The sequence below is a fragment of the Equus asinus genome, chromosome 2, assembly GCF_041296235.1.
Source record: "Equus asinus isolate D_3611 breed Donkey chromosome 2, EquAss-T2T_v2, whole genome shotgun sequence".
Taxonomy (NCBI): Eukaryota; Metazoa; Chordata; class Mammalia; order Perissodactyla; family Equidae; genus Equus; species Equus asinus.
Genome location: NC_091791.1, coordinates 26,438,584 through 26,492,611, shown reverse-complemented (window position 1 = coordinate 26,492,611; position 54,028 = coordinate 26,438,584). Strand labels below are relative to the sequence as shown.

At 36.0% G+C, this 54,028-nt stretch overlaps 1 protein-coding gene across 3 annotated transcripts; it reads left to right on the top strand.

Annotated features, from left to right (window-relative positions):
* The first annotated feature begins 830 nt into the window (after nucleotides 1-830).
* On the top strand, nucleotides 831-53,613 carry SLK (STE20 like kinase). Of its 3 annotated transcripts, XM_014829107.3 has the most exons (19): nucleotides 831-1,138; nucleotides 21,019-21,183; nucleotides 22,923-22,971; nucleotides 23,299-23,448; nucleotides 29,488-29,560; nucleotides 29,722-29,916; nucleotides 30,481-30,562; nucleotides 31,737-31,865; nucleotides 32,206-33,582; nucleotides 35,580-35,710; nucleotides 35,919-36,042; nucleotides 37,522-37,701; nucleotides 40,150-40,242; nucleotides 46,241-46,370; nucleotides 46,998-47,122; nucleotides 47,645-47,833; nucleotides 48,324-48,449; nucleotides 49,376-49,489; nucleotides 52,692-53,613. In XM_014829107.3, exons 1-19 carry the CDS (start codon nucleotides 989-991, stop codon nucleotides 52,836-52,838), a joined length of 3,729 nt encoding a protein of 1,242 aa, XP_014684593.1. In that variant the 5' UTR covers nucleotides 831-988; the 3' UTR covers nucleotides 52,839-53,613. The 3 variants fall into 3 exon arrangements, with proteins under 3 accessions (XP_014684593.1, XP_014684594.1, XP_070339881.1); XM_014829108.3 differs by lacking the exon at nucleotides 40,150-40,242; XM_070483780.1 differs by lacking the exon at nucleotides 22,923-22,971 and having other exon boundaries at nucleotides 838-1,138.
* Nucleotides 53,614-54,028: the final 415 nt, after the last annotated feature.

The following is a 54,028-nucleotide window of genomic DNA, read 5'->3' as shown; positions in this document are numbered from 1 at the left end:
CCATTTTCGGGTCCCAATCAGGACAGTTTAGCTTCCACTCTTTACAAATTTTCCCAGATCCAGAATGGAGACAACATCCGCTGGCACAACCAAGAGGGTCTTCCCTGCAGGGGAAACCCCACCAAAGCCGTGCGCCGACAAGGATTTGGGGCGTGCCAGGCAAGCCGGGAGCAAGCTTCAAGGGGCGACCAGCGCAAGCGTTCACATCGCATCCCGCTCGAGGCGCCTGGGGGCGCCTGAGAGCCCCTGCGGGCCGCCCGCTCGCTGGACTCAACGCGCGTGCGCGGGGCCAGAGGGGACGCCCCCGCGCGAGTGCGCGGAGAGCGAGGCGCGCGGCCGGGGGAGGCGGGGTGGGGGGGATGGGGCGCGGGCGCGCTGCGGCGTCGGCGTCGGCGTCGGCGCGCGCTCCAGGCGGAGCTGTGTGGGCTGGTGAGGGAGCGAGGCGGCGGCGGCGCCCCAGAGCCGAGGGGACGCGCGGGCCTGGCGCCGTGGGAGCCGACGGCTGCAGAGGGGACCCCAGGCTCGCGGCCCGAGTCGGTGGAGCTCGGCCTGCCGACTGCCCGCCTCGGAGGCCGCCGGCCGCGCTCCTCGCCCGGAGTGGCCGCCGCCCCTGGAGACTCGCTGTGACACGGGCCTAAGCCGCGGCGGCCGCCGGCGTCCGGACCGCTCGGACCCGTCGGGCCGGGCCGGGTGGGGAAGAGCGTCCGGCCAGGTGCCGCCCCCCGAGGGCCGGCTGGGGGCCGGGCGCCCACCCGCGCGGCCCGCGGGCCCGGCTCGGCGGGAGGGGCCGCCCGCGCAGCGTCCCCACCCCGTGGGCCGGAGCCCGAGTCGCGCCCCGCCTTCCCCGGGGACGGCCCGGCCGGAGCGGCGGGAGCCCGGAGAGCCCGCGCCCGCCGCCTGCCGCCCGCCGGGTCGCGCGGGAGGAGAAACTTTGCCTTTTATTGTTGTTTTCAGTCCTTAAGTGCGAGGAACTCTGTGGGGAGGAAAAATGTCCTTCTTCAATTTCCGTAAGATCTTCAAGTTGGGGAGCGAGAAGAAGAAGAAGCAGTACGAGCATGTGAAGAGGGACCTGAACCCCGAGGAGTTTTGGGAAATTATAGGGGAACTGGGCGACGGCGCCTTCGGGAAAGTGTACAAGGTAAGAGGGAGAGAACGGGAAGTTGCGCCGGGGAGATGAAAGCCCCGGGCCGGGGGTGGCGCGAGCGCTCCTCGCTCCCTTGGCCCTTTCCTGCCTCCCGCCCCTTCTTCGGACTCCGACAGCGGGGCGTTGGAACCTTCTTTAGGTCGCCATCCAAGGAGCCGCTGGGACAGCAGGGTTTCAGGTTGGACACGATGGGGCCTGGATGTAGTTTGGAGAGTGACTGCTAAAGGGAGGCGAGGTTGTCCAGTCCACTCCGTCACACTTTCAAGGAAACGAGGGTGTCCTTTAATTTACAGGTTGGGTCTGATGGTGGCCTTCCAGTTTTTAAAATCAGAAACTCCTTATAAGTGGATTTGTATTTGTCTGCTACCTCTGCGTTCGTGTTTATGCTTATACCAAAACAGTTCCTTTTTGAGGGTCCGGGGCGTGTGTTTGGTTGGTTTCTGTGGTTAATACATAACCTGTCACTTGGGAGGAGGGCAGAGTGATTGCTCATTGCAGACTAGTCTTGAGTCGGTTGCTTGACCGCATACTGTAAAATGGAATAGAATTTCTGATAGAAAATTTCCAGAAGAAAACCTGCACCTGATACTAGTTTATAAATATAATTAAAGCAAGCATTGACTAGAAATCAATATCAGCGCTTAGGAAATTAAAAAAAAATACACGCACAATAAAAAAATACGTGTGTACACGCACGTCTATACACGTATATTTTCATAGGTACTGTGTTTATTTCAGTAGAAGGAGCTTTGATGTTTGACCGTGAAGGCGTTGATAGTAAGTGTTGGCTTTCTCTAAGGAGTATAGGTATGATGTCATCGGAATATTTTCGTCCTGTGTGAGGTTTTGATGAGACACAGTTTAGGGGGAAGGGCCCACGGGGTTGCCTAGAAGTAAAAACATAAATAACTTAGGTTTATGCCGGACTTTGCAGTTTTTAAAGCACTTTCACTTAATTGGGCCCCCGCGAAAGTGCTGGGAGGGGGGGCAGGTCAGGGGTATCTGCATGTCAAGGATGAGGGTGCTGAGTCTCAGAAACTGTTGAGAGTCACACAGGGTGTGAACTCAGGTCGTCTGACCCTCTGTTTACTCTTGTTTTTAGTAAACTCTTGTTTACTCTTGAACGTGCGTTGGTAGAACTGGTATATTTTTGCTCCCTTCTGAGCAGCATCTCACTGCTGCCTTTGCCCTGCCTCCGGTGGATCGCAGCCCTAGCCCTCCTCATTCTTTACTTGGGCTGAAACGTCCACTCCTCTGTGCGCTTTCACAACACGTTGTTCACATGGCTGCTGTGGCGCTGGTCATATTATAGTTAATGTGTTTGTGTTTTTATGATAAGACCAGGGGCCACGATTACGCATTTGGGTTCATCTCTTGCTTTAGCAAGTAGTGTGTCTCTTTATATATTTGTTGAAATGAAAGAATGTGCGTTCCCTGCCCGTGAGCTCTGTATGAAGCTATTGCGTGCAGTGAAAGTTGGCAGAGGGAGCTTCACTGCTTGTGTGGAGGGTACACTGTGGATTTCAGCAAGAGCCTGCAGTATGGATAGATGGGAGGGAGGGCTTTTAGTGCAGCGGGAGGATCCCTCCTGGGAGTCAAGAATTGTGTGTTAGTGCTGGCTGTCACAGACCAGCTCTGTGGTCTTAGACAGAATACTTAACTTCCTTGCACCTCTGTTTTCTTAGCTGGAAAAGCATAGATTTCCCTAAAGGTTTGTTTAGATTCCTTCACCTGTGAACGTTCTGTGAGTATGCAGTTATATAGGAGGCAGAAATAAATCCTCCAGGCATCTGGAATCTCGTAGTTGAAGGAGGTAGGTGATTATGGGCAGTTTTCATGGTATAAATGTTTTATCGACCAGAAACACTATAGTATTAAGACGCTGGCTCTGGGGTTGGACTGTATCTTGGCTCCCTCACTGGCAGCCTGTGACCTTGGACGAGTTACTTAATCGTTCCATGTCTCACTTTCCTCATCAGTAAGACCTACTCCTCAGTGTGTGAGAATTAAAGGAGATGATAAAGAAAAGGCATATAAAAAGGGCGCAGTAAATGGTAGGAATTACTTGTGACATTTAGCGCTCAGAAGCAAAATATGGGATGGGACAGGAAAAGGGACCACCAAGATGATAAACCAATTTTCATGGTTTCCAATGGCACAGGCAGATTGTGTGGATAATACTACATGATTAATTCTTTAATGAGTCTTTTTGCAAAGGTAACATATCATCCTGTGGTGAGACATCAATTGAAATTTTCTGAAAAACAAGAGACTTTCTCCATGTAGTCGAACACTATAAAATTATGTCAAGGATAATTTTTGTGGGCTTGATGACGGTTTTAAGTGATGTTTGAAGAGCATGAGTTCTTTCATCTTTATGCTTCCAACGAATAGGCTCTGAGAATTTTTTTTTGAGAAAATTTAAACTTCTCTGACCTTTTTGCCTCTTTTTCCTAAAAGTTTTTGTTTTCCAAGATTCTCTAGAAATTTTAAATTTGCAAACTTCCTTTTGTGTGGCGGAAAAAGCTATCAAACTTTAATATTGTAGTATACAGTAGAAAGCTTTCTAAAATTGATTCTCTCATTTGCTTATGGAAGTTAATAACCATTATAAAGATTAAAGTGTAAATAGGCAGTCATTTGTGTAATTTATTTACTTGAAACATTTTCCATCATATAGTTGTATTCTTTCCACTCAATCCAGCACTATACAACTCTGTAACAGATATTTTCTTTCCTGAAAAATCTTTCCTATTTTAGGGGCTGGCCCAGTGGTGTAGTGGTTAAGTTCGTGTGCTCCGCTTCGGCGGCCCAGGGTTCGCATGTTTGGATGCCGGCACGGACCTAGCACCGCTAGTCAACACGCTGTTGCAGCATCCCACATAAAGTAGAGGAAGATTGGCATAGATGTTAGCTTAGTGACAGTCCTCCTCGAGCAAAAAGAGGAAGATTGGCAACAGATGTTAGCTTAGGGCCAGTTTTCCTCACACACACAAAAAACCCCCCCCCCAAAATTCTTCCCTATTTTAAATTTATTTTTTCTTTTTAATGATTATTTGACATATAAATGAAGATATGTAGTGTCCCTCACAACTTTTTACGTTGGATTTCTTTTGCTTTCAACATAAAAAGGAATGACGTAAAATTATGAATTGAATTGAAACAGAACTCACCACTGTGCTGGATGAAAAACATATATGTACATTTAGCAAATAATAATAAAGTGAACCTGTGTGAACAACCATCAGAGTCAAGGAGTAGAATTGCTGGGTTATGGGCTAGTGTATCTTTAATTTTACTAGATGATGCCAAACTATACCAGTTTACACTCCCACCAGCTGTGAATGAGAATTTTCTTGCTGTGCATCTTGCCTGCATTAGGTATTGTCAGAATTTTTAATTTAATTTTATTTTTTTGGTGAGGAAGATTGACCTTGAGCTAACATCTGGGCCAGTCTTCCTCTACGTTGTGTGTGGGACACTGCCATAGCACGGCTTGATGTGTGGTGCTAGGTTCGTGCCCAGGATCGGAACCCGTGAACCCTGGGCTGCCAAAGCAGAGCACGTGAACTCAATCACTAGGCCACCAGCTGGCTCCATATTGTCGGAATTCTTAACTTTTGACAACCTAATGTTATATTTTTCACTGTGGCTTTAATTCATCTTTCTCTGACTACTAGTAAGTAGTTCTTTTCAAAGGTTTATTAGTAATTTGGATTTCTTTTGTGTTCAAGTCTCTCGTTCATGTTCCTATTAGATGTCTTTTTCTTATTTATTTGTAGTGTATTCTGGATGTTAACCATTTGCTGGTTATGGTTATTTCAAATATATTCCCATTCTGTGGCTTGTCTTTTCATTTTCTTTATGGTATCTTTTTATAAACAGGAAGTTCTTGATTTTAATGTAGTCTAGTTTGTCAACTTTTTCCTTTCTGGTTAATGCTTGTTGTATTATGTTTAAGAAATTCTTTCCTAACTTGAGATCATGAAGATAATCCCCTAAATTATCTTGTAAAAGTTTTATGATTTTGCTTTTAACATTTAGGTCTACAATCCACCTAGAATAGATTTTTGCAAATGGTATCAGGTAGGGGGTCCAATTTCATTTTTTTCTCTGTGTGGATTCCTCATTGTCCCAGAGCTCATCATTGGGGGTAACTATTTTCCCACTGCTGTACCGTGTCCTGTCTGTTATTTAACGTGTGTCTCTTTCTGCAATCTCTATTTTCTTCATTGATTTATTTGTGTATTCCTGTACCAATATCCCACCGTCTTAATTAGGAAAGCGTCAAAATAAATCTCTGCTAGAGTAAGACTTCTTCTTGTTCTTCAACATTGTCTAGTATATTCTCGGCCCTTAGTGTTTCTATGTACATTTTAGAATTAGCTTAATTGAGTTCCACAAAAATCTGTGTTTTTTTGGAGAGATTTCATTGAATTTATGTCAGTTTTGGAAAAATTAACATCTGTATGTTATTGAGTCTTCCTATGTATGCATATGTTTTATCTCTAACTCTTTTTTAGTTATTTTTCAATAATGGGTTATAATTTTCCGCCCTAGAAATCTAGGGAGTTCAAACTACTTCGAGTGTCTTAAATGCTTTGTTTTTTCTATTGGAATTTCCTCCTTGTTTTGATCATGTATAAACTTCACTAGTCTTTTGGGAAAGGATCCATGGAAGGTACATTTTTTTTTAATACCTGGCCTGTCTGAATATGTCCTTATCGTAATGTCATATTTGATGTATAGTTCGGTTACAGAATTCTAGTTCAAGAATAAATTTTTCCTAGGATTTTAAAGACTTTTTTCCATTTATTGTCTTTTGGCTTCAAGTGTTGCTGTTGAAGGTCTGATGCCATTTTGTTTCCTGATCCTTTGTGATCTTTTTCTCTTGGTAGCTTTTAGGATTTTCTTATTATCTCCTGTTCATAGTGATGTACTTTGATATTGTTTTTTTTCTTCCTTTCAGTTTGCTGGGCTCTTGGTTAGTCCTTTCAATCCAAAGACTCCTGTCCTTCAGTTCTGTGACGTTTTCTTGTATTATTTATTTAACCCCCCCTCCCCTCCCCAATTAATGGCTCTTCCTATGGTCTAAGGATTCTTCACGTCTCTAAATTCGATGGACACTTACTAGTTTACTTGACTTCTCAGGAACATTTGAGACTCTTGACCATCCTTTCTTTTGAAAAGCTTATCTTTTGGCTTTTAGGTCACCACTCTTTATTTTCTTCTCACCTCTGTGTTTACTCATCAGGTTCTTTTGCTGGCTCTCCTTTCTCTTTCTGACTTTAAGTGTTGGGATTCGAGAGGGCTTGGTTATAGGCTCTCTTCTCTTCTTTTCTTACGAGAGCCCATCTTCTCCCATGGCTTCAGTTACCATTTAAATGCAACTTATGTCTCTAGCCCAAGACCCATAGAGATTTCCACGTGGATGTTTCACACATTCCTTAAACAAGTCCAGAACATGAACTAACTGAACTCCTGATGTCAGCTCCAAATTTGCTTCTCCTTTGTTCCTCACTCAGTAATTGATATCTCCATCTACCAGTTGCATAGACCAGAGACCTGGAGATCATTCTCAACACCTCCTGCCCCCTTACTCATCAAACCCAGTCAATCACCAAGGCCTGTTAATTCTACCTATTCAATATTTCTTGAATCTGTCTCCTTTTTTCTTTCTTCACTGGCACAGTACTGGTCATAACTGCCAATATCTCTTACCCAGACTACAGCTACTTATTGGTGTGTTTTTGGGCTTCATATAAATGTAATCATGCATGTGTTCTTTTATGTCTGGCTTCTTTCGCTCAACATTATGTGGGTGAGATTCATCCTTCTTATATGTAGTAGTCCTTTGATCTTTTTCCTTGTTCTATAATATTGTATTTTATGAAATTCTACAATTTATCATCTCTTCTATTCTTGGTGGACATTTGGATTGTTTCCACTTTTTGTATATTAAAAATAACACTCATGAGGGGCTGGCCTGGTGGTGCAGGGGTTAAGTTTGCACATTCTGCTTCGGTGGCCCGGGGTTTGCCAGTTCAGATCCCGGGTGCGGACATGGCACCGCTTGGCAAGCCATGCTGTGGCAAGCGTCCCACATATAAAGTAGAGGAAGATGGGCACGTATGTTAGCTCAGGGCTGGTTTTCCTCAGCAAAAAAGAGGAGGATTGGCAGCAGTTAGCTCAGGGCTAATCTTCCTCAAAAAATAAATAAATAAATAAAGATACTCATGAATATTCTTACACATTTTGGTGTACATATACATTCATTCTGTTAGATATATACCTGGGAACAAATTTTCTAGGTCATTGGGTATATGTATTTTAAGCTTCAGAAGATGCTGCCAGTCTTCCAAAGTGCTGGTGCCAATTTACACCCCCATCAGTAGAGTATGGGAGTTTTCCCAGTTCTGTGTCATCACCAACACTTGCTATAGTTATTAATACTATTATTAATATTTTATGTTAGCCATTCTGGTGGTGTGAAGTGGTTTTATTTATGTTTTTCCGATGACGAGTGAAATTAAGTACCTCTTTACGTGCTCATTGGGTATTTGGGTATCATTTTTTGGTGAAATTCCTATTTATTTACCCACTAAAAAAATAGTTTTACTGAGGTATAATTTATATACCACAAAATTCATCCATTTTAAGTGTGTAATTTGATGAGTTTTAATAAATTTGTGCAGTTGTGCAACCGTCACTAAAGTCCAGCTTTAGAATCCTCTTATCACCAGCAAAAGTTCTCTTGTGCCCCTTTGCAGTCAATTTCTTTTCCCACCAGGATTTTCCTTCCCTGATTACTAATGAGGTTCAGTTCCTTTTCATATGTTTGTTGATCATTTGGATTTCTTCTCCCAAGTGCTTGTTAACGTCTTTGGACTCTTTTTCTTTTTCTCATTGGTTTATGGGAGTCTTTATATATTCTAGATACTAATCCTCAAGTTATATTTGATGCACATATTTTCTCTTGCCTTGTGGTTTGTCTTTTCATTCTCTTTATGGTGTCCTTCTTTTTGTATAGACATTTTAAATTTTAATGTAGTCCAATTTGTTAACTATTTTCTACATGGTTAGTGCTTTTTGTCTCAAGAAATTTTCCTTACCTAAGGTGATGAAGATGTCCTCCTACATTATCTTCTTAAAGTTTTATGATGTTGCCCTCTACATTAGGCCTATAATTAAACTAATGTTGATTTTTGTTTAAAGTGAGAGGTAGGGGTCCAGTTTCATTTTTTCTGTCTAGATACCGTTATTCCAGCGCTATTTACTGAAAAGCCCATCCTTTCCATAGCACTTTGCAATGCCTCCGTCATATGTCAAATGTCATATACACATGTATATATCTATAAATATATATACATGTATACACATGGTATATATCATTTATTATTTCTTTAGGATAAATTCCTAGAAGTAGAATTGTTAGGGCAAAATAAATGATCGTTTATTAATGCTTACTGTGAAACTACCCTACAGAGATTGTGTAAATTTATTTTTAAATCAATTTTTAATTATATAAAAAATTAAAGAATTTCTATTTACTGGAAAAATTAACTTATTAGAGATAAAGTTAGTCTCCTTTGACCATTACTCTTAATTGCTCTTCCTTCTCTCCCTAGATGTAACCATTATCAGTTTCATGTATATATTTCTAGATATTTTTCTGTGCTTCCATGTACGTACATGGGTTATACTTATTTTAACAACCCACCGATGGTCTGTTTCCATGCCTTTATTCCTTAATCTTTTCAATGTTTTTATCCTTTAAAAAAAATTATTTGCAGGGCCGGCCCCGTGGCTGAGTGGTTAAGTTTGTGTGCTCCACTTTGGTGGCCCAGGGTTTCACTGGTTCGAATCCTGGGCAAGGACCTGGCACCGCTCCTCAGGCCATGCTGAGGCGTTGTCCCACATAGCACAACTAGAAGGACCTAGAACTAGAATATACAACTACGTACTAGGGGGGCTTTGGGGAGAAGAAAAAGGGGGAAAGAAAAAGATTGGCATCAGTTGTTAGCTCAGGTGCCAATTTAAAAAAAAAAAAACTTATTTGCTTTTTTGATAGGCAGTAAGAGTATCTATTTCATTTTCCGTTTCTTTGATGTCTAAAGAGATTGCAGATTTTAAAAATAATTGAATTATCCATATTCTAGTAGAGTTGTTTTCTTGATTTGAAAGTATTTTTTATGTACTATGGAAATGAACACTTTATCATAGATCCTGCAGTTATAGTTACGTTAGTTTATGCTGGTTTTTTGATAGAAAGACATACAATGTTCTTTATTCTACAAAATGTCAGTGTGTTACTTTGCTTTTTTCCCTTTGCTTTCATGCTTATAAAAGCCTTCCCTCCCCAGAAATTAGATAAATACTTATCTCTATTTTCTTTTAGACGTTTTAATAGTTCAGTTATAAAGAATTTTACTTTTAATTCATCTAGAATTTAATTTTCTCTGGGGGTTGATATGAGGCTCTATTCCCTTCCAAAAAACCAAAAGTATCTTTTATCTATTTCTAGAAATTTAAATACTGTTATTTTGAAAATATAGCAAAGGATAGAGAAGAATATAGAAAAATAATTCTATGGTTAGAAATTTGAACAGTACAAAAAATGGTAGAATTGAAAAAATAAAAGCCTTCTCCACCAGTCCTTTTTCCCAAAGTCAACCACTGTAACAATTTCTTGTCTATCCTTTCAGGTAAAATTTTATGCGTATATGGGCATATATATGAATGCCTATTTGTAAAACTGAAAATAGATTTACGTACCTGTGAGTGAACTTAAATGTATATCAAATTGGTAATATAATCACATAGAAAAAGAGCTTCACATAACTTGAATAGAGTGCCCTGACTAGTGGGATATATTTAAAGGATAAAAAGAACTGCAAAGAATTCTTGAACTTTATTGAATAGGTTTGTTACTAGTAGTGATGTTAATGTCATAATTCTGAAAATACTTTATATGTATTATAGGATAGAGCAAATGAGTTACTGTATTGATGCTTTAGGGACTAGGATTGTAACTCTGGGAGAAGGGAGTTATAAACTTGGAATGTGGGGAAAGTAAGGAAGAACCCTGTGATGTTGACTTTTGAATTGGAGGTTTCAGTTTGAACTCATGATAACACGGACACATGCACATGTGTGCATGCACGCACACACATTCCTGTTCTCCTCTGAAAAGGCCTAGAAATAATGATGCCTAATGCTCTTAGCTCTTGGTTTCTAAATACCATTCCCCACTGCAAGGAGTCAGGGCTCGTTGAAAAGGCTGATCTAGGTCAGGGGTAGGAAGTCCAAAAATAAGAAAATTGAAAAGTAAAAGCCTCCCCTCTACTTGTTTTTTCCCAGGAGGGGAGAATATCTTGTACCAGAAAGCAAGGACATGCTCAAATACTAGTGGGGACATGCCAAAGGATACAGGATAGTTTGAACAACAAAAATATCAGCAACAAAGTAGTAACCTTATAGAGGAATGCTAGTTAGTTAATATATAATGATTGATAAAATTAGAAAGAGCACTGTTTTGCAACCATACTATATTAATTCAGGCAGAGATTATTGATGGCTGCTAAAATCATTGTGTGAAAGGTTGTAGAGGAACAGGAGATATATACACATGGTTTCAGAGTATCATCCCAGGAGATATTTTACAGTAGAGAGGTCTGGTGGATACCGCCTTAATCAACTGATCAAACCTAGGGTTAATCATCAGTAATAGGATAAACTGTTTTCTCATGTAATTTGATGGGAAATATATAATCACCTAATGTAAATATTTTGACAAGAATACTAACCTGACTCTAATAATGAGGAAACAATCAGACAAATCCAGATAGTGGAATATTCTACAAATCAGTAGTTTGGACTTTTAAAATATATAAACAATAAAGAATGTTTTTAGGCTTTTGAGGACATTTGAGTATGGAGTATATATTAGATATTATATCAATGTTAAATTCTTTGGGCATGTTAGTTATATTGTAGTTATGCAGGAGAATGTCTTTGTGCTCAGGAGATACATGCTGAAGTTTTGGGACTGAAGTGCAGCTTACTTGCAGATGGTGTGGTAAAAAGGAAATGCATGCGTATCTGTTTGTAAAATATGTGTGAATGCATGCTTCGTGTGTGTGTGTGTGTGTGTGTGTGTGTGTGAGAGAGAGAGAGAGAGAGAGAGAGAGAGTCAGAAAAGCAGTGTGACAAAATGTTAACAGTTAGTGCTCTGGGTGAGGGCTATATGGATGTTCACAGTTCTGTTCACTCAATTTCTCTGTAGGTTTGAATTTTTCAAAATAAAAAAGTAAGGGGTCATAGTTTTAAATACTCTTGCACATTGCTTTATTTCACTTAACAGTTCTCCTTTTCACTTTTTTCCTCCTTCCATGTATTCATTCATTTTTTTTTCTTTTTCTCTTTTTCTATGAAAGGAGAAAGTCTCCTTTCTGGTCAGGCAGCTATTTCTATACTGTGCTGCTAAAGTTAGTTGGCATTTATTAAATACTACAGTATACTTTGTACTCAATACCACACGAAGTCCAAATTCCTAGCACATATACATTTATGTTTTTAAAAGGTGACTGAAGCTCCAGACTGTAACAATAACTTTAGCTTGCTGCCTTTTCTTTTTGTTTCCTTGAAATATCTTAGTATTCGTGGTGAGTTCCTTACTTTGACAGCCACATGTTTTGCCCTTTACTTTCATAATTTGACATTGAGAATATTTGTGTGGAAATGATCTTCCTTACTATTTAAAAGCCTTTATTTTTCTTGAATTAATTTCCAGAAGTAGCACATTTTTGTCGTATTTTTAAATATTTTTTTGGAATTGTCTTTTTGTGTTCTCACTTTTCTATCTTTTCAACTATGCCGTCTATGGAAATTTCCTCAGCCTATCTATCACGCAGTTATCAATAATGTTTCAGTTTATTCATGCTGCTCAGAGTCGACAAGTCTTTGGAATAAGTAAGAAAACTATGTGATCTGAGAATTGGTAAAACATTTTGGAAACTACAGATTTAGCCAACATTAACTTACTACTGACATTTTGTTATTGGTATCTTGACTGACCAATGACTAAGTTTTGAATAAATAATCAGAACAATATAAATAAAATAGTCTTTGAGAATATAAAGTATATTCCTTTCTCTTTTTCAGAATTCAAGAAATGACATGAAAATACTTTTTAAAAAAAGGATTTCTATAATATTTTATAGACATTATGGGAGGAATATGTGCAGTCGATCCTCATTATTTGTGGATTCTGTATCTGTGAATTTGTCTGCTTGCTAAAATGTATTTGTAGCCCCCAAATCTGTACACACAGTACTTTCATGGTCATTTACATACAGGGCAGTGCTGCGAAAAATGGGAGTCCCAGACACATTCCCTAACCCTTCTTTCAGCTCATACAGAAATGACCAGAGGATGGAGACGGTAGAGGGCAGTGTAGTACAGTGCAAAGCTCCAGCTTTGGGATCAGTTGGATGGAGTTTGAATCCCAGCTCTGGCACCAGTTATTGAGGGTGGCGTCAAGCAAGTCATTTAACACTTCTGGACCTCTTTTTCTCTTTTGTAAAAGAAAGAAAACAGAATCTACCAGAATGAATTGTTAGAATCTATGTGAGATGTGTGTACATATTTCTCCTAGGAGCAGTGGTTCAGTATTCACTAAGTCGGTGTTTACAGTGACTTTATAGAACATAACTACCACAAATAATGAAAATTAACTCTTATCTTTGTTAAGTGATGTTGAGTAATTTTACTCTTATTTAATATTCACACTTGTTCCTACCAAGATCTTATCAGGACTCTGAAAAGATCACCAGAACTAGCATATAATGTGAAACAGGTAACAACAGTATCAACAGTCTAAAACTATATGTTTTCTCCAGTGCTGTCCCCTTTCTTCTCACTTAACAGCTCTTTAGAACTTTGGATATTTATTACCCAAATACTTAATCCTACTCTGGGCGTTAGTTTTCCCATCTGTATACCTCATTGGTTTTAGAAGGACTGTGCCAGTTATTGTCTTTTGGCTCCAAACACACCCTTCTATCCTCTGCTTTGTGATGCTATTCTAAGATTTTGCACATCACATGTCTGCCTTGCCAGCTGTTCACTTTTAGGCTTCACAAGGAGCATTAGAGGGAGGCTGCAAGGAGGAGGAGGAAGAAAGGACTTTCACCTTTCTCTTTGTTTTCGGTGGGCTCCCTGTCTGCTTTCCTTTTACCTGTGACCATCATCCTAGTGGAAATTCTTTGCCCCAGCAACAGCAGTTGAATTCAATTTGTAGTTTTTCTGGCACTCATAGAGCTAGGCTCATCATAACCCTTCGTAACATCAGCTCCAGTTAGCTGTTCCCCTCCTCCTCAAAAGCTACCCTGGTTCCACAAGACCCCTCTTCCAAGTTCAGAGATGCTAGCAGCAGCTGAGCAGCACCCTGTCCTCAGGGATCTGAGTTCAGCTCTACAGAACCTTTCCTCCAAGCTTCTGAGTATTACTATGTTCAATCTCTTCCCTTGGCAACTCTGGTCCTAGGAGTGGTAGCTTTTTCCTACAGTTGTTACCTCCCTGATCCTTCATGTTCTCTCTGTCTTTTTAGTTATCTACTTAACAACGTAATAATTATTTATATTAAATTTTCTCTATTAAAATAATCAATACAATTTTTTTCTCTTGGTTGGACCTGACTGGTACAAAGATTAAGTTAGTTATATAAATGGAGAATGCAGAGAACAGTGCTTGGCACAAGGTAATTGCTCAAAGAATAATATCTAATAGCATAACGGATACTATAATATATAATAGCATACTTGAAATAATTTGAGATTTTTATACTCTATTTCTTGACAAAATACTAACATTTCCAATTTAACTACAAAGCTAAAAAGGCGTAAAGACAATCATTGAACTTTACTGATCTTGATATGCTCAAATAACGCCACCTCAGTAAGCCTAAACTTAACTACCCTATTTAAATTGTAACCTCTTCCTTGTGTACCCCCAAATTGTCCATCTCCTCATCTTTCTTATTACCTTACTTAATTTTTTTCCACAGTACTAGTAACTAATATGCTCTTTATTTGTCTATTGACTGTCCTCTCCCCACAATTATAAGTGCCATGAGAACAGATTTTGTACATTTTTTACACTGTCAGCATCTGGAACAGTGCCTGACGTATAGAAGATACTCAATAAGTATTTGTTGAAAGAACAAACTGATTTTAGCAGATCATCTCTTGAGCATGCTCACTAGATTTTTGTATTGCGTTTCTTTTGGAGAACAGATTTCTCTGGGGTGTTGTGCTGCGTGTGTTTTCTACAGCTCCAACTAGTGCCTTGCATGTAGTAGGTGTTCATGAACTGTTATTTGGTTTGTTTAGTTTTCGTGTTTTCTAATGGTTGAATGTCCTTATACATTGGACGTTTAGGGTCTTACCTCTTCTCTTGGTGGGAGGAAGAATACCTTTGAACTCTCAACCTTGAAATCAAGTTATCCAAATCAATAGAATCAATCCCATTGATTACTGAAGTGATTGAATTCTTCTCTTTTTTTTTTTTGATTGGCGCTTGAGCTAACATCTGTTGCCAATCTTCTTTTTTTCTTTTCTTCTTCTTCCCAAAGCCTCCCAGTACATAGTTCTAGGTACCTCTGGTTGTGCTGTGTGGGATGCCGCCTAAGCATGGCTTGATGAGCAGTGCCATGTCCGCACCCAGGACCCAAACTGTTGAAACCCTGGGCCACTGAAGCAGAGCCTGCGAACTTAACCACTCGGCCATAGGGCTGTCTCCCTTCTCTCTGTTTTTATTCTTTGTCTTTTAGATTCTTTTTATATTTATCCTATTATTATTATTATTTTTGGGTCTTCCCCTTTTGATTGACTAACATCTCTGAGGCACTGAAGTCATCTATATGTTCTGTACTAGTCTTTCAATTTCCACTTCAGAATTTTATTAATATATATTTCTCATTATAGAAAGTATTATATAGTCTTAGAAAAAGTAGACATGTAGAAAGAAAATAAATGAAGATTTAAAAATCATCTGTATTCTTGCCACCCAGGAAATAACCCCTGTTAAAAGAAGAATAATGTAAGAGGATGTAATTTTTATCTGACTTCATTGAGAACATGAAACCAGTGTAAGAAGCTTAGATAAGTTGTGTCTTCCTGCAGCCCTCTCTTTGTTTCTGTAAAGTGGTCAAGCTTGATTCATGATTCATGAAAATGAAAATAGTGATTTTTTTTGTTTTCTTTTTTAAAATGGCAAAGTTCATTTTTTTAACTTTTTATTAAGATTATGATAGTTTACAACCTTGTGAAATTTCATTTGTACATTATTGTTAGTCATGTTGTAGGTGCACCACTTTACCCTTTGTGCCCTCCCCCAACCCCCCCTTTCCCCTGGTAACCACCAATCAGTTCTCTTTGTCTACATGTTTAACTTCCACCTGTGAGTGGAGTCAAACAGAGTTCGTCTTTCTCTATCTGGCTTATTTCACTTAACATAATACCCTCAAGGTCCATCCATGTTGTTGTGAATGGGATGATTTTATCCTTTTTTATGGGTGAGTAGTATTCCATTGTGTGTGTGTGTGTGTGTGTATATATATATATATATATATACACACACACACACACACACACCATATCTTCTTTATCCAATCATCAGTTGATGGAAAAACGTAGTGATTTTTAAGTGATCATAACTGATTTCTGAAAACTTTTTATCAATAGAAGTTATAAGGTATACCTTTAAATTAATATCTGGGTATTTGTTATTCCATTATTACTATTATTTTTGGTGAGGAAGATTGTCCCTGAGCTAACATCTGTTCCCGATTGTCCTCTTTTTGCTTGAGGAACATTGTCTCCAAGCTAACATCTGTGCCAATCTTCCTCTGTTTTGTATGTGGGATGCCACCACAGCATGGCTTGATGAGCAGTGTGTAGGTCTGCACCTGGAATCCAAACCCGTGAACCCAGGCTGCTGAAGTGGGGCATGCAAACTTAACCACTATGCCACTGGGCCAGACCAATTCCGTTCTTATTTTTATTACCATTTGTTTAGTTATTTCATTAAGTCTTTATGTGTAGAATTTTCATGCTTTTAGGTAGTAGATAGATGAGACTTTCTTTTTCACACCTGATATCTATCCATTATATTTATTTAAAGTATAGTTTCATGCACTTACCAATGTTTATTTCAGTTTTGATTTTCAGAGTTCTCTAGAACCAGATCCTGATGAGTAATCATGCTATTTTCAAGCAATAATGTGAGGCAATTTTTATTTCTTATATTAAACCATATAGTACCATTGTTGGTTTAATCAGTATATTCACAGAAATGGAATAATTAAATTTGTTACTATGAAGAACTTTAGAGATTATCTAGTTTTAGTTATTTTCCCCTTTCCATGCCATTCCATTTACAAGTAAAAGACACATCTTTAAAATCTCTCAGGATGTTAATAAGGTATGCGGAAGCAAGATGACTTTTAAGTCCACTCACAGTGTCCTTGGTTTCCTACCAGGGCTCATATTTTATAGTATTTTTCTTCAAGGATGGTTTCTCTGGTCTCTTTCTTTCCAAAGCGTTACACTGAAATGGTGAGAAAAGGGCTTGTTTCTCACTGGTTTATTTCCTCTGACTTAGGAGAGGGTGAGTTCTAATTATTGTTGGTTCAATTATAGTATCTTTCTTAGGGAGACAGGCTTAATGCCGTATTTCACCAGATATGACAGACTTTTTACTTTTTAACATCTCTGAAATTGGGATCTGTCCTTTATCGATTGACGCCTTCATATTGTTATTGGCCAGGTGTTGGTCATGATATATCTGTCATTGCCTGTGCGTTGTGAAATTAGTTGTATCCCTGTTGTCACACAGTTGCACTCCTTCATGTTTCAATCAATAAACTATTTAAGGACCTTTTGAAGAAAGAATGTGAGTCCTGGTTGTCATCTAAAAATCGTAGCACCTGTGGTAAGATCAAGACAGTATCAGCATTATACTTGCAAAATGGGAGATAGTGGCTTGAAAGAAAATTTTGGAGGTGGTAGTAGAGGAGCACCCTTTTAAGAAGTGCTGCAGCACCAAAGCTTTCCATGGCCAGAGGATGATGCCCTGTGGAAACGCGAGACGCTAGATGACTGAGTGAAAAAGTGATTCAGAAGAGGCAAACTTAAATGTGAAGAAGTATTTAAATTTTTATGTATGAACAAGGATAATAGATATGCAATAATTTTTGTCTGAATATGTCCAAAAGAGCTCTTAAAAAAGGTATAACATAAGAATTCTAAGTGATAAAGTGTTGTCAGAGTTTAATTTTTCTTCCTTAGTGGAACATAAGATAATGGCTCATCTTAAAAGGCATCCTAGATTTGATAAAATATAGTAAATTAGAATATTATTCTAGGGTGGTAGAGATGACCAGTTAAAGTTATCTTTTTATCTGAAACATATTTTCTGAACCCTAAATGTTAGGGTTACTTAATTAGTAATTAATTTTACTTTTTACCTCTATTTCTTCTTAAGGAAGTAAAACATAGTAACAGTCTACTTAGGAAGATTCCCATATACAGACTGAGACCTGTTTTGTTTATTCTTTTCATCATCACCTCCGTGGTTAGATAATAGTTCCCTAAGAAATCTCCCATGTACTGATTTTTTTTGTACTTTATTGCTGCTGTAAAAAAAACAGAAAGTCCATTTAAAAAAAATTCAAACAATATGAAAAATACAGAAAAAGTCAAAAGCACCTGAAATTCCACCATCCTAGCTAATATATCTTTCCAGATATTTCTTATGCACCTATCTGTATGTGAAAATGGATGTGTAGTTTTTATAAAATTACGTACCTCTCATGTTTAGTAAGTTGCCTTTTTTCCCATTCAGTGATGTCTTGTGGCTACTGTTCTATCTTAAGAAATATTAATTAGTCAGTTAATTTTAATGGCTGCATAGTTTTCCACTGTGGAACTGTACTGAATGATTTAAGCAGGTTCCTGTTAATGAACATTTAGACTGATCCAGTTTTTTTTATTGTAAATAGTGCTTTGATGAATGTTTTTGTGTATGTATATTTTTTATTTTGTAAAATTATCTCCTTATGATAAATTCTTAAAAGTGGGATTTGGACATTTGTTTATTTATTGAAATACTTCTTACTAGCTTTTAAAAGTTTAGTATTTTTCGGGGCTGGTCCCGTGGCCGAGTGGTTAAGTTCGCGCGCTCCGCTGCAGGCGGCCCAGTGTTTCATCAGTTCGAATCCTGGGCGCGGACATGGCACTGCTCATCAAACCACGCTGAGGCAGCGTCCCACATGCCACAACTAGAAGGACCCACAACTAAGAATATGCAACTATGTACCTGGGGGCTTTGGGGAGAAAAAGGAAAAAAATAAAATCTTTAAAAAAAAAAAAAAAGTTTAGTATTTTTCTCTGTTTTTTATTTTTAAGGTAATAGATGTGATTTTGTTGAAGTGATAACATATATATAATATTGAAATGTCTTAAAAAACCTAACTAGTGTTTTAAGATCTGATTCCTAACTTTTTAAAAAATGATCTTGGATCTACTACATATTTGGAAACCTTTCATTTGTAATAATTGGAGGCGAGAAGTTACTCAGCCAAAGGAAAAAAGTGGAAAAGTTAAGGTACTAAGAATAAGGAAGAATAAGCAAACTGATGGAAGTATAGGGAAACTGGAAAGGATAATGGTTAAAATAAAGAAAAGGCTTTGGAAACAGACCTGCGTTTGAATCCTGATCCTGCCTCCTGCTAGCTACATGACCTTGGGAAAACCTTTTAACCTCTCCAAGTTTATCTTCCTTTTAAAGTAGGGATAATAATATATCATGGACTTGTGAGGATTAAATAATAATAGTAATAATTACAGCTAACTTTTTTTTTCCTGAGGAAGATTTGCCCTGAGCTAACATCTGTGCCAGTCTTCCTCTGTGTCTCATGTGTCACTGCCACAGAATGGCCACCGCCGAGTGGTGTAGGTCCATGCCTGGGAACCGAACCCGGACTGCCAAAGTGGAGTGAGCCAACTTAAACACTAGGCTGTGGGGCTGGCCTCACAGCTAAAATTTTTGAATCCTTGCTATCTGTGGCAGGCGTTGTATTAAATGTTTATATATGTTTTTTTCACTTCATAAATAGCTGTTATCTTAATTCTCACAAACTTGTGGGATGTAAACACATTTTACTAATGAAGGAGCTAAAACAGAGAAGGATTTTGTAAGTTGCTGCAACCAACAGAGTTAGTAAGAGGCAAAACCAGAGTTTAAACCTTAATAGTCTGATCTGGTAGAGCCTGCTATTTGAAACTCTATCCTCTGTCCATATAAAGCACTTAGCACGGTGCATAGCGTGCATTAGTTTATATTTAGGCTATCTTTTAAAAACTATGTCAAGAGAATGAGAAGACAAACCATTGACTGGGAGAAAATATTTGCAAAAAACGTATCTGAGGGGCCAGCCCGGTGGTGTAGTGGTTTAGTTTGCACGCTCCGCTTTGGCGGCCTGGGTTTCACGGGTTCCGATCTCGGGCCTACACATCGCTCATCAAGCCGTGCCATGGCGGCATCCTACATACAAAATAGAGGAAGATTGCCACCTACCTCAGCTCAGGGACAGTCTTCCCCAAGCAAAAAGAGGATTGGCAGTAGATGTTAGCTCAGGGCCAATCTTCCTCACAAAAAACCCAAAATATATCAGAAGAAATCTAAAGGACTGTTATCCAAAATATGTCAAGAACTCTTAAAAACCCAAGAATTAGAAAACGAACAATCTGGTTAAAAAAGATGGGCAAAAGATCTGGACAGACACCTCACCAAAGATGTATAGATGACCAATAAACATATGAAAAGATGCTTGACATCATATGTCATCAGGGAATTGAAAATTAAAACAAGGAGATAGCACTACACACTCATTAGAATGACAAAAATCCACACCCACGACACCAAGGCTGGGGAGGGTGTGCAGCAATAGGAGCTCTCATTCATTGCTGTTGGGAATGCAAAATGTTGCAGCCACTCTGGAAGACAGTTTGGTAGTTTCTTACAAAACTAAACATACTCTTACCATGTGATCCAATAATTGTGCTCCTTGCTGTTTACCCAAAGGAGTTGAAAACTTATATCCTCACAAAACCTGCACATGGATGTTTATAGCAGCTTTATTCATAATTGCTAAAACTTAGAAATAACCAAGATACCTTCAGTAGGTGAATGGATAAATAAACTGTGGCACATCTGTATAATGGACTATTCAGTGCTAAAAAGAAATGAGCTGTCAAGCCATGAAAAGACATGGAGGAACCTTAAATGCATGTTACTAAGTGAAAGAAGCCAGTCTCACAAGGCTGCATACTGTATGATTCCAGCTATATGTCATTCTGGAGAAGATAAACGATGGAGACAGTAAAAAGATCAGTGGTTGCCAGTGGTGATGAAGAAGGGAGGGTTGAATAGACAGAGCATAGAGGATTTTTAGGATGGTGAAACTATTCTGTATGATACTATAATGATGGATACATGTCATACATTTGTCGAAATGCATAAAATGTACACCAAGAGTTAATCCTCATGTAAACTGTGGTCTTTCGGTGATAATGATGTGTCAGTGTAGGTTCATCACTTGTAACAAATGTACCACTCTGGTGCAAGAATGTTGATAGTGGGGGAGGATGTGCATGCGTTTGGGAGGGGAATATATGGGAATTCTGTACTTTCTGCTCAAATATGCTGTCAACCTAAAACTACTCTAAAAAATAAAGTTTATTTAGAAAAATAGAAAATAAAATTTAAAAAACAAGTATGCATTGTAATACTTCTGTTACTTGTACTTTTAGGCACAGAATAAAGAGACCAATGTTTTAGCTGCTGCAAAGGTGATTGACACCAAATCTGAAGAAGAACTTGAAGATTACATGGTTGAAATTGATATATTAGCATCTTGTGATCACCCAAATATAGTGAAGCTTCTAGATGCCTTCTATTATGAGAACAATCTTTGGGTAAGTATTTTCTATTGATCTGTAGGAGTAGCCAAAATGAGGTAATTGTCCTAAAGAAGTTTAGTTGTGAAAACCTATTTTATGTATTACGTCTTCTGTTTATTTACTTATGTTACTTGAATGAGAGTTGATCTGCTGATGAGAGGGTCGTTAACGACATAATTATTCTTAGCTTCAACAGATGTTCAGATATGTATTTCAGATTATACCATATTTCATGATTGTTTGACATTGGACCCAAATGGAGAAACTTGGTTAAGAATATTAAGTTTCCTAAATTATGAAATTAGATGGCTGCCTTTTGCTTGTAATTTAAATTTAAGCACTTACTTAAAATTTTTTAAAAGTTTCCTTTGTTTTAAAACCTAGAAATTGTTTATAATTTCTTACCTGAACTTTTTGTATATCATGTAATAAATTATAAAATGCCTATTAGAATGTTAAGTATTCATCTTACATGTTATCAGGCCCAACTTTAGTGCATGATGTAGTAGTGGCTAAGGCTGTATGTATAAATTTTGTTCATTTTTAGAAAATATTAGGCAGAAATAGATACAGAAATAAAATATTCATTATAATAACCAGTCAGTCACTTGCTCTGTATTAATACTAATTTAATGATGATGGCTTTTTGAAATGGAGTTTTAGTTTTTCTCCCTGAAGGAAGAAGCAAAGTTGTGAGAGAGGAGTAGGTAGTACCATAATAGCTGGCTGGGAATCAAAAGGTCTAGGTGCTGCTGGGTAGGAGCTTGAATAAGTCAGTTAACCTCAATGAATCTGTTTGCTCATCTATAGGATGAGTAATGGTCTGCCTCCCAATTATTTTTCAGATGATATAAGGAATTTGAAATCAGTTTGTAATTGGCAAGCACCTGTAAAAAATAAAGTGTTGTTATACAGAGGGGAAAAAAAGCAGGAAGCTACAAGTTGTTAATATGTGATTTAAAAAATTATCTACGGCTATTATTAGTGTGGTGTCTTCTAATATAGTTGTTAAGGGCTCTAGCAGAATGTTTCCGGTAGTTATAATGAAAATGAACTTCTAGACAGTTTAATAAATAGATAAGATCTTTGCTTGAAACTATCGCAAAATAAAAAGTTGAACAACTGTGAGGGACAGCCTAGTTGGAGAGTTGATTTAATTAATCAAAGAATCATAATAAATATAAAATTACAACTGTGGTAAGGGTTAAGAAGGAAAGGTACATGGTAGTATGTAGCAGGGAGATCTGGGAAGGCATCCATCAGGAAGTGGTCACTGAGCTAGGACCTGAAGCTTTTGATAGATGTTTTTCCTGTTTTTTTTTTTTTAAACTAAAAACAGCCTCCATATATTTTCAGAATTTATTCCTATTAGTAAAGTTAAAAAATGTATTTGGTCACTTAAATCAGAATAGTTACCTTAAAAAGAAGAGTAATAAAATCTTTTAGTGGTGATGAAATGGATATAATGCTGTCCTGAATAAAAATTCTCTATCTGGTAATTTTAGAGAAGCAGGGACACTAAAAATGGTGATTGACAAAAATGCACATACTTCCACAATGTGTTCTCTTTGTGCTTTCTCAAATTTATATCAAGACTGGTGATTTTTTTTTGACACAGTCTTTATGATCAGCATGATATTGTTTCCATAACCTGGGTTATTTGATAGCTTTTCCTTTATCTTTTTTGCTAAATGGAAAAAAAAGTACTCAAACTCAATGTTGTGTTAGACACATGCTTTTTTATTTGCCTTCAGATCCTCATTGAATTTTGTGCAGGTGGAGCAGTGGATGCTGTGATGCTTGGTAAATACCTTTTGTTCTTTGTGTTAGTATCTCATATGTTTATATCAAATTATAATTAATAAAAATCAAAGGATTTCAAACAGTAATACGTACATATATCATCGTTGAGCGAAGTTCAGTAAATTAAGAAATCAGCTTAATATTTTTATATTCTTGGATAATTGTAATAAAATTCTAAAATAAAATATTGAGTATAATATGTGAGGAAAGTAATCATCTAAAATAAACTCACTGTATGTGATCCTTGACAGTGATGGTAAAAGTATATAGCCTGCTGATATGTTTTCACTGTATAAAAATGAAGATTTGTTTACTTTTTCCTTATAGAGCTTGAGAGACCGTTAACTGAGTCCCAGATACAAGTAGTTTGTAAACAGACTTTAGAGGCATTGAACTACTTACATGATAATAAAATCATCCACAGAGATCTAAAGGCTGGCAACATTCTTTTTACCTTAGATGGAGATATTAAATTGGGTAAGTTTATTCCCTTAAATAAAACATTTGAATTTGTGCTCTGAGATTTCCCCCTGTATGTATGTGACTTAATATGGTTTTATTATGACTCAACTATGTGAAACATGGAGGGTAACTCCATGTTAAATTTTTTTTTTTTTCAGTGAGGAAGATTGGCTCTGAGCTAACATCTGTTGCCAATCTTCCTCTTCTTGCTGGAGGAAGATTGTTGCTGCGCTAACATCAGTGCCAGTCTTCCTCTGTTTTATGTGGGATGCCGTCACAGCACGGCTTGATGAGCAGTGCTAGGTCCACACCTGGGATCTGAACCTGCGAACCCCAGGCTGCCACAGCGGAGCACATGAACTTAATGACCACACCACCAGGCCCAGCCCCATGTTAATTTTTACAATACTTCCTTGGATAAATAATTATTCCTTAATTCCCAGAATTCATAAGTATAGGCACCTAATATAAAGACCCTTTAAAAAGAAAGTAAGAAAGGATGGATTTTTATTTTCCAAAAGGCAAGCTTTTAAAAGACTAGTTCTTTTTTCCCTTAAATTTTTGTATGTAGGCTTAATGCTTGTAAATATATAATACATTTAGAATATGATATATAAAACTGCTAACTTAGTTTTATCTTCGTTTTCAAGACTAGTGGTTTCTTTTTCCATGTTTAGTTTTATACCCTGTTTTATAGATGTGGTGTCTTGGCTAAACTAACAAGGTAACTAACTTAAGGTCTGAAAAGGAGGCCTACAGTAAGTATGAGGCCTAGAATTTTTAATTTTGTTTTTTACACTGAGGGAATAAATGATAACTTCATAGGAAGAAATAGATGTAGATTTTAGATGGAGTATTAGTTAATTTCATATATACACATACAAAATGGAAGATACAGTCCTCTTTAAGTGCACTTAAGATATGAATTTAAAAAAAAATCTGGTGATGAAGTCTAAATTAGTTTATTTTGGAAGGATATTAAAAGGACAGAATATTTTCAAAGGCCATGTTAATACCAGTGATCACAATCATTTCACTTCACTTTGTCATGACATCTGAACGGGTATAATTTGATATACTGAATTTTAACCTTTTTATTGTGAAATAAACATAGATATAGAAAACCACACAAACAATTATGTAGCTTAGTGACTTTGTAGCTCTGTAGACGATAGCTTTGTAACTGCTACCTGGGTCAAGAAATAGAACTTTGTCAGGCACCCCAGCAGTTCTTCCATGTGCCCCATCTCAATTACTACCTCTCCCTTCTCCACAGGTAACCTTTGTCCTGACATTTATAGCCATCACTTCTTTGCATTTCTTTATGGCTCTGTCACCTGGTGTTCCTCTCTAGACATTAGAGTTTAGAGTTGCTCATAGTTAAAACTTGATTTTTCTTTTAAGTCTCTTTTAATTTATAGGTTCCCCCTTCATCCCTTTCTTTTCTTTACATTTTATCTATGGCGTGCATTCTTATGGGGGTCATATTGCCCCCAAGGGGACAAAAATTGTTTCTTTGGGAAAAAAAATCTTAGGTCTTACAATGGTTTGTGACCCTCTGAAGTACACGAAGAAATATACAGTATATCTGTGGCATTAAAATTTTATGGGGGGAAAGATTAGGAAAAAATGTCTTAAAAAGACTCCTTAGGAGAGTGATGATGAAAAAAAGGTTGAGAAACACTGATCTGTAAGACCTGGGCTGTTGGACCTGTAGAGCTTCCCTCACCTGGTGTTTTGCTGATTGCATACTCATGACGATTTTTAATAAGTTCCTGTTTCCTTCAGATTTGCAGATGAATCCAAAGGCCTCATCAATCTCAAGTTTGATTCTTTTGCAGGGCTTGGGTGGTTTTGTGTTCTTTCATTGGGAGGCACACAGTATCTGCTTTTTGCTTTTTTTGATATTAGCAGCTATTGATGCTTAATGCCTAGATCTGTTCTTTGATTGGAGTTGATTGCAAAATGAATTCTATCATTTTGTTTTCATTTGTTATTTTTGGTAATACTTTTGATAAAATTATTCATCAATTGTTTTGTTATTTTCATTTATCATCATTATAAAATTAGGAATAATTATATAGGAAGACACTTCCCTTCAACTGTTTGGTCACTCAGGAATATGGTTCGTGTAAACAAGATGGGGAAAATACTTGATTCCTTCCTTTTATTTATTTAGCTTTAAAGACAATGAATTGGTTCTCTCTCATCTTTGGTTGGTCACCAATATCTTAAAAAATGTCATTGTTAATTCATGATTTTAATTTTATTTTATAGGTTTAAAATCTATTATGGTTTTTATCCTTATTGAAGTTCCAATTGTACCATCTTTGGTCAATGGGAGCCTCTTCCAGTTAGCTTTTTGACATGACTGTATTAGTCTTTTATAGCTTCCTTCTTATCTCTTATGTTGAGATGTTTCAGGCTCATCTTGTGTTTTCCTTCCTCAAACCTGTAGTCAGTCATTTCTTCAAGAAGCCCTGGTTTCTTTTAGTAGGATGTGGTATTTTAAGACCACAATTTGGGTGCTAGAGATGCTTGTAGTTTCTGGATTGGCTGTTGCTCTAGGCCTTTCCTGAGTTCCTACATATTTCCTATTCAAATTCAGTGTAAAGGTTTTTTTTTTTTTTTTTTTAACCTAATCTCTTCTATATTACATCTGTACCTCCTTTCTTTTATCCCAAGAGTCCTGGTTCTCAAGGATGTTGATGATAGATGTACAGTAGCCCATATTTACTCATTTTAATCCTCACTTCTGTATTTAATGCTCACCAGCAGTCTTTTATGTTCATTTCTCTTTGGTCATTTTGTTTGTCTGAAGTTCATTCTCTGGTAGATTCCTCTGCAAGGGCTCTCCGAGTTCTTATATAATGATAACATTTCTATCCTTTATACTTGAAGGTCAGTTTTGCTGGATAGAAAATCCTTGGCTCACATTTCTTTCCTTGAGTATCTGAAATGTGTTACTCTGTTTTCTTCTGTGATAAAGTGTTGTTGAACAATCTGATGATAATCTGATTTTCTTTCTCTAAGTCATGTGCTCTTTTTTTCTAGATGCCAAAGAATTTTTTTCTTTAAGGACCAATAATTTGACTTTTCTAATAAATTTGCTCTTATAATATTCAAGGTTTTTTTTACATGAAAGTTTTCTGGAATTACAAATTTGAGTATTTGATCTGTTCTCTTTCATTGACTTTCTTCAGGGAATTTTATTATCTGTTAGTTTGGTTTGCCTATCATCAATATTTATAACTTTCTCTCAAGTTGTTCTTATCTTTCTTCATTTCCTTTTTTATCATTGTGGTGAAATGTACTTAACAAAATTTACCATTTTAACCATTTTTAAATGTACAGTTCTGTAGCATTAAGTACATTCACATTGTTCTGCAACCATCACGACTATCCATCTCCAGAGCTTTTTCATCTTCCTTGACTGAGACTCTCTGCCTGTTGAACTCTAACTCTCCATTTGCCCCTGCCCTTGGCCCCTGGCAACCACCGTTCAACTTTCTGTCTCTACGAATTTGACTATTCCAGGTACCTCTTATAAGTGGAATCATACAATGTTTGTCCTTTTGTAACTGGCTGGTTTTATTTAGCACAATGTCTTCAGGGTTCATTCGTGTTGTAGTATGTGTCAATTTCCTTCCTTTTTAAGGCTGAATAATATTCTGTTATATGTACATACCACATTTTGTCTCTTCATCCACTGATGGGCCCTTTGGTTGCATCCACCTTTTGGCTCTTCTGAATAATACTGCTATGAATGTGGGTATACAAATATCTGTTCAAGTCCCTGCTTTCAATTGTTTTGGGTGTTCCAGAAGTGGAATTGCTGGATGATATGGTAATTCTATGTTTAATTTTTTGAGGAACCACCATATCATTTTCTGTACCAGCTGCACAATCTTACGTTCCCACCAGCAATGCACATGAGCTTCAGTTTCTCCACATCCTTGTCAACACTTGTTATTTTCTGTATTTTTGATGATAGCCATCCTAATGGGTATGAAGTGGTAATGAGTGTGAATTTGTCGTATTTATTTGCTCTTGCATTTCTCCTAATTTAGTCTTTGTTTCTAATGATCTTTTTATTTCTAATTTTCTTTTGAATCCTATCACCTCATTTCACAGGTTTTTGTAATTCTGACTTATGTTACTCTTTTAGATCTTATATCATTTTTTAAAGTCTTGTAGCTCATTTTGAAACAGTGTTTTATAATTCTGATCTATTTTTGGTGTATGTTTTTCTGTAAATGTATTAAAATCTTATTTGAATAAAGGAGCATACTTTTGTGTAAAATAATGCATACCTTTAAAGAGAAGTATATTTTTTGAAGATTTAGGAATGCCAAAATAGTTTTGAGTTGCTTGACATTTAAAACAGTTACAATTTCTGTTTTATTCATAAATACTTACAGAGAACCTTCCATTTCTGAGATACCCTGTTAAGTATACACAAATGTATAGAACCATATTATCCTGGAGAACCATAAAATACATTACTATAACCAAATTTTTATGATGATCTTATCAGATCACATCGTTGCAAATGGAAATAAGTATATAAAATGCTATTTTAACCTACCACTGGATATATGCCACATCATTCTAAGTAGGGTTATAAAGCACACAGTGACTTTAATTTTCCCCTTTACACAGAAGGTGAAGGTCCCTTTTTTTTCCTCTTTAGCTTACCTCTTGTTCATGAGAGTACTTAGGGAGGTAGAAATATTGACAGTGGACAGTTGTTGTTTAGGGCTGTTTCTGGACCTCCTTCCACAGTCATGTTCTGAGGGGAGAAAGTTAAAAAAGACCATGTTAATAGGTTTTAGGAAAATACTGGAGTAAGTACTGAACTGACTTTACCTGAGTAGAGAACCTCTTCTGGCAGGAATTTCATATTGTGGTCTCAACTCCTTCCTTTAGAAATGTAAGAGAAGCTTGTAAGTTGAGGAGATGGGGGGTAGTAGGGTGAAGAGTCCTGAATAAATCTATTTATATTGCTTCTTCTGCAAATATATCGTCCAAGTATAATGTGTTCTATTTGCTTATTCAATTATGATTAAATTTTAAAACATTAATGAAATATCTAATGTAATGAAGTACTTCATACACCACATTAGGAAGCTTGAACGTCATTCTACAGGCAGTAGGTAGCTACCAATATGTTTTAAGCAGGAGAACTACATGGTCAATAAAAGAACCATGTAATAGACACAAATGATTAGAATACAAAGCAGTATTTTATGAGTTTTGAGAGTTCTACCAATAAAATATCACAAAGGTTAAAATTATGGATATGGTTAGTAATAGTAGTAACCATTTTTTGAGTGTATATTCTGTGCCAGGCCTTTGACCATGAACACCAAATACTGGAGTTTTGGTTATTTATTCAAGTTTGAGAATTGTGGCATGTCAAACATGAAACTCTAAAAGTTGTATATAGATGGCATGAGGTAATTTTGCAGCAATAGCAATTTTATGTTGCTGTTAATGGTTGTCTGAGCTCTAAGCTGAAAAGGTAGGGTTAGCAACTGAAAAGCTGTGATGATGTTCTCTATAATTTTAATCAGAAAACATTGCTCTTAATTTTCTTCTTTGTAATATAAATTTATGAGGAAGTTGGTAAGACATGCTATCATAAAGGGTGCTTTGGTATAATTTCTGTTTTTCACATTGTAGAAAAAATATTTTTCTCTATTAATTTAATTGTAACATGTAGCACTAGTTGGCATTTGTTTTGAAGTGGATAGACTGGTCTATTTTAAAGGTACTGTTTTTTTTCAATTCTGGAGAATTTGTGATCTGAAGATGCATAAAGAATATTAAGTGTATTAATGATGGAATCTTTGGCAGTTTTTTGAGGGGAGGTGGTAGAAAGAGGGTGGTCAAAATTAGGATGGTGGAGAAGTTTTTTCTCTTTCCATTTTGCTTACCCTTTAAGAAGAGTGACCTCATTAAAGACTTGATATTGCTTTCCCCCTGTGTTGAATATGGTGAACTTTGCTTAAAAACTATCATTAATACTTTTGTATGCTTATTTATTTCAAGCGGATTTTGGAGTATCAGCTAAAAACACAAGGACAATTCAAAGAAGAGATTCCTTTATTGGCACACCATATTGGTATGTATTTTTTTTATGGATTTACAGAATTAGTTATGTCAACAGTTATTATTACTCATTAATTTTGTCCACATAATTCATTATACTGTCTATCTTTTATGTGGTTTGCAATCACTGTTCTCAAGTTAAACATCTTAACTTTCAATTCTCTGTCTTCATAGGATGGCTCCTGAGGTAGTCATGTGTGAAACATCTAAGGACAGACCCTATGACTACAAAGCAGATGTTTGGTCCCTGGGTATCACTTTAATAGAAATGGCTGAGATAGAGCCACCTCATCATGAATTAAATCCAATGCGAGTGCTGCTAAAAATAGCAAAATCTGAGCCCCCTACGTTAGCACAGCCATCCAAATGGTAAAGTATCCTAAACAAAGCTTTTTAAGAAGCAAAACTTGATACTTTATTCTTCCAGTTTTCTCAGGGTATTTAAATTTAGGTACATGATACCAAGACTAAATGAAGGAGAAACAAGTGGTTTTTGGTGTATTTTCAAGACTTAAGGACTATATAAATGCTTATAACTAACTTTTCCCATAAATCTGAAAATACCAGTGATTTGAATTCTATATGAAAAAGATATTTTCTGTACTATGAAAAAGTGAGGCATATACGAGGTTGATCTATATTTGTGGAATTTAATATAATACAAAAATTAGAAGAATTTTTGTAATTTTTGGCATGCTTGTGAATATATGGCTGTATCTCGATGGCTAAAACTGTGAACTTACTTACCTGTATATCTAACTTGTATTTATATATGAATAACTTATAAAATCTTAATATTTTCATTAACTAGTTTTCTTCTGCTGAATTAATACTGTTACATTGTGAAACTTAAGCATAATTTATCAGAGTTTTGTTTGATTTTAATAAAAAGAAAGTGAAATAGAATGTCATTGTGAAAATTTTACTTTGAAGGTCTTCAACTTTTAAGGACTTTCTGAAGAAATGCTTGGAAAAGAATGTGGATTCCAGGTGGAACACATCTCAGCTACTGCAGGTAAAATAAGAGTAGAATGACAACAGCAAACCTTGTAATTGTTTTAACATCTCTTTAAGAATACAATTTCAGATCCATTCAGTGTGCTCTCTTTCCACTTGACTTTCCCTGTGGAAACTCTCAATACATTGTAGCAGTTAATATTTGTTTTACAAACATATGTGCTGCCTTTACCAAAAGGCATTTAGCTTATAAATCATTTCTCCTGTGCTTTTTTGATTCAGTTTGTGTTCTTTTTATTTTGTTAGTTCTTTCTTCTTTGTTAGTTACTTCCATTTTGTCTCTCCAGTTAATAGAAAGCAAGCACCTTATTATAGAGCAGATGTCTCTTACACTGAGGGTAAATGTTGAGTAAATATTGCTGACCTTTTAAAAATGATATTAAAGTGATTGTATAATTTTGTTTTATAGCAGGACCTGTTTGTAATAGTTGAAATTAAAATTTGTCAAATAATTAATATTACAGGTGGAAAAATAGAATGACAAATCTTGAGGTAGTTACTATTAGGTTGACTTACTGTTTAATTTCTACATTATAGTGTTTTAGGTTGATCTCTTTATCTGGGGGAAAAATTGCCTTGCCCTGTGCAACAAGTGTATCTCTGGAACACATTTTCTCTTATTATTTTACTTCCCCTACACTTGAAGGCTCTAGTCTCTGACAGACACTGTTAAGTGCTGTGTATGCAGAGATGAAAAAAATGTCTTTTCACTCTTAAGAATATTAGAACCATGTTAAAAAAGCAGGTGTTTACAAACACTTTTAACAGAACTTTAAAGCTTTTTGTAATTCTTTTATTGAGGCCTTATACAAGATTTATATGTATTGTTACTTTTTAAGAGCTAGTCATGTACTAACTTGAAACTTGCTTTAAATTTTAGTTTAAATTTTAGATTATGAAATTTTCAAATATACGGAAAAGTACATGTACCTACTACCCAGATATGATGTGTTATTTTTAATGTATTTTTTTTCAGATTCTTAAACAAAAAGGTACAGATACAGGTGCAGGCAGCTCCTACTCTTGCTCAATTCTCTTTCCCTCCTTCCTTTCCCAGATATAACATTATCTGAAGTTGCTTGTATTTTTACCACATAATGTTTTATATATTTGAAACTTACTTTACAAGCAAGCATTTCAGCTTGAGTGTGCTCTTTTTAATGATCAAACAGCATCCCTTTGTTACTGTTGATTCCAACAAACCAATCCGAGAGTTGATTGCAGAGGCAAAGGCTGAAGTAACAGAAGAAGTTGAAGATGGCAAAGAGGAAGATGATGAGGAAGAAACAGAAAATTCTCTGGTCAGTATTTAGAAAGGAAATTTCATTTAGATAATTTTTAGAGTTGGGTTTTAGGTATTATTGCACCTATATCTAAGGATTAATTGATGAGTAGCAGAACAAAACCTTTAATTTTAGAGGAGAAGATTAATAGCAAGTTTGCTCCTTGCTACGCATTTTTGTCATATTTATTATATGAAGATTTGTCAATTCTTTAAATTATTTTTATAACTTAATCAAATTTTACTGAATAAAGATATTAAATCATATGTATCAATTAAATAATTTATGTAAAAAACATTGTTTTGTTCACCATATTGAAGTTACGTTTTAACACTAAGAATGTTAAAATCTTTTTTAGCCAATACCTGCAAGTAAGCGTGCCTCCTCTGATCTTAGTATTGCCAGCTCTGAAGAAGATAAACTTTCACAAAATGCTTGTATTTTGGAATCTGTCTCAGAAAAAACAGAACGTAATACTTCTGAGGATAAATTTAACAGTGAAATTCTTAACGAAAAACCCACCACTGATGAACTTGAAAAAGCTCCAGAAGGTATTAATGGACATATTAACGATACTCATTTAGAAACCATGGATGAACTCCATAATAGAACAACAATAATCAAGGAAAATGGGAGAGAGGAGAAGAGACCCAAGCTTGAAAATCTACCTGACACAGAAGACCAAGGAACATTGGACACTAATTCAGTTAATGAAGGAAAAGAGAATGATATGATGATAACTTTAGAAACAAATGTTGAACAGAATCTGAAACCTGAGCAAGAAAGGGATCAGGAAAAGCAACAGATATTTGAAAATAAGGCTGTAACATCTGAAGAAATTAAAGATACTACTATTCAAACAATGGATTTAGTTTCTCAAGAGACTGGAGAAAAAGAGACAGATCTTCAGACAATTGAAAATAAAGTTGAGCTTACAAAGGAAGATACCCAAGAGAAATTGGGAAAAGATGATAAAACTCAAAAAGATATGATCAGTGATACAGGCAATATTATAGGAACAAATGAGGCAGTAGATGTTGGTCAGAAGGCAGTTGAAAACAATGCTGAGGATGCCCAGAGTAATGATGGGAAAGAAGTGGTTGAAGTAGGCCAGAAATTAGTAAGTAAGCCCTTGGAGGGTCCTGAGGCTGGTGGTACTGAGAAAGTTCCTGTTAAGGAAGTAGTTGAAACTAATGAGGTAGATCAAAAATCTATAGAAGGTAAAGGTGATGAACAATTAATCAACAGTTCAGAGAACATAGTAGAGACCAATGAGGAACCTGGGACAAGTCAAGTTGAGGAAGTTACTGAGTCAAGTAGCGCTGAAGAAATAGTGATCAGAAATGCAGTGATTCATACTGACCAAAAGGATTTAGGAAGGGAAACTGACGATGCTCGTAAAGCCACTGCTCAGATAGATACAGAGCAAAAAGAAATTCCCTGTGAAGTGCCAAGTAAAATAGAACCTCACGCTACTGCCACTTCACAGCCTGATGAACCTCAGCCTGTTCCAGTACCCAGTATTAACGTCAACTCTGAAGATGTAGAAAATAAAGGGGAAATAGGTGCTTTATCAAAAACTGAAACCATGTTGCTCCCAGACTCTGAGACTCAAAAGGAAAATGATACCGATTCAGGCACTGGTTCTACTGCTGATAATAGCAGCATTGACTTGAATTTATCCATCTCTAGCTTCCTAAGCAAAACTAAAGACAGTGGATCAATATCTTTACAAGTAAGTGTACATGGGTCCTGGTTTGGGTTTTTCTTTGTCATTTTGACAATTTAGAGTTTGTGAAACTGATGTCTTAAAAAAAATACTAAATCCATGTAGTAGTAACCTTATAAAATTCTTAAGGCCTATGAAGGCAATCAATTAAAAAGAACCAAGGAGAGAGATGCTGGATATAATCTTTAAATTTTTTGATAATACCTACCTGTTTTTGCCAACTTGATATAAACAGTGTAGTATAGTTGCTTAGTGAGATTTGGGTTCTCTTATTGCATGTATCTAGATACTGTTTTAACAAGCATAAATAATATATGAAAGAATTGAGAAATCAAGAGAATGATCTCCCTTTAAGCATGTTTAGGGGATCAACACCCCTTGATTTACCACTGGCCCATACAGATGACCATTCTTGCCGCCTCACTCGTAGCCATCAATACTGCTGTGAGAACCATTGTGGGAAAACAAGCAAAACCAAAAACTAAAACCCAGAACACTGGGAGCTTTTAGAGCATATTCTCAAATCTTATTGTGCTTAAGGGTTCCCAGGGTGAGCTATGTAGAAGTATAAGGTGGGGCCCAAGAATCAGTATTTATAACAAAAGATCCCATGGAATTCTGATACAGGTGAGCCGTGGACTACTTAGAGACTCTGGGTTGACAGCAGAAGAGAAGACTGTGAGACGCAGAAACAACTTAGGAAAACTGACCTTGGGGACAAGACTCTAGGGCATGACTGATCACCCTGCCTACCTGCCCACAATTATTACATGTATTGCCTAGACTCTCTACAGTTGTCAGTTTGTTTCACTGACTGAAATTCCATTAATCTAAAGTTCGTTCACTGACTTAATAGACTTGATAAAAAACATGCAAACACTTCTGTGAGAATTAAAGTGGTATTAATTGTAGGTACTTTAGTAGGAACTGAATAAATGGAAAGTTTGGGGTTATGGGGAGGGAGGTCTGTTTTTGGAGCATGCCCACTTTAGATTTTTAAGGGGAAGTCAGGGTAGGATGTCATAGTCTAGGGATTAGGGAGAGAGCATGAGGATACCAGAAGTCTGGCTAACAGAACAAAAAGAGGTTGCAGAAAGGTGATTGGAAAGTACTAAAGATAAACTTTAAAATTCTAATGTGTTTTGACTGTAGTATTTTCACATTCTACTTTCTGCATATCAAAACCGAGTAGTTATCTGCTCTTATCTTATATGTTTACCAAAATGTATTTGTAGGAGTGTTACAGTTCTATTATTTATATTTGCATTTAAAAAGCATTTGGAGACCAGTTGAGGAATGAAGAGTTTGGTTTGATAAAGAGTTGTAGGCAATAGCAAGCAGGCAGACTGATACTTCAGGGGTACAACAGAGGTGCTATCTTTCTAGTAACTCTAAAATCACAAATCCATCTGTGGGCCTGAGATGGAGAGGGGCTGTTGATATGGTTGATGAAATGGATTTTGACTCCCAGTCCTGGCAGTGTTTAAAAATTACCTGAGGAGCCTTTGAAAATACAAATTCCCAACCACCTTCTGATCTATTGTTTAAAGGATGAGCCCCAGGAATTAATTTTTAAGTGTTTTGTCACTGGTTCTAAAACTGAAATCAGAGGTATCTGAGAACCTACAAGGTGAAAAGAGGAAGAAAAAAATGAAAAAAATGGTTAACATGTAAAAGTTATACTGATTGTCATTTATGTGAATTGCTCATTACCTCTTGTGCCTAATTATGATTTAGTGTCACAAAAATTATACATGCACATCATCATAATGCATAATTTCACTTGAAAAAAATTTGATTTCGTCTGTAAAGTCATGTGAAAGTCAGATGAGGTTTGAGATGATATAACTGGTTCTACAAATGAGTCTTAATTGCTTTATATTCATACTTTGTATGTATAGCCTTCATGACTGTTCAGTTTTGGGGTCTTTTTTTAAAGAAGAAAATGTTTCTATCGCTAGTATTTCCCATACAAAGCCTAACTAAAATAAAATCTCACTCAGGAAACAAGAAGACAAAAGAAAACATTGAAGAAAACACGCAAATTTGTTGTTGATGGTGTAGAAGTGAGTGTAACAACATCAAAGATAGTTACAGATAGTGATTCCAAAACTGAGGAATTGAGATTTCTTAGGTGAGTAGAGAAACAACACAATTAAAACTGGTTTTATGACTTCTTTTCAGTCTCTGCAAAGTCTGAAGAATAGAGAAACAAGTAAAGTCTTGGCTAATTTTGGATTATTCTTTTCCATTTGAAAAAAATTATTTAAAAATTTTTTTTAAAAGCGTTACTTAAAAGGTATAATTTGTGCTCTTCTATCATTGCCATTAAATTTTATCAGACGTCAGGAACTTCGGGAATTAAGATTGCTTCAAAAAGAAGAGCAGAGAGCTCAGCAACAGCTCAATAGCAAACTGCAGCAACAACGAGAACAAATTTTCCGGCGCTTTGAGCAAGAAATGATGGTAAAGTCTTAGATTTTTGTACCATTTTGTTAATAATGAAATTTAGTGCTTTAAAGAAAACACTCACTAGTGGGTTTTAGAACTTGTTCTCTGATTACTAGACTTCTCTGGCTTTATGATGTGTTTCTGGCCTTTTTCTCTTTGGTGTTCTGGATGCCTTTTTTTTGTTTTTTTTCCCTTTTTGCCTGAAAGGATCTTCCATCTTAGTCTTCCTATCAGTGACTTACAGTGTAATGGGCGTCTTCATTTTTCTTTGATTAAAATCTGTCATGAAAACCAGGAATCACGAAGCTGGTAGATGGTTTACAAAGTTGTTAGATGTGCCTATTACTGGATAATTCAGTGTTACAATTTGACCTCTCAGATTTAGAATCCAAACTTTTAAGCCAGTCTAGAGCAGTTGTCTTCAAACCTGACTGAGTGTTAGAACTTCTTGAGGGCTTTTACAAAACACACTTACTTCTCTGGCTCCTACAGTTAAGCTTCTATATACCTATTCACAGCTGCTGAAGAAATTAGTGCTGACTAGTCAAGAGTCATTGTCATTGAGTATTTCAATTTTTACCTTGCGTCTAAAGGTGGAAAAGGAATTAGTAATGTGATATAAAATTTTGGTAACTTATGTTGAACATGTAGCTTCCTGTAAGTTAGAAAAAGATCATTTGAAATGTTATAGTATTCGTCTTTTGAATGTAAGTCTTTTGCTGTTCTTGTAATTGAAAGTGGTAAGAATTGTTTTGTGTGAAGTGTGGCATTGTGGATTACAGTAGTTGGATCGTAACTGAGAATTCCTAAGAAGATAGTGAACTTTTGTTCTCATTGAATGGTTTTATAGTACTTATATTCTGTTTTCCAGAACCTTATAAAAACTGGTTCTTTCCCCCTAAATATTTTCCAAAATGTTTTGCTTTTTAATTTCTTTTTAAAGAAAACACCCTTTATGAGTATTTGTATCCAAAGTTGCAATTATTATATAATACTTAAGTATTATTATGTAAGCAGGAATCTTTTGTTGAAAGAGTAGATTTATAATTCCAAAATATTTTTTGATGGAATAGGATGTTTTAAGAATCTTAGTGAAGAAGAGTAAATCTAATAATGACAAGTAGTGGTACATTATTAAAATAGACCTCAGATAAGGCCTTTGATTTATCAAAAATTTTGTTGGATAAATATTGAAATTTTTCTTAGTACTTCATAGCAACTGGACATTCTTCTGGATTTTCTACAAATTTTAAACATTCTACTACTTGTGTAATAAAAAAGACATTTTCCATGTTAGAAAAAATGAAAGGCTCATCTTTTTGAAAGATTTCATAGTGTATTTTAGTGCATTTGACTTGTTCAGTATTGCAAAGGTTATATATCACCTCACTAAATTTAAATGCTAGTTATGTGTTCTTAGGAAACCTCTTCATTATAATGAGTTAATATGAGTGATAGAAAAGTTCCATGATCTTGAGCTATATTGTTTTATAGAGCAAAAAGCGGCAATATGACCAAGAAATTGAGAATCTAGAAAAACAGCAGAAACAGACTATTGAACGTCTAGAACAAGAACATACAAATCGCTTGAGAGATGAAGCCAAACGCATTAAAGGAGAACAAGAGAAAGAGTTGTCCAAGTTTCAGAATATGTTAAAGAACCGAAAGAAGGAGGTAAGTGTAACTATTGTTTTTAATTACTGAAGCTATTTTTTTAATGTACACTTAAGACTGTCTAGGGAATTAGGAATAATACTTGATAGTTAAATAGCACTCATTCATTCTTTTTATCAGTCTTCCTGACAGTCATGTAGGGTAGTAGTAAGTTCGCGCATTATCCCATTTTACTGCCAAGAAAACTGGAATAGAAGAGGGTTTAATGACCTGTTCGAGTTCACAGACTACCATTAAATGTCCAGCTAAATCTTGGACCAGGTCTTCACATTGAGTCCAGTCCATTTTCCTTCCAGTCTCATTCCTCCCTTATTGATGCAACATTTAAGGCCTTATGTAGAATTATTCTTTGCAAGAAAACTTACTATGTTGTGTTTGTAGGTGGCAACAGTAATTTATCTTACTATTCATAATATTTAATTCATACTTAAAAAAATTCTTTTTGATTAGCTTGATTGCCTTTCTTGGACATTGTGCCAAAACAAAAGCTGAGTAACCCGAAATTTGAAATAATATCTGTGAGTTTATCAAATTGTGAGCTACTTTGAAGAATCACAGGTAGAAAATATCTGTAAAGTCATTTGATTAGAATGAATTTTTTCATTTTTCCTAAAACTGTTCCATAGTGTTATGTAATCTATTTTTGGGGTATTATTTACTATGAAAGATTGTCATTGATTCAGAAAGAGGATTTACATAATGTATTAGTGTGTCTTTTCTCCCCAAATTAAAACTAAGAGAGCTTTACATATTAGCAGTTTTCAGAGATAATTTTATGATTTATTCTGTACCTTTAGTGTAGGAGGAGAATTAACCTTTTTGTAATATAAAAGACCCCAGGGACAATAATTATGATCAGTTTTATTAGGATTGGAACAAAAAAGTCTCAACTGAACTAGTGAATGAATTTTTACTTTTGAGGCAAGTCTCAAATAGCCAAATTTATTGACTTTGATATTTAAATTATGCAGAAAATTGAACATCATATTGCTGAATTTGAGGATCTGTTTTAAAAAGGATAGAATCAAATAGTAGTAAATACAGTGTATTCTGTGGTTTTTTTTAGGTAAAGATGAATGAAATGGTATATAATTTGATATGGCTACCATTTCTAAAAATTCTTGGTTTGTTACTGTTTATTATATTTTATATTGAATTACTCTATATACCATGATATATGACCTTACTGAGGCTGCATATTAATTTTCTTAAAACCCTGGGTAGTTTTTATTGAAAGGTTATTTTTTAAATATAAGATTAAATTAAAAAAATTTATAGGTGAATATATGATTTAATCCTAAATATATGAAAGTCTCCAGATATTGTAACTATTTTGGGGTAGGAGAGTTTTAACCAGTGAATATGTTTGAGATCATGATATGCATATTTTAAATAATTGTGTATTTTTTTTCCCTTATCGCTAAACTTCTTGCATTTGGGGAGTCTCTTCCTTTTAATGGTGATTTGGTTTCATGAGGCATTACTGATGGGAAATTTTAAATACACTGTGTTAAATCAAAATCAGTCTCTTTCACGGACCATCAATAGCATGTGGTGATTTGGAATCGGGTTGCTTTTGGTGCTTTCTACTTGTAAACACATGATTATTTTTTCATAGTTGGATTACTGATCTATTGTTAGGTGGAATACATATCTAGGATTTTGAAATGATTAAAAGAAGGAGCTATAAAATACTTCATTTTATAATATACTTTATCTGGTATAATAAATCATAGCATGCTAAACTCTTACTTTATGAGTGCTTATATTACTGATTTTAAAGTTGACAATTAAGTTTGGCTTAAATTGTCAACTAAGGAGAATGTTATTCTAATCCAACACAAAATCATCAGATATGTTCATTTTTATCACACTGTGTATAAAATGGTGTGTTTTGTGAAAAAAGAGAACATAATGTCCATTTATTTCTCCTTTGTATATTCTAAGGCTTACTTTCCCTTTTGTTTTTCTTTTGGTTTCATTAAGTGAATTTAATTGAGAATTATTTCTTTGGTTTTATCAAGCCAATTATGAAATATTGCACTTTTATAAATGGCATTAGCTTTCCTTGTGTTCAATGTTTCCAACATTCAATAGATATGTTTATAATTTTATAATCTTTCAAGGTCAGTTGAGTTTATCACCTTTAGTTAAACATCAGTGCTGCAAGTAATCCTTTACTGATTGTCTTTGAATCTTGAGAGAATGATATATAGGGATAATTAAGCAACTAATTAATCTTTATATGGCGTAATGTCCCTTTCTGCACTGAGATTAAGCATGTTCTATCCTTTCATTCTTTTTCTTCAAACTAACACCTGTGCTAATGCATGTTGAAAGAACTTTTTTAACAGCTTTAATATTTGACTTATAGCTTGTCTGCTCACATAAATGCTTGCTGTGGAGAAAGTATTATTTCCCCACCTCCTGCATGCTTATACACTGTAGGTTATAAATGAAGTGGAGAAAGCACCCAAAGAGCTGAGAAAAGAGCTCATGAAACGCAGGAAAGAGGAGCTTGCACAAAGCCAGCATGCTCAGGTAACAGCAGCAGCTTAATGCTACTAAAAACAGAAAGCAGCATTATTCTCACAGCTCAGTAAACCACGGTTGAAAGGGTCAATTCTAACTGTACTTATTATGTGATGTTGACTTCTCCTCATATAAAGGTTCCCAGGGCATTCTTTATGTAGCACTAAATTCACACTAAGGTGACATTTTAGTTGCCAATATGAAATTAAGTGGAATGTTTGGAAAGCTGACTCCAGGTGAAATAAACAAGCATGTTAATGTATAATCCACTGTATTCTTATTTTAATCATAATGGAAGCTTATATTTTTAAGTAATAATGTCAATGTTTGATAGAAGACTTTTAGGACAGAAAAATATAGAGGGTGAGTATGTAAGCTTTGTGCGTATGAAAACCATGCCTATTAAAAGGCCATTATTTCTATAAAGTTCAAAGTTAAAGGAAAAATGGTAAATGGTAATGTTAAATGGTAGATCAAACATTTATTACTGTTAACCATTTAAGCAACTTAAAACCAGATTTTAAATATTAAGTGTGTTGGTTATGTATGTCAATGAAAAGAAGAGACATGGATTATATATTAATTGTTTCTTTAAATTATCTTTTTAGTGTGGTTTCATGTGATTTAACAAGTGGTTCCCAGACTTGAATTTTACAGACCCATGAAAAGAAACATAGAAACAACAAAGACAATTGGGGACCATGACGAATGGATTGCCATTAAAAAAATTTTAGTTTTTTGCCAAATAAGGATGTTTTAAAACTGTCGTTTACTTGTCACCATCATTTCAAAGGAGAGAATATTTTAACACCATGAAAAATGAGGAAAATATTTCATAATTTAAAATTTTTATAAAACTAGCCTATGAATAAATTTAGGGTTTTTTTTCTATGAGCCAGTGAAAAATTTTGTCTCTGCCTAGTGTGGGGATTAGTAGTTAAGGTGATAATAGCAAACACAGCATTTACTATGCGTCAAGGACTGTTCTAAATACTTTACCTGTATGAACTCATTTGACTTCACGACATATAAGGTAGTTGCTGTACTCTTATTACCTGTATTCTACAAGTGAGGGAATTAAAAACACAGGAAGGTTGAGTGATTCTCCCAAGGTCACACATCTGGTTAGTAGTAGAGCCAGAATTCTTGTTCAGGCAAGTTTGGCTCCACATTTCATACACTGAACCACCATATGATACCGTCTCTCATGTTTAAGCTCTGCTTTCTGTACCTAACCTAGACTCTTATCAGCTTAGCCCAGTGGTTGCTGGCAGTGTCTTATTAATAGCTGAAGAAGTCGTCCTTGTTGGCCACACATCTGTTTTCAGATAATTTGGATTTCAAACCAGATAATAACAATATGGTTTTGCCTTGTAAAGGAATATCGACTTTTTTAATTCCAAAAGGAATCAGACTCTACTGTCGAAATTGACAATTTAATGTTGAATGAATTAGGTAATCCTATGCTTCAGCAAAACTTTGTTGGTTATTTTTCGTATAATTCTGAGCGCTGGCCTGTATTTTCCAACTAAAGCTTAAAGCAGTAGTAAATTTCTCCCTGTAAATTTAGTGGAAAATTTAGTAATCTAACAGATTTCAAAAGTGTTTCTCTTTAGCTACTGCTTTTGATGAAGGTGCGAAAACTTGATAACTTTACAGAGTCTATTTTAAACTTTTTTTGAGAATTTATGAATAATAGCCATATATTCATGGGACCAGAATGTATTTGATTATCTAGTCCAGTGGTTTTCAGACTTTACTCCCGGGAGCTCTGGAGTTAGGAAGAAGCACCTCGAGAATCCTTCAAAAAGTGAAGACTGTTGGGCTCTGAGGCCCTGCTTCTACCTTAACTAAAACAACACCACTTTTCATCTGTTCCATAAACTTTATACATTTTTTTGATGAGTTTTTTTAAAAGAAGGTTTGACTGGTTGAAAAACAACAGCAGCAAACTGGAGTTTGGAAACCACTGGTCTAGTTCACATCCTTCATTTTACAGATGAGAAAGAGGGCTCCCTCTGTTCAGTGACTTGTTCCAGGCCTCAAGAAACTCAACATTTGTATAATTATTTTTCCATTTACCAAAAGTCATTCAGCTGCATTCTCACCTGGGAGGTGCGTTGTATTCTGATCCACAGGGTGTTGCTCAGGTCATGATTCAGTCTTTTCAGTTGTCGTCTTGTGCAGTCTTCAACGCCCAAATGCAGGACGTAAGTCCCACATACCTGTAGGAGGATGCCTTCTCCTGTTTTACCTGCTTTTTCTTTGGCTCACATGTGCCTTTTCATTGGTAGCTTTATTTGTTAAAATCTAGATGATTGATAGATGATAATGTCAGTAATGAAGTAATAGTAATGACCTGACGTGAACTTTATAGTACAGTATTCTTCAAAGAGTTTTCACATTTGATTCTCATGCCGCTACCCTAATATAGGGATGGAGTGTGTCCGTTTTGCAGATGAAGAATTCGAGGCACAGAAGACCAAGTGATCTGCCTAAAGTCACAAAAGAGATTAATGGTAGAGCTGGAACTAGAACACTTCTAATACAGTGTTCTTTTTTTCTATCTACCCCACCATAAATTTTAGTTTGAGATTTTCATTTTTTTCAGGAAGTGTCTTCCTAGTAGTATTTTATAAGCTTTGCACATGTGAGAAATTGAATGCTGTGATTAGATTTTATCTTTGTGTGAAGTGACATTTTGATTGCATATATGTTTACGTAGATGTTTAAATTATGGGTATGGTCAGAAAAGCCATATTAAATGTGGTGATTTAAGTTCCATTTAACTCTAGTTTTTACTATTCAAATTGTCCACGATGAATAGTGAGTTGCTGTTCTCCTTACTGTAGTTTTAAATTACGTCTGGAGTTCCAGGCTGTATTCTTTCTCACAGTTTCTATAGGGAAGTGAATAGCTTATTTAACACTATAATTTTTGTTTGTGATATTTGATATACACAACTGGAGTAGATAGAATACAGCTTAATTTCAACCCCTCCTTTCCCCTCTCCTGCAGTTAGACTGATTTTTTTTTGTCATTGGCAGCTGTTGGACTCTAGTTTTCCAAAAGAGTAAGCAAAACATTAATTTTTTTAATGAGAGGGAGAAATTATGAATTACGAACTCTTTTCTGATCATTACCATTTTTAGCTTTTCTTTTGAGTTAAAATGATCAAAACTGTTCAAATAGCCCAATATATTATAACCATTACTTGTAGTTTTCTAGACTCAAAAGTTGTGTTTTTAGTATTTATAGTTATCTGATTAATATGATAAAATTCCTTATCAGAATTTAAACTTGTACGTTTGAAGGGCACTCACTTTACAATTTGTGTCCATTTAAAAATTATTTGTTACTCCTAATGATCAAATCCATTTGCAGTATATTTTTTTAGAGTGAATGCAATTTGTGTGATCTTTTTGGAATGTAAGATCACTTTTCTTTTAGATCCTAAGAGTAATTTCTAATTTATAAATTCTATCGTGAATGTATTACTTGGCTTTTGAAGTTAGGAAATTTAATGAAAGCTCAATAATACTAAATTTCATTTCTTTTGAGGTAATAAAGCATATTGATTAGTATGTAAGGAACCTTTCAGGTAGTTTTTAGTTTTAATATAAAAAATCATTTGTACAGTATCCTTTACTACGTAATCATCCAGACTCTGCTTAACTATTCGTGTCCATTGCTCTATAAGGCAACTGGTGTCTTTGCTAACTCTGATTGTTAGAAAGCACTTCCATGTGTTGCCTACCTTGGCTTTTCCCTCGATTGTTTCTTGCCTTCCGGAACAGCACAGTGCTGGTTTGCCTGCTTCTATACAACAGTCTTAGCTCCTCTTTCCCCTTGTGTATTGGCTGCTTCAGGGTGTGCTGCTGTAGTTCTTTCAGTCATACATTGTGTGGCATGGTTTCTGTACCCTTTATTCCCAGCTTTGAGTTTTCTGTGGTTTACTTTTGAACTTTCGAAAGTGTGATACTAAGAGAAGGGGCCCACTACTCTTTATGTGGACTGACAGAAAAAACCTATTTGGGACCAAAAGAGTGGAAGTTCCTTGAGGGCAGTCCTGTCTTTTAGTAATTTTAGTGTCTCTGTAACTAGTACAGTGCCCAGCATTTACTAAGTGCTTAATAAAGATTTTCTTTCAACTGAACTCTTATCTTCCTTAATCTGGACATAAATATATTATAGTAATATAATAAAAAACTGCATTGACACGAAATTGTCTTCACTTTTTTAGTGGCATTGGCTTAATTTACCTTTTTAATTTTCACATATTTATTCACCCCATTGTGTATATTTGAACTTGATTTTTTCGAATCTAAATATTTATATTTATGCTAATTTGGACCCATCATTTCTGTCCATACAGATATTTTTCAGAAGTCCTTTTTACAAACCAGTGGTAAAAATGTCGAACAAAAGAAAACCCTTGATATATCTTGGAGATTGGATTGTTTATTAAACAAATTTGCATATAAAAATTTTACAATGAAATAAAGGAAAGTTTAATTTTTATTAAAAATGATACTGTAGGAAGAAGAGAAGCTTGAATAACTTACTTTCTTTGTTATAACTGCTTAAAAGATAGATGTGGAGAGTTTGCATTTCTTTAAATAAAAGTCAAAAGGCCTTATTCTAGATAGTTTAATTTAAATATTCATTGAGGCTTTTTTTCCTTGGACAAAGTTAGATAGGTGACTGTGGTTAAGTTGGCAATTGTATTTTATAGAGGCAATTTATTAGTCTTTCTGCTACTGTGTGTTTGTATTTATGCCAAAATACGGCAGCATTTGTGACTCCAGATTACTTTAACAGGGTGTCATGAATGGTAAGACCTGATTCGCACCTCCAGAGACACAGTAGTAAGGCAAGCATCTTGAGGAACTCTGGGAGACTCACTCTTTGTGCATTGAAGACCAGGCTGGTAGTGATCCATATCGTGTCAGACTCTGTTCGAGGCCTAAAGAATAGTTCCAAAGCAGATCTTGGAGTTTTATATTCTCTTGAATGTGCAACAGGAGGGATTATAGATGAAGTGCTGCTTTAACTCTCAGTTTCTAAAGCCACACTCAAACTGAATATCCCTTGAGCTAATCTCAAACTGCTCTGACTGCCAAGAGAGGGATGGAGATCCAAACATTTACAGGCAAAGCTTACATTTCTCTAATTTGGATATTATTGTTTTCCTTCTGTAAATGTATGAGTTAGCGTAAAGACCATAAGTCACTTTCACATTTCCTTTTCTTACACAGTGATTGATGGATTTTTTTTAAAGTGTAAATTTGACATTTGTGCACATATTATGTACTCAGTAAATATTTGTTGAATGAATGAGTGAATCCCAAACATGTGAGTAGAATTCTCTCATTATAAGGAATTTTGTTTGTGAATTTCTAAAGTGTAACTCACTTTCCTATTCCTAGTTCACGTGTCTTTAGCAGTGTACTAATTCTCATTAAGTCCTCAAATTGTTGTTGTTCTTTTCAGGTACAGATTGTAGAAACAGAAACTATCATCTCTATTAGTGTAGCCATGGTATTTCTTCCTCTGTATTTCTTAGAAAAATAGTTTAAAATTCTGATGTGTCTTTTACTTATTTGCTTTTTATGACCTTTCTTCCTAAAACGCATTTCTTGTTTATGCTTGTTTTATCCACACCATAGTGCAGTGACTAGTCAGTTTTATAAGTTGTAAATTTATTTTCCCAAAGGTGTCAGTGTGTAATGGGGCATTTTAATTATGAGTAGGTCATAGACTTCTTTTGTGCATATTATTAATAGTGAATTTAGAATATTATGTATTCTACTTTTTTTCTGGGCTTGAATTGGGTGACTAATACATTTATATTATATGTATATTCTATAATTTTGGTGGTTTTTAAGTCCAGTTAACTTGAGAAACTTACTTTAGAAGTCTTGTTAAGCACTAATATAGTCATATAGATAAATGGGTGTTTCATTCAGTAGGTACATATTAACTGATGGCTAACTGTGTCTAATAGGAACAAGAATTTGTTCAGAAGCAACAACAAGAATTAGATGGCTCTCTGAAAAAGATCATCCAACAGCAGAAGGCAGAGTTAGCCAATATTGAAAGAGAGTGCCTGAATAACAAACAGCAGCTCATGAGAGGTATGTGAAACTACGCAGCATATGGATATGTATAAAATCATATGTCACAAACATTGCTGAGATATACTTTGAAATTATTTGAATGCTTTCCTTTGTTAGAGTGCTAGAGGGAAAGAAAGATTATTGTTGAGGTAAATAAGAGGAAAAATCCAAATTAGGAAATACTGCAAGATACAGAATTCCCTTATGACAGTAGAAGTAAACATAAACATATAATCCTTAAAACATCTTTTTGTCCAGATGATGCTAGAAATATACCTGAATAATTTTGTATACTCATCATTCCTTATAGTTTTTGATATATTTAATGGCTGCATGATAGAATGGGATTTTAAGCACTTATTTCTCCCAACAAATAGCTCAGATTTTTTTTCTTTCTCATTAAGATGATAAAAGGAAATTTTGGTGTTGAGGGTGGGATAGTCTTTGTTTATAGGACATCAGAACAGAATGGAAAGTGGTAATAGAGATTATCTTTACATTGGTAATGTTTTATTTATAATTCAGAATGTCCTGTGTGTATTAGTCAGTGTATATAGAACACTTTCATGTAAATATTAAAATGAAGACCAAGGTACATTAGTAAAAAGAGCAAAGTGACATTTTGAAAATTGCTTTTTCTTCCAGCTCGAGAGGCTGCAATTTGGGAACTTGAAGAACGACACTTGCAAGAAAAACACCAGCTGCTCAAACAGCAACTTAAAGATCAGTATTTCATGCAAAGACATCAGCTGCTTAAGCGCCATGAGAAGGTCAATGAAAGGAAAATTTCACTTTTTTGTTCATTTTAAAGTTTACAGAGCTATTCAGTTTTGAAACTTATGTTTCTTTGAGAATGAATTTTAGATTTCCGTTCTTTTGTCCTAAAATTTCTTTGATGAAGTTTGGAGTAATTAATTGTATCTTGATCATGATTGTAAAACTTCTTTTCCACAGATTCCAAGGAAGGTAACTAATTATGATGCTTAAAGGCCTCTTATACATTATAATCTTCATCTTGTCTCTAAAAGGTAGCTACTGTGGCTCCATTTATGGTTCAAGTATCTTATAAACGTGGACTACCTATACTTAGTAAAGGAGAATTTCAATATAAGACTCTTGTTACTAATAGCTTTATTCTTCTTAAAATTATTTTTTGCCTAATATTTTGCTGGTTGGTATGCAACAAAGGAGAGAGTAATTTTGGGAAACAGCAAAAACGAAATGTTATATTTCAGTATATGTGTTGGTACTATTATATCTGTGTCATTGGATTCTGTTTAAAACTTTCTTAGGAAACAGAACAAATGCAGCGTTACAATCAACGACTTATTGAAGAATTGAAAACCAGACAGACTCAAGAAAGAGCAAGACTGCCTAAGATTCAGCGCAGTGAAGCCAAGACTCGAATGGCCATGTTTAAGAAGAGTTTGAGAATTAACTCGACAGCCACACCAGATCAGGACCGTGACAAAATTAAACAGGTAAATAAACAAATTACCCTGTTCTCTTTTAAATTTAATAAATTTGAATGACCTTTAGAAATGCAACATAATTGTGTTGTAAACATTTAGAGCCACTTGGGCTTGTTGATGTTCACCTTGGCTCAGTGGGCTGGGCCTCCATAGATGGCATCTGCCAATTCAGGTTTCCTAGGGTGGTGGCCACAGAGGGCAAAGCGCTCCCTCCTATGCCCCATACCACATCCTTGGCTAGACTGGTTCTAAGACCGGCCCTGGGAATGAGATGACTTGGACACCTTTTTAAGTCAAAACGTATGGCCTGACTAAACTTTCAGAAGTCCCCGCCACCACCAAAGCCATGATGTAGACTCCAGCTTTGAGTCACAGCTTATTGTTACTTGCAACTTTAGTTTATTATAGTTTAAGTTTTGTTAAATTCCTTAATTATACCTTTGGAAGATAAGAAATTACATTGCTTGTTAATCATATTTATCTTTTGTTTTTCTTATAGTTTGCTGCTCAAGAAGAAAAGAGGCAGAAAAATGAGAGAATGGCTCAGCATCAAAAGCATGAAAATCAAATGCGGGATCTTCAGCTGCAGTGTGAAGCCAATGTCCGGGAACTGCATCAGCTGCAGGTTAGATATGGAAGGTGGAGACGGAGCTGGGGTCAGTGGGCAGCACAGGGGGCTGGATTTGAGAAAACAATAGCTACTAAAGTAGACTGCACTTATCTCCTGAAAATGCTGGGATTGAAAGGCTTTGTTTCTTGTATAGACCCAAATCGAGATCAGTTTAGTATCATGGACACTGGTTTAGATTTTTTATAACCATTATTAACATACCTCCTGAAGCTAAATTATAACCTAAGAAGTTGAGTCTTTCAAAAGTAGTATTGAATATTTTTAGTATGTTTTGCAAAGAAGATGAGCAAACTTTTCAAAATGATATAGGCAGTTTTGTTATCAGATTCTGAATTTAAAATTTCTTTTCATTTAGAGAGAAAAATTCATTTTGTTCTAGGTTTTTGAAAAAAGTGATAAACTAAATATATGAGCATTTTTCTCCTAATAAATTTAAAGGTAACTTTAGAGAAGACTGTTTATTGGGCCTTACCTGGAGCATACAGCCTATGTAGTATATAGCCTGAAATGTTCAATTTCAGAGTAGTGTACTCATTGTGGATGCTCTACATATTGGCGTGATATACTCAATAGAATAGTTCCTAATCCCACATTCTGGTACCAATGGGTAAAATGCAAATAGGCTTCCCTCTGAAGTGTCAGTTTTATGAGCACACCTTTTAGAAAGGGAAAACAGGATCAAACTAATTCTTTCTATTTAAATTCTTTTCATATGGTAAGTAACAGATCTGGCTTCTAAATTTGCAAAAATGATGCTATGACTCATTTCATAATTCTTCGTCCTTGGTTTTTATAGGAGAATTTGAACCTCAATAATAGCTTGATGTTTGATGAGTAATTTATTATTTTGGAAGATAGTTGTATTTGTGAAAAATTGCTCAGTTGATCTGAAATATTTTTAATCCAAATTTTATTTTCAGAATGAAAAATGCCACCTATTGGTTGAGCATGAGACTCAGAAACTAAAGGAGTTAGATGAGGAACACAGCCAAGAATTAAAGGAATGGAGAGAGAAATTGAGACCTAGGAAAAAGGTAATTTTAAAAGCTTTAATTAAAATATGTTTGCATTCATCCAGCTAGCCAGTCCTCTGTTGGCTCTTTACCTAATATGTGTCAGGTGCAGTATCAGGGACAGGAGATACTGAGAGGAAGAGAAAGTCTCTGCCCTCAGAAGGTTCAGAATCTAGTGACAAGCAATTACAGATCAGTAGGATCATTGCTCTGAAGGAGGTAAGTACAAGATACAGGGGAGAGGAGCACAATGTGTAGGCAAAGGAAGAGGGGTGCTTAAAACTGCCTGGGGAAGTCAGGGAAGCTTTGGAGAGGAGATGCCTTGTAAGCCAAGTGAGGCTTGAAGGATGAGTTAAGAGCTTGCTAGGCAGACTGACATATTGGGGTGGGATGGGGCAATTGAAGTACTGAGATGAAAATGAGGTATACAGGAATCATAAGTAACTCCCTATCATTGTAACGTTATGAGGATTGTGTGCCTATGTGTAGGCATTAAGGAGAGAAGGAAGGAAGTGATGACAGCTTAGTCTGGACAGGTCTCTGGAGCCAGATTACAAAGCCTTTGTAAACTATGTAGATTGACAATCTAGTGAAATAGGAGTGGCTTCCCTCCCCCGGCCGGTCAGCCAGCCATCCTCCTTGTTTGCACTTGACTCCCTGCCAGCCTGGTCTAATCGGTCACCCATTTTGACTCTGTTTTTACTATCACTGTTTGATCCTTTCCCTTTGTTAATTCTCAAGCTTAAACGTTTATTTTCTCTTAGGCTTCCTGCCTGCTGTACATTTCAATCAGTCCTTTCTTCTATTTATCCAGTCAGTCAGTCAATCAATCAATCAAGGAAATAGGTATTTAGCATCTACTATGTGCTAAAGGTTCTAGAGGAAGTGAAATGACCAAGTCACTTAAAAGTATGTCTTTTTAATTTAAATTTTATTTATTGTGAAATTTTTGAATAGGTAATACATTCCTGTGGTTCAGAATTGAAAAGGCATGGAAGAGCAAACAGGGAGAAGTCCTTTTCTCTGGTTTCTTTGAACTCTGCAGTCTAGCTTTCACCTCACATAACCAAATCCTATGGCATTATGTAACTGTTCTCGTTAACAATCTTGTTTCTTACAATTCTCTTCTTGCCTGACTTTTGTGACATACTCTCTTCTTTCTCTGTGCTCTTCATCACCTTTTCTTTGTCTTCCAGTCACCTGAAATGTTGACATTTCCTAGTTTTAACCCCCTTATCTCTGTTCTTTATCTTGATGATCTTGTAGCTAGTCGTAGCTTCAACTGTTGCATATTTAAAGACGATTCCAAAACTGGCGTAGTAGGGCTTGTATAGAGCACAAATTCTAAAAGTCATATCGATTGGGTTCAAATCTCAGTGCTGACACTGATTTAATTTTGTCACTTAACATTTCTAAGCCCACTTTTCCTCATTTCTAAAACAAGGAGTATGCTACCTATCTAACTGGGGTTGTTAAGACAGTTAAAAGAAGTGACGTGTGTATAGCACTTGTCCCAGTACCTGAGCCGTGGTCAGGGTTCAGTGGATGGTTGCTATTGCTACTATTATTGTTTTATTGTTGTCAGTTCGTGCTCTGAGGTCTCATTTTCCACTTGAGTGTTCCCTTCCTTCTCATTTCGTTCAGGCCTGTGTCCCAGTATCATCTCATCAAAGCTCCCTCTTTCTGATAAATATCCGTAAAGTAGCCTCCATGCCCACCTCAGATACTCCCTATCTCCTCACCTTTCTTTGTTTTTCTTCATAACATTCATCACAACCAGACACATTTGTTTACTGTCTTCTCAGAATGTAAGCTCCTTGAGAGCAGAGACATTATCTCTTTGTTCACTGAGATATACCCAGCTTCTAGAACAGTTCCTGGCACATCGTAGATGATTAATATGTACCCGTTGAGTGTGGACTAAAGATTGTAAACTCAGGGCCGGCCCAGTGGCGCAGCGGTTAAGTTTGCACGTTCTGCTTCTCAGTGGCTCAGAGTTCACCGGTTTGGATCCTGGGTGCGGACATGGCACCACTTGGCAAAAGCCATGCTATGATACACGTCCCATATATAAAGTGGAGGAAGATGGGCATGGATGTGAGCTCAGGGCCAGTCTTCCTCAGCAAAAAGAGGAGGATTGGCAGCAGTTAGCTCAGGGCTAATCTTCCTCAAAAAAAAAAAAAGTTCCGTAAGGGCCTAATGAGCCTTGTGGTCTCTAGCTCCTTTTCCTTTCTTCCTACTTGCCTGCCATCACCAGTGTGTTTATCCTCAAGAACATCTCTGAAACTATCATAGTGGTGTTGATAAATCTTTAGTTTCATCAGAATAAAATGTAAATACCTCATTTTGACTTTGAAGCCCTCATGGTGCTACCCATTGGCCACAGTAAACCTTTCTAGCTTCATCTCCCACTAGCCGCTTTGTTCCCAGTTCACGTTCCAGTATTGGGTATAATCACCATTACTCACACCAACTCCGAGGTTTCCTGCCTCTGTGCATTGTTTCAGCCACCTCTCTCTGGCATGCCGTCCCCATCCTGTCTATTAAATTCTTATCTTTCCTTGTCTTTTCCTTTCTAAGACTAAGCTCATGTTTCACCTCTTCTGAGAAATCCTCCCGCCTCCTGCCATCTTCTCCTTACTTTGTACTCTGCAGCAGCTCTTAGCCCTGAATAGCTTGTCCATAAGTCATTGACTCCTCAGGTATCTTCCAGGCACTTACTATATTTGCTCTGTATTGTGGGAATATAAAGATGCATCTGGTTTAGGTTTTACCTTCAAACAACGTATAGTCCAGTGTGGAAGAAAAGACGTGCACATGAATAGTCTAAATAAAAAATAGAAAATGGTAAGTTCCATGTGGGAGAGACAGATAACAGTTAATAAGTGCCATCTATTGAGTGCCTAGTATGTGTTAAGTGCCTCATTATCACATTTAATCCTCACATAGCAACCCGGTGAGATATTATCCCTATTTTATGGCAGAAGAATGAAATGATTCTGTAATACAGACAAGTAACTGAGCCAAGTTATCAGTTCATGTGGCTGAGCCCAGACTTGAACCTAGGGCTGTGCATAGCCTGTGATCCTGACTGTTGAGCAGTCTGGGCTTCCTTAGGATAATATACAGAGAAAATGTTTTGGGCAAATAGTTTATCTCGGCTATCAGAGTAAATTCTCTTTGTAACACCAACACATAATTTCTTTCTCCCTTCCTTTTTAAGACACTGGAAGAAGAGTTTGCCAGGAAACTGCAGGAACAGGAAGTGTTCTTTAAAATGACCGGGGAGTCTGAATGCCTTAACCCCTCAACACAGAGCCGGATTTCCAAATTCTATCCTGTTCCTAGCTTGCATTCCACTGGATCGTAACAATGGGAAGCATTCTGTGGTTGGGTTTGGCTTTTTACATATGTCATTCTGTTCTCTTCATCTTCTGCCACAGTCTGTAGTAGAGAGCTCAAGAAGACAATCACCGGCCTCACCTTCTAGGTGTTTCTCTGTTTTTCTGTTTTGTTTGTTTAGCAAAGATGAAGGGAAAGGAACTAAGACAGATGCTCGGCCATGTTGGCAATGTGGCATCTTGCAGTAATTCCCTAAGGTGATTTTGTATATTAATCTTAAAAATTGTGTTCTTTAGACACTGTTACCTGAAAAACTACTAGAAATATAGTGTTTAAAGTTATTTTAGAAAGCCTGTTACAGCACTAAGTATTAGTAATTATCTTTTTACCTGACCCAGCTTCTCAGTGATGCCTAAATTCCACAGTTGAAACTCCTGTAGAGAGTTGGAGTAATTTTCTTTTGGTGAATCAGCTCTCTTGAAAAAGGTATAAGTTGCTCAAAATATATTGATTCAGTAAATAAATCGGTTTTATCTTTAAATAGCAAAAAATTCTTTTCAAAGAGAAAAATTATTTCAGTAATTTTTCTAAAATAATACCTGTGTAGGCATGAACTAATCATTCACGGTGCTAGTTTTATTAAGATAGTGCCTAAAACACTAAATTTCAGTCAAGTCTAAAATAGGATTTTGTTTTTTGATCCAACAGGGACAGAACATCCTTAGCATTAAGCATTATTGTCTTATAAATTTTGCTATTACCATTTGATAGAGATTTTCATCCTAAAATGTATGTTATACAAAGTAGGAAAGATGAAAAAAAAAGTAGCTTTTAGATGTCCAAACTGGAAATGTAAAACTCACCAAATTAAAAGAAATATAAATATAACTGTCCCAGCTTATTTCCTAAAATAGCGCATGAGCTGGTTAAATGACTTCTCCCATCTTAGCAAATTCTGTTCGTTTGAAACTCTGTCAGAGGCCTGCAGGCTGTGTTATATTTATAAATGTATTTTCTGAAATTAATGTTAAAAGTGACATTTGTTCAGAATACTTTTTAAAAAAGAATTTAAGTAAAATATTTAGGCAGATGTCAGAAATGACTTTTTGTTGTTTTGAAAATACAATCATTTGTATTTTGGGTATATTTTGTCCCATGTTTAAATTGTTTAGTTTAATCTGAGTGGGAAAAGCCTTAAACTTTATCATGTGGTTGCTG

Coding starts and splice junctions, on each gene's coding strand:
- SLK (XM_014829107.3), top strand. CDS start 989: ATGTCCTTCTTCAATTTCCGTAAGATCTTCAAGTTGGGGAGCGAGAAG. Junction 29,917..30,480: donor TTAGCACAGCCATCCAAATG/GTAAAGTATCCT, acceptor TTTACTTTGAAG/GTCTTCAACTTTTAAGGACT. Junction 36,043..37,521: donor GCTTTGAGCAAGAAATGATG/GTAAAGTCTTAG, acceptor ATTGTTTTATAG/AGCAAAAAGCGGCAATATGA.